This window comes from Lathyrus oleraceus, chromosome 2 (genome assembly GCF_024323335.1).
Source record: "Lathyrus oleraceus cultivar Zhongwan6 chromosome 2, CAAS_Psat_ZW6_1.0, whole genome shotgun sequence".
In the NCBI taxonomy this organism is placed as follows: domain Eukaryota; kingdom Viridiplantae; phylum Streptophyta; class Magnoliopsida; order Fabales; family Fabaceae; genus Lathyrus; species Lathyrus oleraceus.
In genome coordinates, this window is record NC_066580.1 from 58,639,746 (window position 1) to 58,711,834 (window position 72,089).

The following is a 72,089-nucleotide window of genomic DNA, read 5'->3' on the forward strand; positions in this document are numbered from 1 at the left end:
AAACCATGATTAAATCCACAGTTGACCAAGTTTGACTTTTCTAGGGTTTTGGACTAACTGTGCACTTCTGATGAATTCCAAACCCTAATTCCTTGAGAACTTGACTTCAAATGATGTCCCAAGTTGTATGGACTCTTGATTATTGACCATGGTGCCCAAATTCCACAAGAATGGCCACCATTCACTGCTTTGACTGATTGTTGACTTTCTAGGGTTTTTTCCTGGCTATGCATTGGCTGATGACCTCTGAACATCCAACCCTTGGCTTGAACACTTCAAATAGTCCCCCAAGTCATGTGAACTTGTTGGACAAACTCTAGGGCCTTTGCTCCTTGAGAAACACCCTTGCTTGCTTGGTTGACTGATCTCCTGATCAGTTTGACCTAATTCTTGCTTGCTTGCTCTTGAGGCAACTGGGGACAATGCCATGCTATGCAATGTATCATGATATGCTATGACCTAATATGAGATGGTATGTACAATGATGGGTGCAAATTTGAGGTGCTACAATGTGCAATCTTGAACTCGCTACACAACTCTTTCATCATCTTATTGTTCAAGTTAGATCCATTATCAGTAATAATCTTGTCTGGCACACCATATCGACATATGAGTTGGTTCTTGATAAACCTCACAACCACCTGCCTGGTCACATTTGCATACGATGCCGCTTCAACCCACTTAGTGAAGTAATCAATGGCTACAAGAATAAAACGGCGACCGTTTGACGCCTTAGGCTCAACCATGCTATAGCGGTATATTCGTCACTTTATGATTTATTGGTTAAATCAAAACCAAAGCATACAAAGAATCGAGTCGCCACCGCACTTTTATTTATCCAAAGGATTGGCTAAAAAACGAATAAAAGCCTAAGAAGTTTTACACATAGAAAACTAATGAAAAGTTCAGAGAGTCTGGGTAAGGGGGAAATTACGCAATGGGAAGGTGTTAGGCACCCAAAACGTCCTAGGTACTCCTAGGGAGCCCTTTTCACACTTGTTGTATAAAAAAGTTTATTTGTTTATGACATATTGTGCAAACATGATTGGGAAGATGATAAAAGAATAGACAATTTTTATTGTTTTTGTGTTTGGACGGATGAACCCGTTGCCTACGTACCTTTCCATGGAAGGTAAGGATCAAAACGCCGTAGTTCGACTAAAAGATTTCCAAAATATGAGTGGGTTCATTTTAAAACAAAAGCTCTAAGGTCTTTCGTTATCCACGGGAGAAAACTCAACCTTATACAAACAACAAGTCCACCATGTGAGAATAGCTTCGACGTACTAGAGGGGTTAACCCTGTTTTCAGTACGGAAGTCTTACAGTTCGATCACTAAGGACAAAAGGTGAGATTAACATCAACCAACTAGGATAAATCAAACCTATGGCTAATGTATGAAAACTTGTCAAGAATGGACAAAGCCACAAAACAATTGAATGGGTGAAATTAACCAATTAGGATTTATTCATAAAAGATGGTCAAAGTATGATTAGAATTCAATTCAAAGAAGTATTATGAAATGGAGTTTGAAAAATCAAAGGCCTAAGGCCTAGGTTTCTAATTTGAAAAGAGATGAGAATGTTTGCACAATATTTGTCAAAGTTTTTGAATTAACATGTGAAAAGGGAGTTTTGAAAACACACACAAAAATGGAAGGGTGAGGAAGTAAAACTTCTTAGATGTTCACCTCTTGAAATCATATGTAGATGATTCAAGTGTGTCCTTTGGGATAGGCAAAAAAGCAAGTAAGCAAATGAACAAAGCAAGGTGATACCGGATGCCAATCAATGGACTTATACCAATCTCACAAACAAACATGGATACCGGATACCAATCAATGGATTTACACCTATCTCCTAAAACAAAACAATGATACCGGATGCCAATCAATGGACTTATACCAATCTCACAAACAAACATGGATATCAGATGCCAATATATGGACTTACACTAATCTCCTAAAACAAAACAAATGATACCAGATGCCACTCAATGGACTTATACTAGTCTCACACCATATCATAGGAACAAACGCCAAGTAATGGACTTATGCTTGTCTCCTCCATGGACAAATGATGATGATAAATGCACAAAGGCACACTCAAGCAGATATGCACAGATGAATCAAGTAAGCAGACAATCAAGTCAGTTAGCACACACTATATAAAAGCAATTAGGCTCAAACAAGGTTAGACTTTAAAGTCAACTGGAATGGGGTAAGTGGTGCTCTTAACCTTAACATTGAGAGTTAAGGTGAAGCAGATGAAAAGGAAATGAGGGGTGTGCCTCATAGCTCTTATCCCTGGCCTGGGAGAATTTGAATATTAGAAGGTGTGGGAGTTCAGAAAGTTGGAACTCTCTCCACAAGTGAATGACTCTATAGATCCTGGGTTAAGATCCACAATGCATCAACATGTAATGTGAGCAAAGGGATGACACACTGAATAGTAGGAGATGGACTACACATCTCTTTTATCTATCAATTGCCTTATCAAAGGACTTTTCCTGCTTGGCACAAAGAGTAAACAATCACAGGCATTGCCTCTTAGGGAGGACTTCAGACAGGTGCCTGACCACATAACATGCCAGGTCTTCCAGACTACATGAAGAAGAGAAATTATACCTAAGTGGTTAAGCAACCAAGCAAAAGCAAGTTCAAAGTGAACTTAAGCAACTAATGTACCTATTGAAACATCAAACAAATCAGTTCAACTGTACAGACAAACAACCAACAGTTAATGCAACAGATAACCAATAAACACAAAGTGGAAACCAAAAGTCAAACTCAATTGAGTCAACATCAACCTACAAAACACACATTAGTAAGCAAAAGAAAATATCAAATGCCCTCAAGATGAGGCATCATCAATTGTGTAACTTGTATGTGTAACCTGAAACAAAACTTCAAACATGAGCAACCAACCACTAGGTCAAAGCCTAGGGTCAAAGATGGAGAAAAAATTCAAAACAGAAACTGAAAATTAACATGAATCAACTTCAAACAGTTATTGACACATAGCAAAAAGTCTCACATCAATATCATATACCAAATGCATTTGATGATCAATTGAAGGCAAGGTATGCAAGTTGAAACCACATTGTGACATCAGAATGAACAAATGCACATTAGTTCAAAAATGATTCAAATAATCTTGAGAAAAATCATGGCTAAACAGAACACACAACATGATCAACACACCAAAACTCAAGGCATTTGAGAAACATTAGGCATGGTAAAGAAATTGCATAAGGAAAGGTAAGCACAAACAAGCTCAAATAGGACAACAATTGCTACATCAATTTAGCACAAGCCTAAAACAGAATTGAAACATGATAAAGACTTCCAATCAATGCCACAACAAACTTCAACGAGTCTAGAATCAATGTACAAAATTTCGCATTCATAGGATAAACAACAAGCATTTCACAAATCATGGAAGTTCAAGACTATTCAAAAGCTCACAAATGGCAATCCAGAAAGACAAATCCCAAACAAATCATAAATGATACCAAAAATTCCAAGAAAAATCAGGAGCATTCACAGTATCCATGAGAAGCAACATACAAAAAATCACATCCTTTGGAATTTTTTTGGCATGGCAAAGAAATCAATCAAGTTGAGCAAGCAAAGGTGTGACACACATTGTCACACCTACATTCAAATGATCATATCTCAGCAACAAGAAATGATAAAAATGCAAACTCAACGCCAAAATTTCCAGCAATATGTCTAGTTTAAGCATACCAAATTTCAAAGGCATTGGATTAAAACTCATCATTTCACAACAAATATGGCAAGCAAGGTGTAGCACCTCAAATTTGCACCCATCATTGTACATACATTTTCATATTAGGTCATAGCATATCATGGTCCATTGCATAGCATTGCATTGCCTCTTTTGCCTCAAGTGCAAGCCAATCAAGGAATTGGGTCAAACTGATCAGGAGATCAGTCAGTCAAGCAAGCAAGCCCAATTCTCAAGGGAGCCAAGGCCTTGGGGTTTGTCCAACAAGTTCACATGGCTTGGAGGTCTATTTGAAGTATTTTGGTCAAGGGTTGAAGACTTGGAGATCATCAGTTCATACACAGACAGTCAAAAACCCTAAAAAAGTCAACTGTCAGTCAAGGCAGTGGATGGTGGCCATTCTTGTGGAATTTGGGCACCATGATCAATAATCAAGAGTTCATACAACTTGGGACATCATTTGAAGTCAAGTTCTCAAGGAATTAGGGTTTGGAAATCATCAGTCAATGCACAATCAGTCAGAAACCCTAAAAGTCAACTGTTGGTCAACTGCCTATTTAATCAGTGATTTGATGAAAGGAAATGGTTTGTGAGATCTTATTCATGTCCAAATAGTCATCATATATCATGCCAAACACCATCATGGAAGAATTTGAAGCCAGATCAGAAATTTCCCAAAACGGAAACTGGGCCTGTAACTGAAACTTACCAGAAATGGAAAGTTTTGATCCTCAAACTTACATCATGATACAAGCCTCAAATGAATTTTTGCCCAACATGAAAGTTGAAGATCTTGTTCTCCCATTTCCAAAAAGTCCTAGAACTCTTAATTCCCATGTGTGGTTGGCAAGTTATGATCGAATCGATTTCAGAAAATCTTGAACTTCAGAAGGCCATATCTCTCAAACCGTTTGGCCAATTTTGGTGGGGTTTTTTCCTACAAGTCACATTTGATCCCCTCTTTCCAAAAATATAAATTTCATGAGCCAAAACTTCACCAATCAAAATGGCATATTTTGACCTTTTTCATTTAAATGCAAGTTTGACCAAGAGTTGACTTTTTGATATAAACATTTTTTCAACATTTGGCCAATTGGAACAGCTCATAAATGTCATTTAGAATGTGTTTGCAAAGTCAAAATATGCAGTACATAAGGCCATTGCTTGGTTGCTTGAATTGTAAGAAAGGTACAATTTCACCATACTTGTCTATGCTTCCACCATGCCTTGCCTTGCACCTCAAAAGGACAGCAATTATGCAGCATTTCCTCTGTCAATTAAACACATTTTAGCAGCCCAAAACCTCAGAAAAGGAACCATGCTTGCTTACTTGAAATTAGGAGGAAAGTACATTGTTTCAAACCACCACATCCCACAACCTTGCCTTGTACTCAGAGACAGCAGATTTTTTCCATGATTTTCTGTCAAATGAGGACATAGCAGCAGCAACAACACATGACAGACCAACCAACTTTACTCATCCTAAAAGTCCACCTTGCTTTGGCATGTTTGGCAAAAAAAAAAAAGGCTGTAAAAGAGAACTCCATGTTTCCATGACCATGCTTGGCACTGCACATAGCAGTCTTGTCCATTTTTCTGTCATACCAAAAACCCTTGGCAGCACATGACCAACCAAGGATTCACTCATGCAAAAGGCCTCACCTTGACATTTTCTAAAAGACTACCTTACCAAACAGCACAAAAAGAGAACAGCCAACTTGACTTGTTTTTTTTCTGTCAACAAGAGCAGCAGCAGACCAAGGAGAAACCTCTCTCACTTGCATTTCCAACTCTCAGTCCAAAAGCAACCTAACCTGGCCTTGCTTGTGACAGGGATCAAGCCCCATTTTCTGTCAAAAACATAACAGCAAACCAAACTTCATTTCTTGATCACCAACAAATTCTGCAGCCAACTTAATCAACAAGCACAAACCAATTTCATCCTACTTGCATTTTCCAAAAACACACCATGAACAAAACCAAAAGCATCCATCCAACAGTAGAAGCATGTTTCCCTCATCCCAAAACATGACCTTGCTTGTTTTACATTTAGCATAATCAGTCAAACCTCCAAAAAGAACAAGACATTGCCTTGCCACCAAAAACAACAACCAACAGCAGGTTCTATGCTGCATTTTCTGTCATTTAAAAAACCGGTAGCAGTAGCAGCATCACAGGATTTTGGCCTTGGCATTTCTCAAACTGGCTGTCAAAAAACTTCCAACAAAATCTTGACTCTTGCTTAACATCAAACCTCCCCTCGTTTTCTGTCATGAGCCACCCTAACCAACAATTACACAACCACCTTACACTTGTTTTAACCACTTCACTTGGCCATTCCTCTAAAATCCGGTTACAACACTGCAGCAGCCTCTAATCACAAGGAAAATACACATCACTCAAGCTTCACATTTGAGGCATTGGCCAAAATCATTCCCAAACCTCCAATGAACAAAACCTAGCCTTGCCAATACATCCATCTGCATACAGCATGCTCAAGCCTCACCCTTGATTTTGCTTTGCATTTCAGAAAAAAAACTTGCCTTGCCTTGCACAATCTTCTCACCATTTTGAAACAGCAACCCTGCTATTTTGCATTTAATCTCCCCTGTCCAAACACAATGGCATAAAACAACATATAACAAACCTCATTCCACAAAGATCCCTATCATTTGCACTTTGCTCAAAACAGGTCCAAAACACACAAGAAACAACCAACTTCATTCATCTCCATTCTCAATCTTGGCATTTTGCAAATTTTGTCAAAAGAACATACAAGACCAAACTTTGACCTGCAGCAACAGCTTCTAACAGCAGAGGTTCATCATGACCAAACCCTCATAGCAAACCATTCATCTCTCATTCTAACTCCAACTCACCTTGCCTTGCATTTCCTAAAAAATCCTGTCAAAAACTCCACAGTTCCAAGACTGCATAGAACTCTCACTCCCAAAACCTCACCTTGACACTCTTACAAAATCAACAAACCTCCAAAAGACTCAAACCCTGCCCTGCTTTGATAGCAACATTTCCTCATTTTTGCTGTCAAACAAGTCTTGCAAGCAACCTTCCAACAGCAGGCTTTTCATGATGTTTTCCATCATTTGAAGCACAACCATCAAAGAGACATTGCAATACAGAATTTAACCATACAAATCCTCACTCTCCCACTTGGCATGTTGATCAAATCACAAAAATCTGTCCAAGAACTTAAGAGGAGTTTGGCCTGGCTTTGTTTAAGACTGCCTCTAAGCATCATGTTGAAATACCACAGACCAACATAACCAACTGAAAGATCATTGTTCATCCACATTCTAAAAAACACTTTTGGCCATTTCTCAAACAACAACCCAAAACTTCCAAAGGGGTTGAACCTTGCCTTGCCTAAACATCATCTAAACACTTTTCTAAGCTCATTGCAATCGCTTTTTCACAACTGGAAGCAACTTTTCTAAGTGCTGTTTTAAAGGGACACTCATCCATGACAGTCCAAGAGTGATGCCAAAACAAGCCAGCTCAAGCAAAACAACCTTCATCATTCATCATTGGGAAGGTTCTAAAGCATCAGTTTCAGGCTAAGAGGATCAAAACCACACTGTTCCTCTTTCTACTTCAAAGATAGGTGAGTTTTCGACCTCAACCTTTTCAAAAATTATGATGTATATCTCATAAGTCTTTTCACCCTGATCACACTGCACTTTGTGTTTTTAAAAATGGTTGAGTAACGGTCGAGTTGTGTTGAAATAAAAATGGATGATTCAAACTTGTTTTGCTTATTTCTTATTGCCTAGCTCGAATTAATGAAAACCCATGTTAGGATGTTGTTGTATGATGTTTGATGAACACAATGGTATAATCAATTTTGATTTCTGGGCAAAATTGAGAAACACGATTTGGAATGGTGATGAACAGTGAAACCCTAGCTTTGAATTTCCCAGATTTTCCCTCATTTTCGTGCTGCTTGGTTTAAATTCCCTCATCCAATCAAAACATTTCATTTCGTGCCCAAAACGACTGTGTTTGGTTAAGTGAATCATGATATTACAACTTTGCCATTCTTGCTCCATTTATTTCATTTTTATTTCACATTTTATAGCCAATCTTCCAAAAATCATAACTTGCTCATTTTTGATCCAAATTCAATGGGATTTTTTGTGTTGTGTTCATCATGGTCTCTACTTTTTTATCATTATTTTTCCAGAATTGTTTGATCAATGGATTTTAATTTGTATGAGGGTTTGTGACATGTGACCAATTTTTGTACACTTTGCCAAATCAATTGTGAAATGATGAGAATGTATCCAATGGCTCTCAAATTTTTTGTGCTTAAACTAGACACATTCATGGTGATTTTGGTGTAGAGTTTGTGAATTTATCATTTGTGGTTTGTGAGATATGATTTTTTGAATTAGGGTGTGACAATTTGTGTCACACCATTGATGTCCAACTTCATGATTTTCATAGCCATGCTTCTTGACCTCCAAATGGATTGAAATTTTGCATGAACCTACTCTTGTATGTCTAGTTTACATGTGAATTTTCTTGGAATTATTTGTGGCATTTCCTAATTGTTTGAGATTTTCTCCCCTGCCTAGTCAAATGTTGACTTTTTGTGACACATGTTCCCATTTCATTTGTGAAATTCTCATACTTTATTAGATGGACATGAAATTTTACATGAGATAACTAGACACCCTCATCTTTGCCATGGTTTTAGTCCCATTCATTTATCATACACCATCTCTGACTTATGATTTTTCTAAGTTGATGCATGTTTGGTTGACTTCATTGAGCATGTTCAAAATTGCTTTGACTTCTTGATTTTCATTGACTGCCTTCCACTTGTCCAAATGAGATGAAATTTGACATGCTTACCATGCTATGTGTTAGGATTGGTCATGATTTATTTGGTGATTTTTGGAAATGTTTGAGATTGGTTTTGATTCAAGTCTTTCTGTTGACTCCTATGAGCTTCTGCTTGCCATACTTTGACCTAAATGGTTCATGAAATGATGATAGTGATTGATATGAATGTGAACCCAATTGGTTTTGTTTCCTAATGGTTTGAACATGATTTTGGATACTTAACCCTTGCTGTTTTGACTTTCTCATTCATTTTGACCCTAGGCCTGTCCTAGAGATCCTGTTACTCACCTTTGAGTTTGTGATTTCAGGTTGACCATCAAATGACCAATAAGACCAATTCTTTTGATTGAGCTTACTCAAGTATCATTGTCTAACCTCTTTGTTTTGTAGGTGGCTTGGCTCATATGCCTTAAGCCTTGTGCTTTGCACATCCATGTGCCTCTAATTAACTGTTGGTGTCGGTTTCTGTTTGTTTTGTTTGAAGTTGTATACTAACATCTGCTTGACTGTTTCAGGTGCTTTAGTTGCTTTTAGTTCCTTGTGAACTTTTGCTTTGCTTTGCTTGTATAAGCAATTTGCATTGAGGTATGTCTCTTTGTCTTCATGTAGTCTGGAAGACCTGGCCTGTTACTTGGTCAGGCAACTGTCTGAAGTCCTCCTTAAGAGGCAATGTTTGTGATTGTTTAATTTTGTCCTTGCATAGAGTCAAAGTCCTCCTAAGTGAAGAGGCAATTGGTGGAAGGTAGGGATATGCAATCTATTCCCCACTATTCAGTGTGTCATCCGCTTTGCTCACACCACTGTGTTGATGCATTGCAGATACAAACCCAAGATCTTGTACAATTGTACAGTTGAGTCAGTTTTAATGTGTAGAAGGGTTCCCACTTTCTGAACCCACACATTCTTGTTTTGAGCTCTCCCAGGCCAGGGATAAGAGTTGTGAGGTCTCATCCTCACTTCATCCTTTCATCTGCTTCACCTTAGCCCCTCAATGGCAAGGTTAAGAGCAACATCCACCCAGTTCCAGAGGTTTGTTTGTTGAGGTTGATATGACCCCTTGACTAAAACCTAACCCTTGTTTGAGCCACTTGTTTGTGTATAGCGTGTGCTATCTGTGCTTGTAGGATTGTTTGACTTGCTTCCTGTGCAAGTTAGGATAGTTTGACTTGCTTCCTGTGCAAGTTAGGATAGTTTGACTTGCTTCCTGTGCAAGTTAGGATAGTTTGACTTGCTTCCTGTGCAAGTTAGGATAGTTTGACTTGCTTCCTGTGCAAGTTAGGATTAGTTTAGACTTGCTTCCTGTGCAAGTTAGGTTTTGCTTGGCTTGCTTCCTGTGCAAGTTAAGTGTGTGTGGCTTGCTTCCTGTGTGAGCCATACTTAGGATAGGTTGGCCCTTGTGCCATTTAGCTAGAAACCATAACTTAGGGTTGGTTTTGCATGACAACATCTAGGCTCGAGTCGTAGTCTCCCTAGAATTGTGTCTCCCTCTGTTATCTGGTTAGGCTAGTCCTTTATCCCTGCGTAGGGGAACTACATCGCCCTGATCTTCATACCAGATGAAGTATGTAGGCAGGAGATTGAGCTGATCTCTCCGGGTGCCTTTTCTTTCTTTTGTGTGTGTTGTCTGACCTTTGCTAGGCTCGAGTCTGTGACTCCTTAGCATTTGTTGTCTGTCTGTTTGTGTGTGCTTGACAGTTATAGGCTCGAGTCCCCGACTCCATACTAACTTGTTTTGTTGTTGTGTGCTTGGAAGCTGATGTAAGTCCATCGAGTGGCATTTGGGTTCCAGTGTGCGTGCGTTTTGGTCCGGATGCTGATGTAAGTCCCGCAATTGGCATTCAGGCTCCATGTTTGCCTTCTTGTGTGTGTTTTGGTTCGGATGCTGATGTAAGTCCAGTGATTGGCATTCGGACTCCACGTTTGCCTTTGTCTGTTTGTTTGTGCGCGTGTCAGCCGAGCTACGAATGCTCTGATTCTTCTCTCGTCCGAGAAGATACGTATGCATAGGATGCGACATCCTAGCGAGCATGTGTCGTTTCCCCAGTCCGAACTACTTCGACTCTGATGTCTATGCCTGATAGACTAAGTAGGCCCAGGATACGACGTCCTGCCGAGTTCAGTTTCAGTCAGTCTCTTTCGTTTCTTTCAGCCAGTGTGTGTGAATATCTGAGCAGTGTTTTAGCAACCAATTTTCCTTCCTTTTGTGCGTGGATCCCGTAGAGTACTACGGATGCGTAGGGGTGCTAATACCTTCCCTTCGCATAACCGACTCCCGAACCCATTCTCTTTGGTCGCGAGACCATGTTCTTTCCCAGGTTTACTCTGAGCGTTTCCTTTCCCTCTTTTGGGATAAATAACGCACGGTGGCGGCTCTGTTGTTCTTCTTTTCCCGCCGGTTTTTCGCGCGATGCGACACAAGGTACAAAATATGATACATGTTAACATTCTCTAGCACCAATTAAAAACTAGCCAAGCACAATTTGTGTAAAAATAAACAAAAAAAACTAGACATAAAATGGGACCTAACACAAAAATCCGCATATTTTTTGGAGCTATTTTCAATTTGTTGTGATTTTTAGAAGTTAAAGAAAAATTAAAAAAAATGAAGGAAGCAAAGCATATGAATGAATGGAAGGAACTTGGAAAATCATGAAGCATATTGAATAATGCACACACGGGGAATCGAACCATTGCACAATTCAAAAATTGGCGCGCCAGGAATGAAACACGGTCGTTTCATTTATTGACCTGGCCGGTCAAAGGTGATGTGGCCAGGTCAAGCGCTTCAGAGCCAACCAAAATGCCAATCGAATGCAAACGTGGACCAATAGCGTACGAACCCTAAGCCATGCATGCAAACGCTGGGAAATCCGCAGGAAACATGAAGGCCGCATGAAAAAACGCAGGTAACTATGAAGGTGGTAGGAAAATTCGCAGGAAAAGTGCAGCAACTATGAACACGATGAAGATCTTCAAGATCTTCATCCTCAATTTCCAGAAAATTTCAAATGTGCACAGAAACACAAATCAAGCATAGAATTGCAAAGATTTATCATCAGGCAACAAGAATCAACAACAATTTCATCCAAAACACATCATATATGCACGGATCGAATGAAACAATAATCATCAACCAAACTTTGAACAACTATATCTCACTCAATTTGGCACGGATTCACACGATTTAAAGCTCAATCTACTCAGCATTCAAAGATCTATCATATCATGTCCATTAAAAGCAAAATTATGAGAATGAGTTTGTAACCTCTTGTAGAAGCAGAACTGAATTCAGCTGGATTTGAGGCCTGGTGATGCTTGAAAACTCTCCTACAATGCTTGTGAAGATGAATGGAAGGAGAATTGTAGCTCAGTTATGCACGATTCCACAGAATTGTTGATTTGCCATTGTTGCATCCATGCTTCAAATGCTCCAATACTGCACGATTTTGCTATGATTCTATGTATAATCCTGCTTAAGAACAACTTAACAACAAGAATTAAGCACGAAATTGGATTGGAAATGAAGAAAATGGAAGAAAATTTTGAGAGAGAAATTTGATATTCTAGATCTAGATCTGAAAATAATGAATGTTGTTAGCTGAAATCTGTTAGGGTTAGCTATATATACTTCCTCTTAATCACTTCCCTAATCATGCTTAAGCAAATGCAATTGGAATTAGCTAAAATGAAGTGCAGATGCAAAATGGCCATTTTACCCTATGCATGGTGTGCATGATGAACAGTGCACGTGTTTGTGATCCAATTCCACTTAAATCATCATTTTGGAGCTATTGGCAATGGTAGAAAGTTCCAACAATTAGCCAATTTTAAACTTTGAAAATTCCCTCCAAAAATCAAGTGAAAAATCAAATAATTGTGTGATGAGAATTCATGAGATGCAATGCATGATTTGGATAGTAGAAGTCAAGAGAAGAATGTACAAAAAAGAACCACTTCATTTGGCCATTTGGTTGAGAAGTTATGCACATTTGAATCTCCATGTACACCTTGTTATGTTTTGATCATATCTCCTTAACCAAACATGAGAAATGGATGATCTTGGACTTTTTGGAAATGTGAGAGAAAGATATACAACTTTCATGTTCAGCAAAATTTTATTTGAAGCATTTTTGATGATGTAATCTTGAGGAGAAAACCTTTCCATTTTTGGCAAATTCAAATTATAGGTCACTTTCTATTTTTGGAAAGTTTTCATCTGACTTTATTTTCTTCAATGTTGATGTTTGAAATGTCAAATGAGACTTGTTTGAGCATGAATGAAGTATTTCCCATCACTTCCCACCTCCAAATCCAACAGTTGACTGAGCAGTTGACTGGTTAGGGTTTCAGTTGACTGAAGAATGCCTTGATGAGATTTAAGCCTCTACCACTTGGGGTTTTGATTCAAAATGATGTCATAGCTCATAGAAGCTCTTGATAATGATTATGGTGCCCAAATTCTCAAGAATGGCCACCATCTATTGCTCAATGAATGCATTGACTGCCTTGACCTGTGGTTGCTTTATCTGCAAGTAACAAGGTTAGATGACATATTTTTGTACTTTTGGTTAGTGATAAAAGAAATGCAATGATATACAAATGCAAAACATGCTTGGTGATCAAGAACCACTCTCAAAAGAGATAACCCACCCCTAGGGAAGGAAGCAAGGTGCACAATGATCCTTGAGGCAATGAATGATGGTATGATATGATGCCATGAGGAATCTTAGGGACAAAATTGGGGTCTTACACATGCCAATCATGTCAATTACCCACATGGAGAAAGGCCATGGTGAGGAAATAACATTTAGAAGTGTCGGGGGAACATGAATCTTGTCTGCATAAATCTGACACTTGTGGCATTTCTTTACGTATTTGCAGTAGTGAGACTACATTGTCAGCCAATAGTAGCCTGCTCTCAACATCTTTCTTGCCATGGCATGTCCATTGGAATGAGTACCAAATGAACCCTCATGGACTTCAGTCATCAACAAGTCTACTTCGTGTCTATCCACACATCTGAGCAGAACCATGTCAATATTTCTCTTGTAAAGCACATCACCATTAAGGTAGAAACTGCCGGATAATCTCCTTAAAGTCTTCTTATCTTTAATAGATGCCTCAGGCGGGTAAGTCTGACTTTGGAGAAAGCACTTGATATCATAATACCATGGCTTATCATCTTTCACCTCCTCAACTGCAAACACGTGAGTTGGTATATCCAAGCGCATCATGGTAATCTTTGGGACTTCACTCCAATAATTGATAGCAATCATTGAAGCAAGCGTAGAGAGAGCATCCGCCATCCGATTCTCATCTCGAGGAATATGATGGAAGTCAACTTTAGTAAAGAAAGTTGAAATCCTCCTCGCATAATCTCTATATGGGATGAGGCCAGGCTGCTTCGTCTCCCATTCACCCTTAATCTGATTAACAACAAGGGCCGAATCGCCATAAACATCAAGATATTTGATCCTAAGATCAACACACTCTTCCAAACCCATAATACAGGCCTCATACTCCACTATATTATTCGTGCATTTGGAAGTTAGCCTTGTTGTAGAAGGAAAATGTGTGCCTTGAGGAGTAATAATCACTGCCCCAATGCCATTTCCATACTGATTGACAGCGCCATCGAACACCATACCCCATCGGGAACCAGGCTCTGGCCCTTCATCGAGCGTAGGCTCATCATGATCTTTCATTTTCAAATACAGAATCTCCTCATCATGGAAGTCGTATTGCACAGACTGATAATCTTCAATTGGTTGATGCGCCAAATGGTCAGCCAAGATACTACCTTTAATAGCTTTTTGAGCTCGATACTTAATATCATACTCAAATAACAACATCTGCTAACGGGCAATTCTTCCAGTTAAAGCAGGCTTCTCAAAGATATACTTGATCGGATCCATTTTGAATATCAATCAAGTTGTATGGTTTAACATATACTGGTGTAAGACCCCAATTTTGTCCCTAAGATCCCTCATGGCATCATAAGCATTGCATTGCATAGCCTCAAGGATCATTGAGCATCTTGGCTTCCTTTCCCTTTGGGTGGGACCACCTTGTGAGTGGTTTGAGATCACCAGGCATGCTTGCATTGTATATCATTGCTTTTCTTATTTTATACACTAACCAAAAGCACAAAAATATGTCATTAACATTTTTGTTTGCAGATGAAGCAATCACAGGTCATGCACTTCAAGAGCATCCTTTGTGCAAGAGCTGAGATATTTTTTCTTGGTATAAGGACCACATGATCATTCCAAATAGCTTACATGAGCTAGGGTTTCATTTTGAAGTAATTTCCCCAAGTGGTAAAGGCCTAAGTTCATCAAGGCATTTCCAGGTCATTTGAGGACTGAATAGTCAACTGTGCAGTCAACTTGGGACTTTGAGGTGGGGAGATGAATTTAGATACCTCAATCATGTTTAAACAAAGTTCATTTGTCATTCTAAACATCTATCTTGAAGATTTTGAAGTCATGGCAAAAGTTTCCAAAAAATGGAAAGTGACCTGTAATTTCAAGTTTCCAAAAATGGCAAGTTTCTGGTCCACATTCAACTTGACTTATCAACATCAAAGAAGCTTCAAATGGATTTTTGGTGTACATGAATATTGTATATCTTTGTCTCCCCTTTCCAAAAAGTCCTATTTCATGTTCATATGATGATTGGTTGGAAAGTTATGGCCAAATGATCACAAGGTGTGCATGGAAGTTCAAAGTGGCATAACTTTTGGTACAAAGCTCCAATTTGGTCCATTCTTTTTGCAAAATACTCCTCATGACCAATACTTCTCAAAACAAGCCTTGCCATGCATGAGAGAAGTGTGTATGATCATCATTCCTCAAGTGTTCATTTTGGAGGGAAATTCCATAATTCAAAATTGGCTTATGCTACAAGCAAAATACCATTCAAATCTTGATTATTGGTTGATTTTAAGTGAATTCCAAGCTTGCATGGGCACTGTTCACGTGTAGCATGGCCACATAAGCTCACATTTGCATTTTTTGCATATTGCCTTATTTTCCCCTAATCATGTTTAGCCATTGCCTAATTGGATTAGCAGCACCATTAACATGCCATATAAAATCCAAACCCTAATCACAATTGACGAGGATAATAGAATTTCAGATCAAAATTTCCAAATTCCCTCCATTTTTCTCTCTATTCGATTCTAGCATTTCTTCACACAAACACCAAATTTCTTTGCATATTCTTGATTAGGATGCATCATTGAGTAAGAATCAACCATTGGTTTGGACAATTGAGCTAGGTTTCGAGCAGATCGAGTGGATGAACATGGAAATGGATTTATGAAATTAAGCTAGATCCAGTTGGTTTCAAGTGATTCTTTGTGCATAAAGCTTCAAGGCAAGGTTAAAGAAGAAGATCTGGAGAGTTTGAGAGCTTGAGAGCACGATTTCAGAGAACTGCAATTCCGAGTAGGTTGAAATCGATCATCTCCTTTTGCTATTTTCTTGTTATAATTGTATAGATCTTGCTTAGCTGAGCATGCTGATATGTTTAGATCTTGATTTGGCTTAGAATGGAGGTTGTATGGTTGAATGTAAGTTTTGTTCATGATAATTTTTTTTGCTCGATCCAGAAATTATATGATGATTTAGGATAAATGAGTATGATATTTGAGATCCTTGCTGAATGCTGGTTCGAATGGTGTATGATACATGCATTTCTGGAAATTTTTGTTGGAGCTCCGCCGTGGAATTGGTCGGAGAAGACGATCGGAGAATAGTTCCGCCGTCTGGTTCATATGCTAGGGTTTTGCTGAGGTGTTATTCACGTATGTGCCTGCTTGTACAATCCATTGGCTATGCTTCCTTTGACTTGCCTTGCGTGTTGTTTGACTCGCTGATGTGGTATGCCATGTAATAAATGAAACGCGTCGTTTCATTTAAGTGATGTGGATGCTGATGTGTGCGCCTCTGTGTATGTTTCATTGGTTGCCATGCTTTTGACCATGCTTGCGTGTGGATTGACTGCTGATTGTGCCGCTGATGTGTATTAATGAAACTATATGTTTTTCCTTTTTAAATCTGGACCGTGGATTGTGGATTTCGCGCTTAATCTGATGGCTCTGATTAATTCTGAATTGATTTGAATATTTGTTTTCCCACCATTTTCCTTTTGGCCATTCAATTATTTTGTTCATCTTCTAAAATTAATTAAAAATTGAAAAATGCTCCAAATTGACTCCAATTTTTTTCATAGTCTTGTTTTAATGTCTAGTTTTTTTTATATTAATTTCATGAATTGTGGTTTGCTGGATTTTTATTTGTGATTTTTTGATTGAACCTTATGTTAATTTGATCATGTGCATTCAATGCTTTGTGAAATACTATGTGTTGATCCATTTGATCTGAATTTTTGCATGCTTGATCTTCACATGTGACATGAATTTTTGAGCACTGGTTTGAATTTTTTTCTCATTTGTATTCATTGCTTTTGACACATGAAGATGCATGTGACAATTTGTGTCATATTTTTGGCATTGCATTTGTGCATTTTTGTTCACCTATCATTTGAGCTCTTCTGGATTTGATTTTTTGCACATTGCTTATTCATAACATTAGAAACTTGCATAAGAAATTTCATAGCCATTGCTTGCTTTTCTGTTTTGATTTGGATTTTCTAATTTGGATGTCCATTTTGTGCACCTTTGCTTGCCTTTGCTTTACATTGATCATTTGAGCTATTTGTCTTGTGAATTGATGTTGGTCCTTTTGAGGACATTTTATTGAATGTTTGAATGTGCAATATGTGAAAGATTGACTTCTGTTTTGATCATTTGGTTTGGTTTTGGACCTAGTCTTTGTGCTAGTATTTTGTACATGAACTAACCTTGACTTGTGTTTCAGGTTTGGACACTTAGCATTAATGGTTGAGTTGCTCACCTTTTGAGATGCAAATTGGATTGTGTTCTGACTTCTTTGTGTTTTGTAGGATCTTAAGTGATGTGTTGAGCTCATTGCTTCATTTGATTGCTTGACCATTGTACATTGAATTGTGTAACAGTTGAATGATTTCACTGTTTGTTTTTCTGATTGATTGTCTGAAATACTAACTGGTTAGCTTTTGTACAGGTACATTAGTTGCTTGCTTTTAGCTCTTGCTTGAGCTTTGAATTATGGTTGATACACCACTTAGGTAGTTACCTTCTTACTCCATGTAGTCAGGAAGTCCTGTCACCTTTTTGGCAGGCATTTTGCTGGCAAGTCCTCCTTAAGAGGCCCTGTTTGTGTTTGTTTACAGATTGTGCCAAAGACCTCCAAGTGAGGCATGTTACTTAATAAGTCCTCCTAAGTGAAGAGGCAATTGACAGATAGAAGGGAGTAGTAGCCAATCCCCTGTTATTCAGTGAGTCGTTCTTTATGCTCGCACTACGTGCTGATGCTTTCGAACAAATACCCAAGATCTTTGTCCAGTGTCTGTCAAGTGGAATAGGAGCCCACTTTCTGGATCCCCACGCTTTCTTTATCATTGAGCTCACCCAGGCCAGGGTTAAGAGCATGAGGTCTCATCCTCATTTCCATCTTTGATCAGCTTCACCCTAACTCTCAATGTTAGTGGTTAAGAGCTACAAATTACCCTTGTACAATTTTGGCTTGTTTGTCGAGGTTGATATGACCCCTCTTGACTAAAGCCTACCCTTTTGTTTGAGCCTCTTGTATGTATATAGTGTGTGATGATTGTTTGCATTGTTTTATTTTGCATGTTTGCTTTTGATACTTGTTTGTTTTGGAGTCGAATATAAGTCCATATATTGACATTCTGTTTCCGCTTTGTTGTTTGGAGTCAGATCTAAGTCCATATATTGGCATTCTATTTCCGTTTTGTTGTTAGGAGTCGGATCTAAGTCCATACATTGGCATTCTGTTTTCGTTTTGTTGTCAGGAGTTGGGTGGAAGTCCATATATTGGCATCTTGTTTCCTTTTATTGTGGTTCTCTTATGAGACTTGGTTGATTTGCTTATGCTTTGTGCTTGTTCATTCCAAAGGAATCTACTTGGATCATCTACATATGATCTCAAGAGAGGAACTCCTAGTGTGGTTTTATCCCTTACCTCTCACCTTTTTGTTCTCTTTAGAACTTAACCCTTTTTTCTCCATCCTAACCCAAACCAAAACATTTTTTGTGCAAACATTTGACTTGTTTTCAACATTAGAAACCTAAGCCTTAGGCTTTTGATTTTCAAACTTTATTTTCATAACACTCATTGTGAATTGAATCTTTAAGTCAATTTTGACCATTTTTGTACATACTCCTAATTGGTAAATGTAACCCATTCAAATGTGCCTTTTTGTGGTTTCAATGATCACTTCTTAATCAAATTTTTCATAACCTTTTGCTATTAGGTTTGAGTTATCTTTGTGGTAGATGTAATACTCACCTTTGTCCTTAGTGATTGGATTGTAAGCCTTCCATGCTTATTATAGGGTTAACCCCTCACTAGCATGTTGAAGCTATCCTCACATGGTGGACTTGTGGTTTTTCAGGTCGAGTTTTCTCCCTTTGATAACAAAAGACCTTAAGGCTTTTGGACCAATCAATCCACTCATTTTTTTTGAAATTTTTTACCCGAACTACGAGGTTTTGATCCTAATCTTTTCATAAGAGGGTACGTAGGCAATGGGTTTATCCATCCAAACACAAAATGTAAATAAACTTGTATATTCTTTTCTCATCTCTTCAATCATGATTGCACAAATAATTTTCATAAACAATAATCTTTGCAACAAGCGTGAAAAGTGCTCCCTAGGAGTACCTAGGATGCATTGGGTGCCTAACACCTTCCCATTGCATAACCAACCCCCTTACCCAGGTCTCTGTTTCTTTTACTAGTTTTGTTTATAAAACTTTTTAGGTTTTTGTTCGCTTTCTAACCATTCTTTTGGATAAATAGAAGTGCGGTGGCGACTCGACTTTGTATGATTTATCTTGGATTTAGTCAATATCTTCAATGGTAACGAATACACCGCTACAGAAAAGTGGAGACTCTGCTGGGGAGGAACTCTCCCTGGTGGGTTTTGCCAACTTTTCACACTTGTTGTATTATATTGTTTATGACATATTTTTGTGCAATTTGGGATTACTGTATTGATTGTAATGATTGAATTGCTTGATATATTAATTGCTTGTGTGCTTGGTGATCTTTGTGAGATGAGTTTTATACCCGAACTCGAGTGCACTTAGGATAGGAGAATGGCGTAGTCTCGTCGACTTGTGTGGAGTTATTCCTTAGCAAGTTGACTTGCGAGTCCATTCACTTGGTGGAGGTCATGTTGGGATCAATAATGTCATACAAGTAAGTTGTGGTTCGACATTACTCTTTCCAATATAGACCTTAGAAGCCAAGGACCTTAGTTTACCAAACCCATCTTGACCTATTTTTAGAACGTAGTGCGGAAGTCGTTCAAATGTAAGATTTGATACGATTGTTACGCGATACTACACTCATAAGAGTCTCTCTTGAGAATATTTTTGGAATACGAGTATTCGTTTCTCCGATAATATTCGAAAGATGGGATGATGACTATGGGAACCTCTTGTAGAACATGTTTGGCTGGTTTAAACCCTAGTACACTCCCTTTGGGTGGTCGTTAACCGAGACTCCATGCTCGTGACTCCCAACAAACCCTTAATTCATGGTTGATTCGTTCATATGGCCTTAATATCAATGGAACTTGGGTGTTGATAAGGTGTGAACCATAATCCACCAAAATGGATGATTGATATTAAGGATAATATGAGCCATCCCATGACCTTTGTTTGGTGTGCTTTGCTTGATCCTTGAGTGTGATTGTTGCCTTCATGCATTCATGCATTCATCTGCATCCATATCGTCAGACAAAAAGAAAATTTTCAAGGAACTTAAGGGGTTTATTTGCAAAATTTTCAGACATGGAAAGACAAAGAAGGCATACAAAGATGTACAACTTCAGACAGCCCGACTTGAAAGAGTTAAGGAATCTGACATCCTATGTATTAGATCCCTTAGGTTTCAAGGCTCGTTTTGGGAAGCTTCTTCCTCTTCTGACTACTCAGGTGGATGAAGGGTTGATGAGCGTATTGGTGCAGTTTTATGATCCTCTGTACCATTGCTTCACTTTTCCAAACTTCCAGCTTTTGCCTACACTTGAGGAGTATGCTTATCTAGTGGGTATACCTATTCTAGATCAGTTGTCGTTCAGTGGCTTGGAGAGTATTCCTACTTCTCGAGAGATAGCTGACATGTTACACATAGATGAATCCCTGATTGGTGCTCATATGACTACCAAAGGCGGAATTCAAGGTCTCCCTTCTGAGTTCGTCATTGCTCAAGCTACTGTTTATGGGAAGGCCATGAGTGAGGATGCCTTTGAGGCCATATTTGTACTTCTCATCTATGGGTTGGTATTGTTCCCCAACATCGAAAAGTTTGTGGATGTGAACGCTATTAGGATCTTTTCTGCTCTTAATCCCGTTCCGACTCTGTTGGGTGATACCTATTTCTCTTTGCATATGAGGAATGCAAAGGGTGATGGTGTTATTGTGTGCTGTTTGCCTCTGTTGTATAAGTGGTTTATTTCTCACTTACCTCAGACGGTCGCCTTCAAGGAGAATAAGGGATGTCTACGGTGGTCTACGAGACTTATGTCTCTCACTAATGATGATATCTCTTGGTATAACCGTGTATATGATGGTGTGCAGATTATCGATTCTTGTGGTGAATTCTCCAATTTGCCTCTTCTTGGTACATGTGGTGGGATTAACTACAACCCTGTTTTAGCACGTCGTCAGCTTGGGTTCCCCCTAAAGGATAAACCTAATAACATTCTGTTAGAGGGTGTATTCTTTCAGGAGGGTAAAGATCCCCAAGGCTTGAAAGCCAGAATGGTTTGCGCTTGGCGCAAGGTTCATAAGAAAGGAAGGAAGGAGTTGGGTCCTAAGAATTGCATTGCTTTGGAGCCATACACTGCTTGGGTAAGGAAGAGAGCATCTGAGTATCTCATGCCTTACGATTATCCGAGACCTACACCTTTGGTTGTGGCTGGGCCTTCAACCCTCCCTAACCAAGGAGTAGAGGAGTTGAGAGATGAAGACCTATCACGTGCCCGGATCCGTGAAAGGGAATAGTTGCTTCAGCAGATTAAGGAGAAGGATGCTCTGATTGAGTTCCTCGAGCATCAGGTTATTGATGATCCTGATGATGCATGGACCTCTCTACTTCCTCAGTCTTCCAAGTTTTGGAAAAGGAGGTATGACCGGCTCGCCAAGGAAAAGGCAGATATGGAAGCAGGTTGTTCCAAAATTTGCAAATAAAACCCTCGAGTTCCATTGAAATAAAAACAAATCATATGCACAAACATTGCATGCCTCATATGCATAAGCAGGTTGTTCTCATCTTCTGGTCTTGTGGTCTAACTCTGTGCTCTTCATTTATTTTGAAGACAATCTGACTCACCGGTACTACACCAGAGCCAACTCTTCCAGATTGGTGGATCATCTTAAGCAAGAGAACCGTGAACTCAAGGAGGAAGTCGTCAGACTGAGTGCTTTGATGGAATCGTTCCTGGCTGCCCAGAGCCAGTCTTCTCCAACACCTTCAACTCCTCCCCAGAGGACAGTCATTTTGAGATTGTTTCCTCAACTGTGCCTGCAGCCAGTGCGCATTTTGTTCCGACAGCTATGCCAGCCAGGTTTCCGTGGGGGATGCCTCCCAATTTTATGCCTGAGGGCCCTGCTCCAACTTTTGCGTCCATGCCGACATCTAGCCCGGTCCTTGCTGTTCCTCCTCCTGTCGTGCATACCGTGCCTAGGGTAGACGACACCATCTATCATTCTGAGCCATCTGAGGGCCCAGATGTTCATGAGAAGATGGATGCTATGAATGACCAATTTCTTGAGCTGCGCAAGGAATTGAAGACTCTTAGAGGAAAGGATTTGTTTGGCAAGTCTGCTGCCGAGTTATGCTTGGTTCCCAATGTGAAGATTCCGGTGAAATTCAAGGTCCCTGACTTTGAGAAATATAAAGGGAATACTTGTCCTCTCAGCCACCTGGTCATGTATGCCAGGAATATGTCATCTTAGACAGATAATGACCAGTTGCTCATCCATTACTTTCAGGACAGTCTGTCTGGTGCAGCTCTGCGTCGGTATATGGGGCTGGACAGTGCGAACATCCGTTCAGAATAGGAATGTTGCATCGTTTGTTGTGTGATTACAGTCACTATTCGACAGTCTCTGGTTGAGTTGCATCGTTTGTTGTGTGATTACAGTCACTATGAACACGATCATGACAGATGTCGAATTTGCTCTGTTAACAGATTGGGTTGTCGCCAGGTGCGCAAAGATCTTCAAGAAATGCTGGACGAAGGAGTCATTGAGATCCTTCAGAATAGGAATGTTGACGAAGATGAGCCTGAGGTCAACGTGATTTCCCCAGTGTTTCGGATACCTGAACCTGTTATTATCAAGTACGATGGTAGCAAGCAGAAGGTTTCCCGTGCCATGATTATCAAGCCTGCCGGTCCTGTGCCTTACTCTTCTGAAAAGGCAATTCCCTTCCGATACAATGCTGTTGCTTTAGAAGATGGGAAAGAGGTGACTTTTCCATCCTCCTCTATGGTGAGTATTGCTGATGTAAGTGGTTTGACCCGTAGTGGTCGTATGTTTTCTGCACCTCCGAAGCCTCTGGCTAGAGCTGACTTTGTTGAACGTCCGGTTGGGAATGCGGTGAATTCTCCGAATCTGGCACCTGTTGTTAAACCCTCCTCTGTAGAAAAGACTCTTACTTCTGTTGGCCCGATGGCAATGTGAATGAAGACTGTGATGAGATGCTGAAGCTCATCAAGAAGAGTGAGTACAATGTTGTAGATCAGCTTCTACAAATGCCATCCAAGATATCCGTGTTATCATTACTTCTGAATTCAGAACCACATAGGGAGGCTCTATAGAAAGTTTTGGATGTGGTATATGTTGATCACGACGTCACTATAGAACAGTTTGATAGCATTGTTGCAAACATTACTACTTGTAACAATTTGAGTTTCTGTGACTCTGATCTCCCTGAGGAAGGAAGAGACCACAACTTGGCTTTACACATATCCATGAATTGCAAAGACGACGCCATGTCCAATGTGCTAGTGGACACTGGGTCATCCCTGAATGTATTGCCAAAATCCACTCTTTCCAGGCTGACTTGTCAAGGGCCTCTCATGAGGCAGAGTGGAGTTGTTGTGAAAGCTTTTGATGGGTCGCGTAAGACTGTGATTGGGGAAGTTGATCTCCCAATCAAGATTGGACCAAGTGATTTCCAGATTACCTTCCAGGTTATGGATATTCACCCATCATATAGCTGTCTCTTAGGCAGACCATGGATTCACGAGGCTGGCGCCGTGACATCCACCCTACACCAGAAGCTGAAATTTATGAAGAACAAGAAACTGGTAGTGGTAGGGGGAGAAAAGGCTCTGCTGGTTAGCCACTTGTGTTTGTTCTCATACATAGATGCTGAGGATGAAGTTGGAACTCCTTTATAAGCTTTATCTTTAGTTGTGCCTGTTGAGAAGAGAACTCCTTCATTTGCTTCCTATAGAGATGCGAAATTGGCCATTGAGTGTGGTGCAATTGCTGGTTTAGGAAAAATGATTGAGCTGGAAGATAACAAGTCTCGGGCTGGCATAGGCTTTTCTTCTGGGGTCTTCAATGAGAAAGGACTGTTCAAGAGTGGAGGTTTCATCCACACCCGTCAGGAGGAAGAAGCTGCTGCTGTCTTGGAAGAGGATGTAGAGGATTCTGACAATTTTTCATCCCTGGAGGGATCTGCAACAATTGGGTCGCTGTGGATGTCCCTACAGTCGTCCACAAGTCAACGTAATGTTCATTTTGTTCAAAAAGCCCTTCTCCCATGCCAAAAGGAGAAGTGATGACATTGTTGGCAACATAAATACAATGATATTTTCATTCAATAAATTCATGTTAAATGTTTGTTTTTCCAATTATTTTCCCTTTTTGCTTTTTGCATGAAATTGGTGATCACAAAAAACCCTAAACAAGAATAAAATAAATCTTTTCATCTGCATAATGATTGCCTTGTTTGATTTCTAAAAAAGCTTTTTATATCCAAAATCATTATGCAGGTTGATTTCTAAACCCATTGAACATAATGATCCAACGTCATCTCCCAATTTTGAGTTCCCTGTATTTGAAGCAGAGGAAGATGATGTTGAAAAGATTCCTGACGAGATTACCCGTCTACTTGAGCATGAAAAGAAGATCATTCAGGCGCATCTTGAGAACCTGGAAACAGTCAACTTGGGGTCTGAGGATTGTGTTCGAGAAGTGAAGATTGGGGCACTCCTGGAAGAATCTGTTAAGAAGGGGTTGATTCAATTGCTACGAGAATATGTTGATATCTTTGCTTGGTCATATGAAGACATGTCGGGTCTAGATACAGATATTGTGCAACATTTCCTGCCTTTGAAGCCTGAGTGCGTGCCTGTGAAGCAGAAGCTCAGAAGAACTCATCCTGATATGGCAGTGAAGATCAAAGAGGAAGTTCAGAAGCAAATTGATGCGGGGTTTCTGGTGACTTCTACATATCCTCAATGCATGGCCAATATTGTGCCTGTGCCCAAGAAAGACGGAAAAGTCCGAATGTGTGTGGATTATAGAGATTCGAATAAAGCTAGTCCGAAAGATGATTTCCCTCTACCACATATTGATATGTTGGTAGACAATACAGCTAAATTCAATATCTTCTCGTTTATGGACAGATTTTCCGGATATAATCAGATCAAGATGGCACCCGAGGATATGGAGAAGACAACATTCATCACACCTTGGGGAACATTCTGTTATCGAGTGATGCCCTTCGGTTTGAAGAACTCCGGAGCCACGTATCAACGAGCTATGACTACCTTGTTTCATGATATGATGCACAAGGAGATCGAGGTCTATGTTGATGATATGATTGCTAAGTCAAGAACGAAAGGTGAACATGTAGAGCACTTGGTGAAGCTTTTTCAGCGTTTGAGGAAGTTCAAGCTTCGTCTGAATCCCAACAAGTGTACATTTGGAGTCCGTTCTGGCAAGTTATTGGGCTTTATTGTCAGCGAAAGAGGTATTGAGGTTGATCCTGCAAAGGTCAAAGCAATACAAGAGATGCCTACGCCCAAAACTGAGAAGCAAGTCCGAGGTTTTCTTGGCCGCTTGAATTATATTTCCAAATTTATATCCCACATTTATGCCACATGTGCGCCGATATTCAAGCTCCTCCAGAAAGATCAGTCTCATGATTGGACCGAGGATTGCCAGAAAGCTTTCGATAGTATCAAAGAATATCTGTCTGAACCTCCAATCCTGTCTCCGCCTGTAGAAGGAAGACCTTTGATCATGTATCTGACGGTTCTTGAAGCTCGATGGGTTGTGTACTCGGTCAGCAAGATGAATCAGGGAAGAAAGAGTATGCTATCTACTACCTGAGTAAGAAGTTCACTGATTGTGAGTCTCGATACTCAATGATTGAGAAGACATGCTGTGCTTTGGCTTGGGCCGCTAAGCGTTTACGCCAGTATATGATAAATCATACAACTTGGTTGATATCCAGAATGGATCCAATCAAGTATATATTTGAGAAGCCTGCTTTAACCGGGAGGATTGCCCAGTGGCAGATGTTGTTATCTGAGTATGATATTGAGTATCGAGCTCAGAAGGCTATCAAAGGTAGTATCTTGGCTGACCACTTGGCACACCAGCCGATTGAAGATCATCAGTCAGTTCAGTATGACTTCCCAGATGAGGAGATTCTGTATTTGAAGATGAAAGACTGTGATGAGCCTACACTCGATGAAGGGCCAGAGCCTAGTTCCAGATGGAGTATGGTATTTGATGGCGCTGTAAATCAGTACGGAAATGGTATTGGGGCAGTAATCATTACTCCTTAGGGAACACATATTCCTTTTACAGCAAGGCTAACTTTCAAATGCACGAATAATATGGCTGAGTATGAGGCCTGCATTATGGGATTGGAAGAATGCATTGATCTTAGGATCAAGCATCTTGATGTTTATGGTGATTCGGCCCTCGTTGTCAATCAGATCAAGGGTGAATGGGAAATGAAGTAGCCCGGTCTTATCCCATATAGAGATTATGCGAGGAGGATTTTAACGTTCTTTACTGAGGTTGACTTCCATCATATTCCTCGAGATGAGAATCGGATGGCGGATGCTCTTGCTACGCTCGCTTTGATGATTGTGGTCAAGTATTGGAATGAAGTTCCCAATATCACTGTGATGCGTGGATAGACACGAAGCAGACCTGTTGATGACTGGGGTCCATGAGGGTTCATTTGGTACTCATTCCAATGGACATGCTATGGCTAGAAAGATGTTGAGAGCAAGCTACTATTGGCTGACAATGGAGTCTGACTGCTGCAAATATGTGAAGAAATGCCATTAGTGTCAGATTTATGCGGATAAGATTCGTATTCCTCCGACACTTCTGAATGTGGTTTCATCACCCATGGCCTTTCTCTATGTGGGGAATCGACATGATTGGGATGATAGAGCCGAAAGCGTCCAATGGACACAGATTCATTCTCGTAGAAATTGATTACTTCACTAAGTGGGTTGAAGCGGCACCGTACGCAAATGTGACCAGGCAGGTGGTCGTGAAGTTTATCAAGAATCAACTCATATGCCATTATGGTGTGCCAGATAAGATCATTACTGATAATGGATCTAATCTGAATAACAAGATGATGAAAGACTTGTGCAGTGAGTTCAAGATTGCACACCATAATTCTTCTCCTTACAGACCCAAGATGAATGGGGCTGTTGAAGCTGCTAATAAGAATATCAAGAAGATTATCCAGAAGATGGTTGTTACGTACAAAGATTGGCATGAGATGCTGCCATTCGCTTTGCATGGATATCGTACATATGTCCGTACTGCAACAGGGGCAACCCCTTTCTCTCTTGTTTATGGCATGGAGGCCGTAATCCTAGTAGAGGTGGAGATCCCATCAATGCGAGTCTTGATGGAGGCCAAGTTGACTGATGCTGAATGGATTCAGAGTCGTTATGACCAGCTGAACTTAATTGAAGAGAAGAGATTAACTGCCATGTGTCATGGTCAGTTATATCAGCAGAGAATGAAGAAAGCTTTTGATAAGAAGGTAAAGCCTCGTGTGTTCCGAGAAGGTGACCTTGTGCTCAAGAAAGTGTTGTCTTTCGCTCCCGATTCCAGGGGCAAGTGGACTCCAAACTATGAAGGTCCATATGTTGTTAAGAGAGTCTTTTCATGCGGTGCTTTGATACTTACAACTATGGATGGGGAGGATTTCACTCGTCCTGTGAATTCAGATGCAGTCAAGAAATACTTCGCCTAAAAATAAAAACAGAATAGCTCGCTAAGTTGAAAACCCGAAAGGGCAGCTTAGGCAAAAAAGAGCATCTCGGTGGATTGAAAACCCGAAAGGGCGATCCAGGCAAAAGTTAGAGACATGAAAAAATGAATATTTGCATCCCGCTAGATTGAGTACCTCATCCTGGGGCAATCTAGGCAAAAATTAGGGATTTGGCAAGTAACTGCATCCTGACAAGACTATGTACTACATCTGTCATCCGTCAGAGATTCTTGTTCATTCGTTGTCAACTAAAGCTTCAAATACATCGAACTCGGAATTGGTGGAGAAATGGTCATTATGTTCAATGTAGCCCTTTTCCAATATATATCACCAATTTCAAACTTGTAAAGATCTATGGAGTCTTGCCGTTTGCAGGCTACCATTCCATCAAATAAATTAGAGCTTTTATCCAATTATTTGCACTCTTATTTGTTTCTATTCAACAAATGTTTTGCATGTTTTAAATGAAAGAATATCATTGTTTTAAATAAACAAATTTTTCACAAATTGTTTTTTAACAAAGTGAACATTCACAATGATGAAAGGATACTTGAGGAATTCTTAGTGCTCTCCCAAGGGTGGCATGATTTCCAACAGGGTAAGACATTTTGTTCATACCTGGCATGACTGTATCCTCTTTTTTCCAGAATTTTATTGTGGGTTATCTCTCCAACAGAGTGTTTGTTGAGGTTGTTCACCTCCCTTTTCTTCAGCAGAGCAGTGGTTTTCCCTCCTTAGCAGAAGTGTTTTCTTTGGAAGGTTCAGTATTTGGTGGTTGATCCCCAGTATTCCTTCACTTCCTCGGATAGTTCATCCCCAGTAGAGTTGTTGGTGTGATGGACGTTATTTGTGATGGATCCCCAACGGAGTTATTGGTGTGTTGGATCCTATCCTTGATGATGTTATCTTCCTCAGATAGATCCCCAGCGGAGTTGTTGGTGTATTGGATCTTATCTATGATGATGCCATCCTTTAGCAGAGATATTGCTGTTTCCTCAGATAGATCCCCAACGGAGTTGTTGGTGTGATGGATCTTATCTGTGTTAATGTTATCCCCTGCAGAGATATGTTGGTTTCCTGGTATCTTTAATCCCCAGTAGAGTTGCTAGTGTGGCATATTCTACTTGTGCGATTCTTTTCCCCTCAGCAGGTGTGATTTTATTGGTGAGTTTGGTACTTGGTGTTGGATCACCAGATTCCTCTTATATCCCTCAGATGGATTCACCAGTGGAGTTGCTTTGTGGCAGTTTCTGCCTGCACAATGAACTCTTTTCTCCGGCTGTGACATTTGCTTCCTCCGGAGCCGTTTGTGTTTTTCCTACCGAGCTGAGTGTAAGGTAAAGGTATTTTTAGCCTCCTCCCTCCTCAGCAAGTGAGAGCTCTTGGTTCGTTTGACCTTTGAGAGCTTCTGGTTTGTGGTTGTATCTCCACAAAGATCCATCACCTCTCTTTTTGATAATTTCCCTGGCGGAGTGGTTTCCTCAGCAGAACTTACCCGTAATCCGGTTTCCAGTTGAGGTGGTTGTTGTTCATTCCCCCGTAGAGATTTGGTGTTTCCTGATATCTCTGATTCCCCTTTAAAGTTGCTTTTGTGGCAGATGCCCGTGCAATGAGCTTTTTCCCAGCTGAGACCGACGATTCATCCCTGCAGTGATGTTATTGACTCTGATCCCGGCAGATTGTATATTCTCCGGTGATCCTGGCTTTCTCTTTTGAGATGTAGTACCGGGTGGTTGATTCCTGGACCTGTTTGTGTTAGATATGTCTGTTTGTCAGCATTCATCAAACATAAATCACGCATATACATGCATAATCATAACATTCAGATATTCATGTTGCATTCTTTGCCATATATCGTTGTTTGTTGTCTCCTGCTATTTGGTGGTATATTTCCCCAAAGCAGATGTCGGTGTCTGATATCTCAATATAGAGTCAGCCCCTTAAGCAGAAAGTGTTTATCTTTCCCGCCTTTCCCAACTGAGTTATATCCTCGTGGACGACAGTTGTTTCCGTTTCCTCCCAACACATATATTGGGATGGGTTCCCCTATTGAGTTATATCCTCATTAGGATGAGTCTTGATTCAGTTTGCTTTTTTGGTTTGATCCTAAATTGGCCTCTTGAGACTGTCTCAGTTGTTTCCCTGTGGTAAATGAATAATTGTTCAGTAACCAATGATTATTCATCTTATCCTCAGTGGAGTTTGTGGTTTGCTACCCAGTACCGGTAGTTGTAAATCCCATTTTTCCTCCCCAACGGAGTTTGTGGTTTTCTACCCAGTATCCGGTAGTTGTAAATCCTACTCTCTTCCCTTAGTGAAGTTTGTGGTTTTCTACCCTTATGCCGGTAGTGGTAAACCCTTTGTTTCTCCCCTCGCAGAGTTAACCCTTGTTTTTCATCCTAGTTGATGACGGTTACTCTTCTGTGGTTTTCTACCCAGTATCCAGTAGATGTAATCCCCTCTTTGATGGTTATCATTATCCAGTTTTCGGTCTTGATTTTCCTTCCCCCTTTTTGGATAATTGCTTTGATTAAGCAATTTTATCCCCAGCGGGTCTCCCTCCTTCTTGTGGATAATTGCTCTGTTTAAGCAATTTTATCCTCAGCGGGTCCTCTTTCATTTACTGTTTGCCGGTAATGTCTGTTGTTCCCCTTGATTGGTCATCATTATATACCTAGTTTTGGTATCCCGGTGCCTTTCTTTTCGGTTGATTTATCCTTTATTAACCCAGTAACCGGTTGTGGATAATCTTCCATGCGAGTATATTATCTACATTCTGACGGCAATAGATAATATATCTCATGCACTCTTTGGTCGAAGCCTTGTGGTCTTTCCCCAATAGAGTAAGATTTGTATTCCTATTTCGGAATCGAATGTCCGCTTCCGTGGTTTTCTACCCAGTATCCGGTAGATATAATCCCCTCCTTGACAGTTATCTTCATTCAATATTCGGTGTTAATATTCCCCCCATTTTGCTTGGATAATTGCTTTGTTTACGCAATTTATCCCCAGTGAGTCATCTCTCGTTTACCCTGTTGTTGTTGGTAACGATTGTTTGTTGCTCCCTTTGAATTGGTCATCATTATATACCTAGTTTTGGTATCCCGATGCCTTTTCTTTTCGGTCGATTTATCCTTTATTAACCCAGTAACCGGTTGTGGATAATCTTCCATGCGAGTATATTATCTACGTTCTGACGGTAATAGATAATACATCTCATGCACTCCTTTGGTCGAAGTCTTTTGTTCTTCCCCATTCGAGTAAGATTCGTCTTTCCCTTTGCGGAGTCGAATGTCCATCCTATAAACAAGTTTGCATTTCTGCTCTCTTCTGGATGATGAGTGTTTTGGGATTTTTCCCCAATTCACGCTTTGGTCGGTCACCTATTATATGCCCAGTAACCAATATCCCTGGTTTTCCTTCCTTTCGAGTATGTTATCTACGTTCTGACGGTAATAGATAATATATCTCATGCACTCTTTGGTTGAAGCCTTCTGTCCTTCCTCAGTCGAGTAAGATTCGTATTCCCTTTGCGGAATCGAATGTCCATCCTATAAACAAGTTTGCATTTCTGCTCTCTTCAGGATGATGAGTGTTTTGGGAATATTCCCCAATTCACGCTTTGGTTGGTCACCTATTATATACCCAGTAACCGGTATCCCTAGTGTTCCTTCCTTCTGCTCCCTATTATGACCTTGGTCCCCTGTGGAGTCAGATTTTCCTGAGTTGAAATATACCTTTTTTAGGTCTTCCTCAGATGTTTTGGTTGATTGATATCTCTCACCCTTATACCGGTCTTAGATATTCATTCTTCCCGAGTTTGTTACCCAGTAACCGGTAACACCTCATCCTTTTACTTCCCCTGGAGAGGCTTTTTGGATTTCCCCAGCGGAGTTTCTGTTGTGATTTTCAACTTTTGTTGTGTTGGCGTTTTCCCCAATACATGCATTTTCCCTGGCAGGGAGGTTTTATTCATATCTTTCCCCAGCCTGAGTCCGGATTTTTATCCAAAGTATCCATTGCGGATAGTTTTGTTGTGTTGGCGTTTTCCCCAACACACGCATCTTTGAGTCAGTTCGAGTCATTCCAATGGGTTTATTCCCTTTGGAAACTCTTTATTCCCCAGTTTTGAGTCGTGACCTGCTCACGCATTTCTTTTCTATCCCCATGAGAGTCCCGTTAGAGTCTCTGTTTCCTAGTGAGTGTATTACTTCTATGAATTGTCTTTTCCCCCGATGTCTTTTCTTCTTTGTGGACACATATCCCCACAAGAATTTGTTTGTTTTGCATACATACATTTGCATCATGAGGTCTCTTAGGGACCAAAATTTGTCTCTTTGTTATTATTTAAGCCCATTCTATCTCGTCGAGACGAAGATTTTAACCTTCACTTCTCCGGCTAGAATGATCTTAAATAGGGGCATCTGTAAGACCCCAATTTTGTCCCTAAGATCCCTCATGGCATCATAAGCATCGCATTGCATAGCCTCAAGGATCATTGAGCATCTTGGCTTTCTTTCCCTTTGGGTGGGACCTCCTTGTGAGTGGTTTGAGATCACCAGGCATGCTTGCATTGTATATCATTGCTTTTCTTATTTTATACACTAACCAAAAGCACAAAAATATGTCATTAACATTTTTGTTTGCAGATGAATCAATCACAGGTCATGCACTTCAAGAGCATCCTTTGTGCAAGAGCTGAGATATTTTTTCTTTGTATAAGGACCACATGATCATTCCAAAGAGCTTACATGAGCTAGGGTTTCATTTTGAAGTAATTTCCCCAAGTGGTAAAGGCCCAAGTTCATCAAGGCATTTCCAGGTCATCTGAGGACTGAATAGTCAACTGTGCAGTCAACTTTGGACTTTGAGGTGGGGAGATGAATTTAGATACCTCAATCATGTTCAAACAAAGTTCATTTGTCATTCTAAACATCTATCTTGAAGATTTTGAAGTCATGGCAAAAGTTTCCAAAAATGGAAAGTGACCTGTAATTTCAAGTTTCCAAAAATGGCAAGTTTCTGGTCCACATTCAACTTGACTTATCAACATTAAAGAAGCTTCAAATGGATTTTTGGTGAACGTGAAAGTTGTAGATCTTTGTCTACCCTTTCCAAAAAGTCCTATTTCATGTTCATATGATGATTGGTTGGGAAGTTATGGCCAAATGATCACAAGGTGTGCATGGAAGTTCAAAGTGGCATAACTTTTGGTACAAAGCTCCAATTTGGTCCATTCTTTTTGCAAAATACTCCTCATGACCAATACTTCTCAAAATAAGCCTTGCCATGCATGAGAGAAGTGTGTATGATCATCATTCCTCAAGTGTTCATTTTGGAGGGAAATTCCATAATTCAAAATTGGCTTATGCTACAAGCAAAATACCATTCAAATCTTGATTATTGGTTGATTTTAAGTGAATTCCAAGCTTGCATGGGCACTGTTCACGTGTAGCATGGCCACATAAGCTCACATTTGCATTTTTTGCATATTGCCTTATTTTTCCCTAATCATGTTTAGCCATTGCCTAATTGGATTAGCAACATCATTAACATGCCATATAAAAGCCAAACCCTAATCACAATTGAGGAGGATAACAGAATTTCAGAACAAAATTTCCAAATTCCCTCCATTTTTCTCTCTCTTTGATTCTAGCATTTCTTCACACAAACACCAAATTTCTTTGCATATTCTTGATTAGCATGCATCATTGAGTAAGAATCAACCATTGGTTTGGACAATTGAGCTAGGTTTCGAGCAGATCGAGTGCATGAACATGGAAATGGATTTCTGAAATTAAGCTAGATCCAGTTGGTTTCAAGTGATTCTTTGTGCATAAAGCTTCAAGGCAAGGTTAAAGAAGAAGACCTGGAGAGTTTGAGAGCTTGAGAGCACGATTTCAGAGAACTGCAATTCCAAGTAGGTTGAAATCAATCATCTCCTTTTGCTATTTTCTTGTTATAATTGTATAGATCTTGCTTAGCTGAGCATGCTGATATGTTTAGATCTTGATTTGGCTTAGAATGGAGGTTGTACGGTTGAATGTAAGTTTTGTTCATGATAATGTTTTTGCTCGATCCAGAAATTATATGATGATTTAGGATAAATTAGTATGATATTTGAGATCCTTGTTGAATGCTGGTTCGAATGGTGTATGATACATGCATTTTTGGAAATATTTATTAGAGCTCCGCCGTGGAATTGGTCGGAGAAGACGATCGGAGAATAGCTCCGCCGTCTAGTTCATATGTTAGGGTTTTGCTGAGGTGTTATCCACGTACGTGCCTGCTTGTACAATCCATTGGCTATGCTTCCTTTGACGTGCCTTGCGTGTTGTTTGACTCGCTGATGTGGTATGCCATGTAATAAATGAAACACGTCGTTTCATTTAAGTGATGTGGATGCTGATGTGTGCGCCTCCGTGTGTGTTTCGCTGGTTGCCATGCTTTTGACCATGCTTGTGTGTGCATTGACTGCTGATTGTGTCGCTGATGTGCATTAATGAAACTATGTGTTTTGCCTTTTTAAATCTGGACCGTGGATTGTGGATTTCGCGCTTGATCTGATGGCTCTGATTAATTCTGAATTGATTTGAATATTTGTTTTCCCACCATTTTCCTTTTGGTCATTCAATTATTTTGTTCATCTTCTAAAATTCATTAAAAATTGAAAAATGCTCCAAATTGACTCCAATTTTTTCTCATAGTCTTGTTTTAATGTCTAGTCTTTTTTTAGATTAATTTCATGAATTGTGGTCTGATGGATTTTTATTGTGAGTTTTTGATTGAACCTTATGTTAATTTGATCATGTGCATTCAATGCTTTGTGAAATACTATGTGTTGATCCATTTGATCTGAATTTTTGCATGCTTGATCTTCACATGTGATATGAATTTTTGAGCACTGGTTTGAATTTTTTCTAATTTGTATTCATTGCTTTTGACACATGAAGATGCATGTGACAATTTGTGTCACATTTTTGGCATTGCATTTGTGCATTTTTGTTCACCTATCATTTGAGCTCTTCTGGATTTGATTTTTTGCACATTGCTTATTCATAACATTAGAAACTTGCATAAGAAATTTCATAGCCATTGCTTGCTTTTCTGTTTTGATTTGGATTTTCTAATTTGGATGTCCATTTTGTGCACCTTTGCTTGCCTTTGCTTTACATTGATCATTTGAGCTATTTGTTTTGTGAATTGATGTTGGTCTTTTTGAGGACATTTTATTGAATGTTTGAATGTGCAATATGTGAAAGATTGACTTCTGTTTTAATCATTTGGTTTGGTTTTGGACCTAGTCTTTGTGCTAGTATTTTGTACATGAACTAACCTTGACTTGTGTTTCAGGTTTGGACACTTAGCATTAATGGTTGAGTTGCTCACCTTTTGAGATGCAAATTGGATTGTGTTCTGACTTCTTTGTGTTTTGTAGGATCTTAAGTGATGTGTTGAGCTTATTGCTTCATTTGATTGCTTGACCATTGTACATTGAATTGTGTAACAGTTGAATGATTTCACTGTTTGTTTTTCTGATTGGTTGTCTGAAATACTAACTGGTTAGCTTTTGTATAGGTACATTAGTTGCTTGCATTTAGCTCTTGCTTGAGCTTTGGATTATGGTTGATACACCACTTAGATAGTTACCTTCTTACTCCATGTAGTCTGGAAGTCCTGTCACCTTTTTGGCAGGCATTTTGCTGGCAAGTCCTCCTTAAGAGGCTCTGTTTGTGTTTGTTTACAGATTATGCCAAAGACCTCCAAGTGAGGCATGTTACTTGATAAGTCCTCCTAAGTGAAGAGGCAATTGATAGATAGAAGGGATTAGTAGCCAATCCCCTGTTATTCAGTGAGTCGTTCTCTATGGTCGCACTACGTGCTGATGCTTTCGAACAAATACCCAAGATCTTTGTCCAGTGTCTGTCAAGTGGAATAGGATCTCACTTTCTGGATCCCCACGCTTTCTTTATCATTGAGCTCACCCAGGCCAGGGCTAAGAGCATGAGGTCTTATCCTCATTTCCATCTTTGATCAGCTTCACCCTAACTCTCAATGTTAGTGGTTAAGAGCTATAGATTACCCTTGTACAGTTTTGGCTTGTTTGTCGAGGTTGATATGACCCCTCTTGACTAAAGCCTACCCTTTTGTCTGAGCCTCTTGTATGTATATAGTGTGTGATGATTATTTGCATTGTTTGCTTTTGCATGTTTGCTTTTGATACTTGTTTGTTTTGGAATCGGATATAAGTCCATATATTGGCATTCTGTTTCCGCTTTGTTGTTTGGAGTCGGATCTAAGTCCATATATTGGCATTCTGTTTCCGTTTTGTTGTTAGGAGTCGGATCTAAGTTCTTACATTGGCATTCTGTTTCCGTTTTGTTGTCAGGAGTTGGGTGTAAGTCCATATATTGGCATCTTGTTTCCTTTTATTGTGGTTCTCTTATGAGACTTGGTTGATTTGCTTATGCTTTGTGCTTGTTCATTCCAAAGGAATCTACTTGGATCATCTACATATGATCTCAAGAGAGGAACTCCTAGTGTGGTTTTATCCCTTACCTCTCACCTTTTTGTTCTCTTTAGAACTTAACCCTTTTTTCTCCATCCTAACCCAAACCAAAACATTTTTTGTGCAAACATTTGACTTGTTTTCAACATTAGAAAGCTAAGCCTCAGGCTTTTGATTTTCAAACTTTTATTTTCATAACACTCATTGTGAATTGAATCTTTAAGTCAATTTTGACCATTTTTGTACATACTCCTAATTGGTAAATGTAACCCATTCAAATGTGCCTTTTTGTGGTTTCCATGATCACTTCTTAATCAAATTTTTCATAACCTTTTGCTATTAGGTTTGAGTTATCTTTGTGGTAGATGTAATACTCACCTTTGTCCTTAGTGATTGGATTGTAAGCCTTCCATGCTTATTATAGGGTTAACCCCTCACTAGCATGTTGAAGTTATCCTCACATGGTGGACTTGTGGTTTTTCAGGTCGAGTTTTCTCCCTTTGATAACAAAAGACCTTAAGGCTTTTGGACCAATCAATCCACTCATTTGTTTTGAAATTTTTTACCCGAACTACGAGGTTTTGATCCTAATCTTTTCATAAGAGGGTACGTAGGCAATGGGTTTATCCATCCAAACACAAAATGTAAATAAACTTGTATATTCCTTTCTCATCTCTTCAATCATGTTTCCACAAATAATTTTCATAAACAATAATCTTTGTAACAAGCGTGAAAAGGGCTCCCTAGGAGTACCTAGGATGCATTGGGTGCCTAACACCTTCCCATTACATAACCAACCCCCTTACCCAGGTCTCTGTTTCTATTACTAGTTTTGTTTGTAAAACTTTTTAGGTTTTTGTTCGCTTTCTAACCATTCCTTTGGATAAATAGAAGTGCGGTGGCGACTCGACTTTGTATGATTTATCTTGGATTTAGTCAATATCTCCAATGGTAACGAATACACCACTACAACTGGCGTAAACGCTTAGAAGCCCAAGCCAAAGCACAACATGTATTCTCAAGCATTGAGTACCGAGACTCACAGTCGGTGAACTTCTTACTCAAGTAGTATATTGCACATTCTTTCTTTCCTGATTCATCTTGCTGACCAAGGACACAACCCATGGAATCATCAAGCACAGTCAAGTACATAATCAAAGGTCTCCCTTCCACAGGCGGAGACAGAATCAGAGGCTCGGACAGATACTCTTTGATACTGTCAAAGGCCTTTTGGCAATCCTCGGTCCAATCATGACGCTGATCTTTCTGGAGGAGCTTGAATATAGGCGCACATGTGGCAATCATGTGGGATATAAATCTTGAAATGTAATTCAAGCGGCCAAGAAAACCTCAGACTTGCTTCTCAATTTTGGGCGCATGCATCTCTTGTATTACTTTGACCTTGGCAGGATCAACTTCAATACCTCTCTCGTTGACAATAAATCCCAATAACTTGTCGGAACGGACTCCAAATGTACACTTGTCCGGATTCAAGCGGAGTTTGTCCTTCCTCAAACGCTGGAAAAGCTTCAACAAGTGTTTTACATGTTCAACTTCCGTTTTCGAATTTGCAATCATGTCGTCGACATACACCTTGATCTCCTTGTGCATGTCATGAAACAAGGTAGTCATAGCAAGTTGATACGTGGCTCCGGCGTTCTTGAAACCGAAGGGCATCACTCGATAACAGAATGTTCCCCAAGGTGTGATGAATGTTGTCTTCTCCATATCCTCGGGTGCCATTTTAATCTGATTATAACCGGAAACTCCGTCCATAAATGAAAAGACATTGAATTTAGTCGTATTGTCTACCAACATATCAATGTGTGGTAGAGGAAAATCATCTTTTGGGCTAGCTTTATTCAAGTCACGGTAATCCATGCACATTCGGGCTTTTCCGTCTTATTTAGGTACAAGCACAATATTGGCCACCCATTGAGGATAAGTAGAAGTCACCAGAAACCCCGTATCAATTTGCTTATGAACTTCTTCTTTAATCTTCACTGCCATATCAGGATGAGTTCTTCTGAGCTTTTGCTTCACAGACACACACCCAGGCTTCAACGGCAAGAAATGTTGCACGATATTAGTATCTAGACCAGGCATGTCTTCATATGAACAGGCAAAGACGTCGACATATTCTCGTAGCAACTCGATCAACCCGTTCTTAACAAACTCTTCAAGGAGTGCCCCAATCTTCATTTCACGAATGCAGTCCTCAGACCCCAAATTGTTTGTTTCCAGATTCTCATGATGTGGTTGAATGATCTTCTCCTCGTACTCAAGCAGACGGGTAATCTCATCATAAATCTCTTCAACATCATTTTCTTCTGCCTCAAATATAAGGAACTCAAAGTTGGGAGATGGTGTTGGATCATTATGTTCAATGGGTTTGATCAACTTGCATAAAAATTTTGGGTATAAAAGAGATTTTAGAATTCAAACAAGGAAAATCATTATGCAGATGAAAAAATTGATTTTATTCTCTTTTTTAGGGTTTTATGGTGATCACCAATTTCATGCGAAAAGCAAAAATGAGAAATAATTTGGAAAACAAACATTTAACATGCGATTATTGAATGAATATCATTGTATTAACAAATTATGCCAACAATGTCTTCACTTCTCCCTTTGGCATTGGAGAAGGGTTTTTAAACAGGAATGAACATATTACGTTGACTTATGGATAAGTGTTGGAACATCAACAACGACCTAATTATTGCAGATCCCGCCAGGTATGACAAAGTTACCGAGGTTTTCCTCTTCATCTTCTTCCATGATGGCAGCAGCTTCGTAATCTCCATCGGTGTGGATGAAACCTCCACTCTGAAACAACCCAAGATCATTAGATGCACCGGAAGAATACCATATACCAGCCCAGGATTTATTATCTTCCATCTTTAACATTTTCCCCAAACCATCAGTTGCGTCATGCTCGATGGCCAACTTCGCATCATTGTAGGAGACAAATGAAGAAAGTCCTTTCCTAGAAGGCTCAGCAATAGATAAGGCTTGGAATGGAGTTCCAACCTCATCCTCAGCATCAATGTAGGTAAAGGAAGATAAATGGCTGACCAAGAGAGCCTTCTCTCCCCCTATCACCACCAACTTCTTGTTCTTGACGAACTTCAACTTTTGGTGTATGGTGGATGTCACGGCGCCTGCCTCGTGAATCCATGGTCTACCAAGTAAACAGCTGTACGACAGATGTATGTCTATAACTTGGAAAGTGATATGGAAATCATTGGGTCCAATTTTGATCGGGAGGTCTAATTCACCAATCACAGTCTTGCGCGATCCATCAAAAGCTTTTACTACCACTCCACTCTGCCTCATGGGAGGCCCCTGATATGAATGTTTGGCGAGAGTGGACTTTGGCAATACCTTAAGTGATGACCCTGTGTCCACCAACACATTGGACAGGGCATCGTCTTTGCAGTTCATAAAGATATGTAAAGCCAAATTGTGGTTTTTTCCCTCCTCGGGAAGATCATTATCGCAGAAGCTCAAATTGTTGCAGGCAGTTATATTTGCAACAATGCTATCAAACTGTTCAATTGTGACATCGTGATCCACATAGGCCACGTCCAATACTCTTTGTAATGCTTCGAGGTGTGGCTCTGAATTCATCAACAAAGATAGTGTTGCACCCCAAAATTTGCCCTCTATTTTTAACTCTAACCAATTTTTTGTTTCACATTCATTTGCATCATCTTCATAGCATAACATTTTTTTCTGTCTTAATATTAGCCGGAATAATTTCTCGGAATTTACAAACAGACTGGTCAAATTAACTTTTTAACTGTGCCTAAAATTAGTCAACGAAAAAATGTCAAGTTTAAGTTTGCAAATGTCGGTAACATTAATCTGCGGTTCACGTGGTTTAATTTGACATGCTAAAAATATTTTTACGACTATTTTTGGTCATACGTTGATCAGTCTGAGCAGTTTAAACGGTCATAATTTTTATTTTAAAATCCGACCAAACGCTGTATTTTTCCGAGTCATTTATTTCGCGCTGATTATTTTGACGTGTTCATTTTATTTTTTCGAGCATTTTGGTGCCCGACTTTTTTTTTTTTAGTCTATTTATTTTTATATTGGGTCTAGAATAAATAAATAGGTTAATTAGTTTTTATTTTAATTTTAACTATTTTAATTATTTAACTTTATTCAGTTTTTAATTTAATATTGGGTTTCAAAATAAACTTAGGCCCATTATCATTAACCTAATTTGTTCATATATATATTTACTAGCATGACTGATAGAGGGAGGCCGAAAGACAGAACAAAAAAGAGAAACTGAGAGTGGCTGATCTATACTATCGTACACACAGTTTGGTAATATTTTATATATTTTATCTATTTTGTTGATGTATTTGATTATGTTTTCGGATCGGATCGTGTCAATACGCCGTTTTCACATATACGTGTATGAGGCGTGACATTTGTGTTATCCGATCCAGTTGCGATGATCGCAATTTTGTGCTAGCAACGCGGTTGTTTTTTTTAATTCATTTTTTTTATATATATACATATATTTAGATCTGCACATTTTTTTTCATAACTAACTACCCTGATTTTTCCTAAACCCTGACAATTTCGCCACAAACTCTAAATTTCAAACCTAAAACTTTAACCGTGTTGTTTCCTCTAAACCATAAACCTTTTCTTAAACCTTAACAAACCTTATTATTATTTCCTATTTTCGCTCATATTCATGTTATTCATACACTGTAACTGCTTCGCCCTTGTAATATTTTAAGTTTTAACTTGTAATATTTTCAGTTTTACTTTTCGCCATCTTTATTATGTAACTGCACCAAAGCGTTGTAATAATTAGGGTTTTATTTTCTGCCATTGATTTTCTGCCATTTTATTTTTCTGCCATTTAAATTCTTGTCATTGATCCTATATTAACTGCGTGGTTTAGTAATGTAGGGCGTGAAAACCTACTAAATTAATTATTTAATATTTTTCTATAACCTTTATTTTTTTTTGTAAATAAATAATAAATACTAACTATTTTAATAATTTTTTTTTTACTTACTTATAATAATAAATCCTTATATATTTTGTAAATAAAATCTAATTGACCATTTTTCTAATTGAATAATAATAATAAACCTATTAATCTAATAATTTGATATTTTCTATAACCTTTATTTATTTTGTAAATAACAAACTTAATATTTTTCATATAACTCTTTTATTTTATAATTTGTACATTAATATATTTTAAATTCTTTTATTATTACTAATTTATTTTAAACTCATATTTTTCTAATAACTTCTAAAAAAATCTAACTTGTCTAACCTAAACTAATTTCTTTTAAAATTCTAACCTTTTTATTATCACTTTATTATTATTGTTATTTTATTATTGCTTTATTACCATTGTTTATTTATTATTTTATTATTATTTGCTTTTATCTATTCTATTTTTGCTTCATTATTTTCCTTATTTTAATTTTGTTTTATTTATAATATTAGGAACAAATGTATAGGTTGTAAATTTATTCTTTCTCGCCTGATTATTATGTATCTGTCCCATAGCCATGTAATAGTTTAGGAATTTATTTTTCTTGCTTTTATTTTTGTAAATATTTATTGCGTGGTTAGTAATTTAGGGAGTGCAAAAAACTAACTGTAAATAATTGAACTTAGAAAATTAAATTCAAGACAAACATCTGAAAAATAACACTCACACACGTAAGTCGATCTTTGATCGCCATCTGTACTTCCTAGGGTATTCCTCTTGGTTGCCTTCTTTAAATGGTCAAGTCCCTCAAAAATAGGGGTGTCTTAAGCAAAGTCCCTTCAAACAGAAAAATCATCAAGTCCCTATAAACTTAAAAGATCAAGTCCCTACGAGGTTGCCTACGATATAATGATCTTGTCCCTTCGGTAAATATGATGATAGTCCTTACGAGTTGCTAAAGACACCCCTTATGTTGCCTTCATTGACCATACGATGACCCTACGCCCGTCCCTTAAACACATCCAAGGTAATGACTACCTATTCCTTAATAATAGGGACAGTCTTACCATTGAAAGAATATACGAGAACACGAAAGACTTAATCTAGGGTAGGTATCTCATAGTTACTTACTCACACTTTTCAAAATTACTTTTACACCTCACAATTTCTAAACTAGGCTTTGTATACACCCATACGAGGTTCATTACAAAGTACTTAAAGAAATTTTTCTAATCACACACTACACTCTTACAAACAAACAAAGTGAGCTAAGTAACTAAGAGCCCATGGATAACCATGGATATAAAGGGTGCTAATACCTTCCCTTTGTATAACCTACCCCCCGAACTCAAAATCTTTTTAAGGTCTTTCCTGTTCTTTTATGTCCTTTCCTTTTGGATAAAATAAAAGTCGGTGGCGACTCTTGCTATCCGCAACATTTAACTAAAGTCAGTTCTCCCACCGTGTTACAGAACTGGCGACTCTGCTGGGGATTTAATAAAAGAGGGGTACCCTTAGGAATTAGATCACTTTAAAATTGTTTGCTTTATACTTATCTGTTGGGTGCTCTTATGTGTGAAAGACCCTAACCCGGATCTAGTGTACCTTAGGTAAATGGCAATAGACCAAGGAAACTGTACGGCGTATATCGATATGGTTGATCTGGTGGCCATAGTTAGTGTGACTTCTTGGTTGGTGCTTATGTTCCTTAAGCAAGTTGAGGATAATATGAGGCTGCCATATGTTGTCAATACACTAACTGACTTTTAGAACCCTAGTCATCCCATCTTGGCCTTTAGAAAGTAGTGAGATAACCGGCTTTGGTGAAGACTGAAGTTGGTTGATACTCGATACTACACTCATTGAGATCCTAAACTTGGAGCGTTTTGGTTGGCAAGTAAGTTGCCTACTGAACAACCACCCTTGTGAAGGATCAATGATTTTGAGATCCCTTAGAACCTGGTTACTTTTGTAGGACAGGATGAATCAACTAAACTTCAGGGGAGGGTACTTACCTTTAAACCTCATGCAAGCCTTCAAACCTAGGGCTATTGTGTGACTTGTTTGTGTGTGCCACATGTCTGTGATTGAGCATAACATCATAGCATCATCATGCATCATAAGCATAGCATTTTCACTAACCATTTCAAGGACCAAAGGATTTATCTTTGTTCTTTGTTGCAGGTCATGGCTTCTGCTCGTAGGAATACTATCCGGATCAACTTTGTAGGAATACCTCCTAAGCTTAAGGAATTGGTCTCTCAAGTTTCTGAAAACTCCCAGTTCATCAAGAGGCATGGTCACCTACTGGATCTAGTCACTTCAAGGTTCAATGAAGACATGATGAGTGTCCTGTTTCAGTTCTTTGACCCTAAACATCATTGCTTCACATTTCCTGACTATCAGCTGGTTCCTACAATGGAAGAGTTCTCCAAGCTTCTGGGTATACCTATTCTTGATCAGAAACCCTTCACAGGCTTGGAAAAAGAGCCTAAACCTGAAGTCATTGCTGCAGCCTTACATTTAAAGAAATCAGACATTGTCCTAGAAACAAGGAGTGGAGTTAAGGGTATTCTTGCTAAGGTATTGATGGAGAAAGCTCAAGTATTCCTGAAGGCTATGAGTTATGATGCTTTTGAGGAGATCTTAGCCCTATTGATTTATGGCTTAGTACTGTTCCCCAATCCAGACCAGTTCATAGACGTGCACGCTATCAACATATTTCTGACTCGCAATCCAGTGCCTACATTACTTGGAGACATCTTACACTCTCTTCATACCCGTACTACGAAGGCACGAGGAACTCTGATGTGTTGCATACCTCTATTATCTAGGTGGTTTATTTCTCACCTTCCTCGATCAGTGATGAAGAATGAACAAGGGTTCAGGTGGTCCAAGAGGATTATGTCACTTTCTCATTCAGATATTCATTGGTGCTCTAGATTTATGGAGAATGTTACCATCATTGACCGTTGTGGGGAGTTCCCTAATGTGCCACTCCTTGGCATAAGAGGGGGCATTACCTACAACCCTTCTTTAGCTCTACGTCAGTTTGGTTACGCTCGGACTGATGGTCCTCATGACATGCTTATTCAGGGTATTGTGTTCGACTACGATAACGATCTTCAAGGTTACCGTCAAAGGTTCATACGAGCATGGGGTAAAGTGAACAAGGTTAACAGCAAGACTCTGGAACCCAAGTACACTATTCCTATGGAACCATATCTCAGATGGGTACGATCTCGTGCTCAGACTCTTATGATGCCATATCCTGCTATCCTGCCAGTTACCATGGAGCCTGTTGCTGAAGGAGATACTTCTTACATCATTCTTCATCCAGACATGCCCACTGACATGGAAGAGTTACAGAGGTCCTGGATCCAGTTGAAGGAGCAAAGAGATACTTTTGAGACTCATTACAAGGCAAGTCAGGAAAGAATCCTGGAGCTAACAAAACAACTTCACGAGGATCGGAATCTCAACTCATACCTCAACACAAAGAGGAAACGTCCATGGGAGACTTAAAACCCCATTTTTTGTATTCATTTCATTTTTTGTAAGCCCAAGGGGCAAACAAGTTTATTACTAATAAAAGTTTACTTTTTGGTCGTTTAAACAAATTTAAATCCTACGGTCCTTGAAAACATTGCATAAGCATCTACATACCATATTATTGCGTCACAGGTTTCTTATGAACATGTATCTTATCTTCTCGCTGTTTACCTCAGCAGAAATGGCTCTTGAACAGACTGTCAAGATCACTTCCAAGGGTCCTATCAAAATTACTGTTGAAGGCCTGGTGAAGACTGTTGCTGAAGTTAGAGTGCCTCCCATGATTATTACCACTCCTGGCCCTATTCCTTATACTTCTGATAAAGCTATACCCTGGAATTACGGTTCTGATGTTTATATCCATGGTGTTAAGCAGGAACCTTTGACTGATACACCTGTTACTGATGATAACCTTGATGTTGATAATATTGTTGGATCTAGTAAGATCACCAGAAGTGGAAGAATTTTCTCTCCTCCAGCAACCTCAAAAAATACAGTTCTTCCAACTACTACCTCCACTTCTGAGCCAAGTACCGATGCTCGAGGCAAAGGTCATGTGGTTGAACCTGTGCAAGCTGGAGCACCGACTGCTGAAAATCTCTCTAAACAGATGGAAGAAGTGCTGAAGATCATTCGTAAGAGTGATTATGATATTGTTGACCAGTTGGGGCATACTCCCTCCAAAATTTCCATGTTGTCTTTGTTGCTGTGTTCTGAGGCTCATGCTAAAGCCTTGATCAAATTCTTAAGGACTGCTCATGTACCAAATGAAATTTCTGTGGATCAATTTGAAAATTATGTTGCACATCTGACTTATGATAATGGGTTAGGTTTTTCTGATGCTGACTTGACTCCTGCCAAAAGAAACCATAACAGAGCTTTACATATCTCCATTGAATGTAGGGGCACTACCTTGTCTCATGTGTTGATAGACAATGGCTCTTCATTGAATGTACTTCCCAAAGAGGTTCTGAACAAGCTCAGTCCTGAAGATGCTGTGTTAAGATCAAGTAATATAGTGGTGAGAGCCTTTGATGGTTCAAGAAGAGTGGTGCAAGGAGAAATAGATCTCCCGATCAAAGTAGGCTCTCAAGTCTTCGATTCTACCTTCTATGTAATGAATATTCGTCCTACGTACTCTTGTTTGCTTGGGCGCCCCTGGATCCACGGGGCAGGTGCTGTGACCTCCACTCTACATCAGAAGTTGAGATATCCAGTGAAGGGAAAGATCGTAACTGTTTATGGAGAGGAAGAATATATGGTCAGTCATGTGAATACATTTAAGTATGTTGAAGTGGAAGGTGAATATGTTGAGACTCCTTGCCAGACATTTGAAGTACTTCCTTGGGTCGCTCCCGCTACTGAAGCTCCTCCTGTGGTTAAAAGAGTTCCTGTGGTTACCAGAGTACCTCCTACAATGGCTTCCCTCAAAGATGCTAGAGCTGTGGTTGAAGAAGGTGGTTGCACTATTTGGGGTCAGCTTCCCGACATTCCTTACAAGTCTGACAAGTTTGGTTTGGGTTTCACTGCAGAGTCCCAGAAGGCTGTTCGTCGTGCTCGTGCTGTTCGTATCACCAATCCAGGGAACATGAAAGATCAAATCAATGTTGTGGGTGACTATAATGAAGACTACAATCTGGATAACTGGATTTTTCCTACTGTGGGTGATGGGCTCAACAATTGGAAGACTGAAGACGTTATTCCTATCTCCTTTAGTCAGGAGTAAATACTATTACTGTGTTGTTATTTTTAAGTTTGAACAATTAAACTTTTAAGCCTTGTGCCTTACCCGGGGCACAATGGTATGCTTGTTTCAGGATGTCATTTCATTTGCATACTTCATTCAATAAAAATCAATGGACGTTTCGTTTTCGTAAATATTGGGCTCTTTGTTTTTCTTTTATTTTATTTTCATCAGCTATGTGTTCTTACACACACCCACATCACTAAAATGCAGATCCTCATCCACTCTGGATCCTGTTGATAACAGTTCTACTATTGCCAATTATAATTTCGAGAATCCGATCTATCAAGCTGAAGATGGAAAGGATGAAGATTGTGAAGTACCTGTAGAGCTGGCTAGGTAATTACAACAAGAAGAGAAAGTTACACAGCCGCATGAGGAATCAATTGAGGTTGTAAATCTGGGTACTGAAGTAGACAAGAAAGAAGTCAAAATAGGAGCAGGCTTGGAAAACAGTGTCAAAGAAAGATTGAGTCGGATGTTACGTGACTATGTAGAGGTTTTCGCTGGAAAAATCAAGAGATGATATGGAATGATGAATGTCAAGAAGCTTTTGACAATATCAAGAAGTATCTCCAAGAACCTACAAATCTGATGCCACCAGTTGAAGGAAGACCTCTAATCATGTATTTGACCGTGTTAGAAAATTCAATAGGGTGTGTGTTGGGGCAACATGACGAGTCTGGTCGAAAAGAGCATGCAATATACTACCTTAGCAAAAGGTACCGACTGTGAAACAAGATACTCCCAGCTCGAGAAAGCTTGCTATGCTTTGGCTTAAGCTGCTCGCCGACTAAGACAGTATATGTTGAATCATACCACTTTATTGATTTCTAAGATGGATCTTATCAAATATACATCTGAGAAACCTGCTCTCTCCGGAAGAACAACAAGATGATTGCTGAACTCTGCACGCAGTTCAAAATAAAACACCATAACTCTTCTCCGTACCGGCCAAAGATGAATGGCGCCGTGGTGGCTGCTAATAAGAATATTAAGAAGATCATACAAAAGATGACAGTAACATACAAAGACTGGCATGAGATGTTACCCTTTGCTCTGCATGGTTATCGCACTTCAGTGCGCACTTTGACAGGGGCAACTCCTTTCTCTTTGGTCTACGGAATGGAAGCCGTGTTACCAGTGGAAGTTCAGATCCATTCCTTAAGAATCATGAAGGATGCAGGCTTGGATGAAGATGAGTGGATTCAGACTCGACTCGACCAGATAAATTTGATTGATGAGAAGAGGTTGGCAGCTGTTTGTCATGGTCAGATGTACCAGAAACGGATGATCAAAGCTTTCAATAAGAAGGTTAAGCCAAAGGTATATCAGGCTGGTGACTTGGTAATTAAGCGTATCATACTACCACAGGGTGATCCTAGGGGCAAGTGGACTCCTACATATGAAGGACCATTTGTGGTCAAAAGAGTATTCTCAGGAGGTGCCATGATGCTTACTACTATGGATGGTGAAGACTTTCCACAGCCTGTAAACGCAGACATAGTTAAAAAATACTACGCATAAAAAGAGACCCGCTAGGTTGACTGGCCTAGGCAAAAATAAGGGCATCCTGGCAAACCAAAAGGGTTCGGGCAAAAATTAGGGATATATATAAAAAAAATGTACACCCGGCAAGTCGAAAACCTGAAAAGGCGGCTTGGGCAAAAAAGGGTATCCCGGTGGATTGAAAACCTGAAAGGGCAATCCAGGCAAAAGTTAGGGATTAAAGCGTATGACTATGTCTTGTTTGGATCACTCATGTAACTTCAACTGATGGTGCTACCTAAATCAAGTTCAAAACAGATAAAGATCAATCCAATCGTTTCTGTCTCAACAGCAGAAGATGAGATATTTGAAGATAATGGCAATAGTAGAATTGAAACTCAATAGGATCATTTTTCACATAGCTGTTTTCTTTGTTTTATAAAAAATTTACGACGAATTCCTCTTACTAGGATTTCTGTCTCCTTGTACAAACTTGCCTATGTATAGGTCACTTTGTGATATAAATAAAATTTCATCTTTGAATCCAGATTTACTTTTACTCTATTTACATAAGCGAAAACGTCCATTGGTTGTGTTTGAATGTATGTATGCTTTTGAATACGATTGATGTTTACCAGAAATGCATAAAATGCAGTAATAGTATTTACTAAGGACGAACGAGGGTAGTAGTTCAACGAAGCTTCGCCGGTTCATCCCCACTACAAATCCCCAGTAAAGCAAATCTATCTTTATAGATGCTTCGAATTACGTCTCCCCTTGAATTTATGTCCATCTCTTTTATCCTCAGTCGGGATACTCAGGAACTTATTCCTTCAATAGAAGTACGACGAACGAATACGGGAAATGACAAATACTATACTATCAAACAAGACGGGAACGAGTTCCTCATATTCTTCAGCAACGAATCGGGATTTATTTTCCCTAGCCAGCAGTTGTTATACAAAGATATCCAGACGCTTCAGGCCGCATGATTCATACATACATCATTTACATCATACCATGGCATATCCATAAGTGCATAATACATTTACTTAGATGCACCATGCCATGCATGCATACATATTGCATAAACTAACCTTTTCCTTGCAGGATGGTTATATACAGATAAAATACTATCAACAATTCACAACAGGTCAGTAACGATCTATACGAAGATCTAGTGCTGATACTTAATCATTACTAAAGGTGTCCTTGGATAGTAGGCAAACGGTCTATACGAAGATCTATTCCCTAGTCTAGGATGTTTTCAGGAGAGTTAATCCTGATACTCTTTTGTCCTCGGATAGTAGGCAAACGGTCTATACGAAGATCTATTCCCTAATCCAGGATATTTCCAGAAGAGATAATCATCACGAAGATTTATTTCTACTGGTTTATTCAACAATTCAAAACAGTTCAGAGACGATCTATACGAAGCTCTAGTGCTGATACTTAACTCAAAAAGAAATCGCCACGAAGATTTGGTTCTGACACTTAAATTAAAAGTATGTTCTTAGATACGATTCAGAGACGGCCTATACGAAGACCTAGTACTGATATCTAGTATCAACATCAAGATGTTATCACCTCCTGATATTATGGATGGCATCTATAAGCCCATCTCCAGTTCTTCCAAGTGGCATCTTCAAGCCCACTTAAGCATATACAACCAGTCATCAGTGTTACTTTACGCACCGGCGAGTGCAAATTTTTGGGCTTTTGTGTTCAATCCCCTTCAACCTTCCAAGTCACGAATGGCACACAGGCCAATCTAACTCCTCAGGTTTCAGAAAATTGAACAGGGGCAGCTGTTGCACCCCAAAATTTGCCCTCTATTTTTAACTCTAACCAATTTTTTGTTTCACATTCATTTGAATCATCTTCATAGCATAACATTTTTTTCTGTCTTAATATTAGCCGGAATAATTTCTCGGAATTTACAAACAGACTGGTCAAATTAACTTTTTAACTGTGCCTAAAATTAGTTAACGAAAAAATGTCAAGTTTAAGTTTGCAAATGTCGGTAACATTAATCTGCGGTTCACGTGGTTTAATTTGACATGCTAAAAATATTTTTACGACTATTTTTGGTCATATGTTGATCAGTCTGAGCAGTTTAAACGGTCATAATTTTTATTTCAAAATCCGACCAAACGCTGTATTTTTCCGAGTCATTTATTTCGCGCTGATTATTTTGACGTGTTCATTTTATTTTTTCGAGCATTTTGGTGCCCGACTTTTATTTTTTTTTGAGTCTATTTATTTTTATATTGGGTCTAGAATAAATAAATAGGTTAATTAGTTTTTATTTTAATTTTAACTATTTTAATTATTTAACTTTATTCAGTTTTTAATTTAATATTGGGTTTCAAAATAAACTTAGGCCCATTATCATTAACCTAATTTGTTCCTATATATATTTACTAGCATGACTGAAAGAGGGAGGCCGAAAGACAGAACAAAAAAGAGAAACTGAGAGTGGCTGATCTATACTATCGTACACACAGTTTGGTAATAGTTTATATACTTTATCTATTTTGTTGATGTATTTAATTATGTTTTCGGATCGGATCGTGTCAATACGCCGTTTTCACATATACGCGTATGAGGCGTGACATTTGTGTTATCCGATCCAGTTGCGATGATCGCAATTTTGCGCTAGCAACGCCGTTGTTTTTTTTAATTCATTTTTTTTTATATATATATACATATATTTAGATCTGCACATTTTTTTTCATAACTAACTACCCTGATTTTTCCTAAACCCTGACAATTTCGCCACAAACTCTAAATTTCAAACCTAAAACTTTAACCGTGTTGTTTCCTCTAAACCATAAACCTTTTCTTAAACCTTAACAAACCTTATTATTATTTCCTATTTTCGCTCATATTCATGTTATTCATACACTGTAACTGCTTCGCCCTTGTAATATTTTAAGTTTTAACTTGTAATATTTTCAGTTTTACTTTTGGCCATCTTTATTATGTAACTGCACCAAAGCGTTGTAATAATTAGGGTTTTATTTTCTGCCATTGATTTTCTGCCATTTTATTTTTCTGCCATTTATTTTTCTGCCATTTAAATTCCTGCCATTGATCCTATATTAACTGCGTGGTTTAGTAATGTAGGGCGTGAAAACCTACTAAATTAATTATTTAATATTTTTCTATAACCTTTATTTTTTTTTTGTAAATAAATAATAAATACTAACTATTTTAATAATTTTTTTTTACTTACTTATAATAATAAATCCTTATATATTTTGTAAATAAAATCTAATTGACCATTTTTCTAATTGAATAATAATAATAAACCTATTAATCTAATAATTTGATATTTTCTATAACCTTTATTTATTTTGTAAATAACAAACTTAATATTTTTCATATAACTCTTTTATTTTATAATTTGTACATTAATATATTTTAAATTCTTTTATTATTACTAATTTTTTTTAAACTCATATTTTTCTAATAACTTCTAAAAAAATCTAACTTGTGTAACCTAAAATAATTTCTTTTAAAATTCTAACCTTTTTATTATCACTTTATTATTATTGTTATTTTATTATTGCTTTATTACCATTGTTTATTTATTATTTTATTATTATTTGCTTTTATCTATTCTATTTTTGCTTCATTATTTTCCTTATTTTAATTTTGTTTTATTTATAATATTAGGAACAAATGTATAGGTTGTAAATTTATTCTTTCTCGCCTGATTATTATGTATCTGTCCCATAGCCATGTAATAGTTTAGGAATTAATTTTTCTTGCTTTTATTTTTGTAAATATTTATTGCGTGGTTAGTAATTTAGGGAGTGCAAAAAACTAACTCTAAATAATTGAACTTAGAAAATTAAATTCAAGACAAATATCTGAAAAATAACACTCACACACGTAAGTCGATCTTTGATCACCATCTGTACTTCCTAGGGTATTCCTCTTGGTTGCCTTCTTTAAATGGTCAAGTCCCTCGAAAATAGGGGTGTCTTAAGCAAAGTCCCTTCAAACAGAAAAATCATCAAGTCCCTATAAAGTTAAAAGATCAAGTCCCTACGAGGTTGCCTACGATATAATGATCTTGTCCCTTCGGTAAATATGATGATAGTCCCTACGAGTTGCTAAAGACACCCCTTATGTTGCCTTCATTGACCATACGATTACCCTACGCCCGTCCCTTAAACACATCCAAGGTAATGACTACCTATTCCTTAATAATAGGGACAGTCTTACCATTGAAAGAATATACGAGAACACGAAAGACTTAATCTAGGGTAGGTATCTCATAGTTACTTGCTCACATTTTTAAAAATTACTTTTACACCTCACAATTTCTAAACTAGGCTTTGTATACACCCATACGAGGGTCATTACAAAGTACTTAAAGAAATTTTTCTAATCACACACTACACTCTTGCAAACAAACAAAGTGAGCTAAGTAACTAAGAGCCCATGGATAACCATGGATATAAAGGGTGCTAATACCTTCCCTTTGTATAACCTACCCCCCGAACTCAAAATCTTTTTAAGGTCTTTCCTGTTCTTTTATGTCCTTTCCTTTTGGATAAAATAAAAGTCGGTGGCGACTCTTGCTATCCGCAACATTTAACTAAAGTCAGTTCTCCCACCGTGTTATAGATAGGACAAATATCTTTGATGGAGTTTGAAGCAACTGCTCCACAACATTGTACTCGCTCCTCTTGATGAGCCTCAACATCTCATCACCATCCTCTCTCAATATGCCAGACTGGCCAACTAGGATAGGAGCTTTATCAGCTTTGACAACAATAGGGTCAACACCCTTCACAGCAGGAATGGAATGATTTGAAGAAGAAGTCCCCACCGGACCGGCAGAACTAACAACATCCCTCTTCACGATGTTTTCCTGGGATTTCGGCTAAGCCGAGAAAACACGACCACTACGGGTCACTCCACTAACATTGGATATGCTTACAACAGAGATTGAGGGCAACGACACCTCCTTCCTATCTTCAAGCATAACAACATTGTAACGGTACGGGACCGCCTTATCTGACACGTACGGGACAGGGCCCACTGATTTTATCACAAGGGTTGACACCAACTTCCTTTTGCTTCCATCATACTTGATGACAACATGATCAGGAATGTTGAACACAGGGGTAATAACATCAACTTCATCCTCATTACGATTTTGAAGTATCTCGATCGTCCCTTGGTCTAACATCTCTTGGATATCCCTTCTTATCTTGCGGCATCCTCTTTCATTGACAGTGCACACATGGAACCTATCGTGATCGTGCTCATAATGACTGTACTCACATAACAACCTATGCATTTACACCAAGGACTGTCTTATATCATTCACATAAAGGACCTTATACTTGCCAGGGCAACCTTGGACCATGTTGACAGCTGCCTTCCCATGCTCAGGCAACGGGTTCTTCTTAACATTAGGGCATGTATCCTCAAAGTATAGTATCCCACTCCTCACAAGGTCTTTCACCTTCATCTTTAATGGAAAACAGTTCTCCACATCATATCCGGGAGCACCGGAATGATACACACAATAAAGTTCAGGCTTGTACCACCATTGAGGATTGGCTGGCACAATAGGAGGATCACGTGGAGTTACCAACTTCCTATCAATCAAGGAAGGATACAGTTCAGCGTAGGTCATAGGAATCGGGTCAAAAGTTACCCTCTTCCTCTTATAATTGTTGGTGCTGTTATTGCGAGGCTGGTAAGCCTATTGTTGTTGACGAGATTATTGTTGTGGTTGTTGAGCTTCTCTGAAAACAGGTGCTATCTAAGCCACCTGGTGTTGGTTGACGACTGGTCGAACTTCCTTCCTCCTCATAGAGGGCCTTCTCTTACTATGGGAAGAAACAACATGAATCTCCTCTTCCTTCTTTCTGGAAAATCCTTCATATTTCTTTGCCGGAGAATTATCATCACGGGACAGACGTCCTTCACGGACTCCCTCTTCTTGTTTCATCCCCATATTTACCATTTCGGTAAAGTCTGAAGGAGCACTAGCAATCATACACTCATAATAGAAAGAGCTCAAAGGCTTCAAAAAGATCTTTGTCATCTCCTTCTCCTCCAATGGTGGCACTATCTGAGCTGCCAATTCCCTCAATCTTTGGGCATACTCCTTGAAGGTTTCCTTATCTTATTGGAACATCGCCCTCACTTGATCTTTGTCCGAAGTCATATCCACGTTGTACTTATACTGCCTTACGAAAGCCTCACCGAGGTCATTGGAAGTGCACATAGAGCCACAGTCAAGACCCATATACCATTTCAAGGCAGCGCCAAGTAGGTTGTCTTGAAAATAATGAATGAGCAGTTGGTCATTGTCGGTATGCGTAGACATTTTTCTAGCATACATGACCAAATGGTTGAGCGGGCATCTATTCCCCTTGTATTTTTCAAAGTCTGGGACCTTGAATTTCATCGGAATCTTTACATTCGGGACCAAGCAGAGCTCAGAGGAACTCTTCCCAAACAAGTCCTTCCCTCTAAGGGCCTTCATTTCCTTCCTCAAGTCAGAGAATTGGTCTCTCATCTCGTCTAATTTGTCATACACATCCAGGTTCTCAAAGGCCTCGGAATGGTAGATAGTCTCGTCAACACGGACTTGAGGAATGGGAGCTGGAGTAGGGACATAATTAACCACAGGGACCAGGCTAGATGCCAGCTCAGCTTGCACTTGCGGATGATGTCCTTCGGGCTTGAAATTATGGAGCATTCCCCAAGGGTAATCGGAAGGCATAACATTGAGTGATCCCATAGCAGGGGCTGGTATAAAGGTAGGAGCTACTTCAGGTACTGGATTGGACGCAGACGCTTGCACATTTACAACTTGCTTTTGAGCTTGGATCAGGGACTCCACTAGAGTAGATAATCGGCTGATTTCTTCTTTGAGTTCTCTGTTCTCGTTCTCTTGTTGTTCGGCCATTGACTTGACGTTTGCGCGAGTGCGGTATGGATGCGCCAGCTTGTCTTCAAAATAAATGAAGAGCAAAGAGTTAGACCACTGTACCAATAGCTCCGAACCAAAACCTGCTTATGCATATGATGCATGCAATGCTCGTGCATATGCTTTTGTTTTTTTTATCGGAGGAACTTTATAAGGATCTATTTGCAAATATTTTGAAAATATTGAACTTTTTGAGACATATGTGGAATACTCATAGCAATATAATATTTGGAAATTTTTTACACCAAAGAAGTAGTACAGTCTCGGTAACCAAATACAATACAAAAGAAAAGGAGAATAAACATCATATGGATCCCTAGAAGTAGTCGTCCAAAGCCTTCGAGATCGGAAGATAATTCGCACGAAATTTCCTCACCTCTCTCTCATAAGCTACTTCCATGTCGGCCTTCTCCTTGGCGAGATGATGATATCTTTTCTTCCAAAACCTAGACGAGTGAGGCAGAAGAGAAGTAACCACATCATCGGGCTCATCAACAACCTGATGCTCTAGAAACTCGATCAATGCATCCTTATCCTTGAGTTGCTGAAGAAGCTCCTCACACTCACGAACCCAAGCACGCGAATGGTGTCCGTCTCTCAACTCCTCTACTCCTTGATTTGGGAGGGTTGAAGGCCCATCCATAACCATAGGGGTAGGTCTCGGATAATCATACAACATGCGGTACTCGAGGGCTCTCTTCCTTACCCAAGAGGTGTAAGGCTCCAAAGCAACACAGTTCCTCGGACCAAGCTCATTCCTCCCTTTCCTATGAACCTTGCGCCAGGCGTGGAACATCCTATCCTTCAGGTTTTGGGGAGCTTTACCCTCTTGAAAGAATAAGCCTTCCAACGAAATGTTTTTAGGTTTATCCTTTAAGGGGAACCCAAGCTGACGGCGAGCCAAAGCAGGGTTGTAGTTAATTCCACCACATGTACCAAGAAGAGGTACATTGGAGAACTCACCACAAGAATCGATAATCTGAATTCCATCATAAACATGATTATACCAAGAGATATGATCAGTGCATTTTGGATGCACTTTCTTCCATGTTTGTACTTAAGCATTTCTTCGGTTTGCTTTGATTATTTTTATGTTTTAATGTGTTTTCATAATTTATGTTATTTTTGCACTTATTTAATTTTCGTATTTAATTTTCAGCATTAGCAGCTTTCGTAAGAAAAATCATATTTTGAGCTAGGAGTATCGGATTGAGGCGTGCTACTAGTTGATGGAAAGCTAAAAAAAAGATCTACAACTTTTATTCAGAAGTCGAGAGCTGAATCAGACTATAGCAGGGCCATAAATTTCGTTGAAGCTGCTGCATTATTTTTATATTTTGTTTGGGTTAGTTGTATTGGGCCCGGATCGTACATTTGACCCGGTTGAGTTGTGAAACGGGTTTGGGTGTTTTTAACTAGGTTAGCAGCCAAAAACAGGGTTACGTTTTTCTGTTGATGTACGATTTTTTGAGAGCTAGCAAGATGACTATGGAGAACTAATCTCTTTTGAATCAACCTGTTGTAATTCAGAATCCGCTTTGAGGTTTTTACTAATTCCAATTTGTTTCCTTTGAATTCTTCTTATAATTCCAATTATTTTCTTAATCTAATTGTTGCTATAGGATAGAATCCTTAAATTCGATTGATGAATGATGATCCCGAATCAATTTCGTGTTAACATAACTTTTATTTTATAACGAACGATCAAGTTGCGTCTGCTTAATTCGCAATAGTTTTTAATCCGTTTGCTTAATTCGGAATTTGGGAATATTATTCGCATAATTTCCTTTACGCTCGTTAATGGTAATTGTAACCGAATAGGAGCAGACCCATTAGGGATTTGTAATTTTCTAAGAATCAATGATAAGTCGGAAGATGATGCAGTAGGTTAGTTCGTGTCAGCTTATTTTATAATCACTTTTAAAAATCACTTTTTTGAATCTAAACCAACCAAACCCCCCCTTTTTGTTCTATCGGTAGATTAATTAAACAAGAATCCTTGAGAACGATATTTGAGTCAATTTGTCGTTAAACTACATTTTTGAAAAACTACTCGTTTTGATCCGCGTGCGGCAGCGGATCAAATTGGCGCCGTTGTCGGGGATTCTTGTTTCTTTTAATTGTTTTTAGAGTCATAGGTTTAGTGTCTAAGCGTATAGGTCATAGTTTCCTCGCAGTTTCGTCCAACTCGCGTTTTATAGTCCAAATCGTAAAAAAGTCGGTTTTTGAGAAATTGTGTCTGTTTCGAAATCTGCTCCGGGTATCTGAAGGGAAATAATTCTCTGGTCATTTGTCCCATACTACAAAGTGTCTTGGGAGAAATATTTAAAAATCCCAAATTCGTCATTTTTCTATTTTTAAGCAATTATTTACTGTTTTCACCGTCTCGAAAAAAATCGAAAAAAATCGAAAAAAATCTCAAAATTATATTTCTAAGTCATTAGATTAATTTCGGTGTCAGTTTATTTTTTTGAATTATTTTTTATCGATTTCTTTCTTTGTGTTTGTTTTTTGACTTTTAGGACATTGTTGGAATTTTTACTATTGTTGGTGTTGCTGCATTACTGTTCCGTTAGTCCTGGCTACTAGGTCTCGCTGTTCTGAAATTGTTGCTTTTGATCCTGAAATAGAGAGAACTTTGCACACACAACGTAGAACAGTCCAGGCTACCAATAGTTCACCACCCACAATTGAGTCTGATTCTGAGTCTGACTATTTGCATAACTTGTTTGCTTCGGATTCTGAACTTGATTTTGCAATGGCTGATAATAGAACCTTAAGGCAGTTAGCTGCTCCTGATGTGAATTACAATGGTTTGTGTATTGATTATGATGTTGCTGCTGTTCCTTTTGAATTAAAATCGGGTTTAATACACTTGTTGCCAAAGTTTAGTGGTCTTGCAGGTGAAGATCCACACAAGCATTTGAAAGAGTTCCAGGTGGTGTATTCTACACCATTGAAGCCTGAAGAAACCACCGAAGATCACATCAAACTTCGAGCTTTTCCCTTTTCATTGCAGTGTGCAGCAAAGGATTGGATTTATTATCTCGAGCCAAACTCAATTGCAAGATGGACAACCCTGAAAAAAGGGTTCTTGGAAAGATACTTTCCTGCCTCCATAGCTGCCTCAATAAGAAAGGAGATTTGTGGTATTAGACAAGGAAATGAGTCATTGACCGAGTATTGGGGGAGATTCAAGCACTTGGTATCTAGCTGCCCTCAACACCAGATCACTGAGCAACTCCTCATCCAATACATTTATGAGGGGTTGTTACCGATGGACATGAACATTCTTGATGCTGCTAGTGGTGGAGCATTAGTCGATAAAACTTTAGCTGCTGCCAAAGCCCTTATTGAAAATATGTCTCTTAATTCTCAACAGTTCACCACTAGAGACAATTTTGTGCAAAGCAAAGGCGTGAGTCAAATTCAAGTTTCATCCAACAAAGCTTTAGAGACCAGAATTGACGAACTCACTGCCTTAGTCAAACAGCTGGCAGTAGCAAAACCTCAAATAGCAACTTTGTGTGGCATTTGTACTTCTCCTGAGCACCCGACCGATACTTGTCCTATTCTGAGAGACGAGTCCATTACTGAGCTGCCACAAGCTTATGCAGCCAACGTTTATAGTCAAAACAGGTACAACAACACTCCTAACCTGTCCACCAACAAATACCATCCCAATTGGAGGAACCATCCCAACCTTCGATATGGAAACCCGCAAACCAACCAACAACAGAACTCACCTCAAGTGGCTGCCCCTGCACCTTCCGGACCATCCTTGGAGGATCTTGTTAAGCAAATGGCCGTGAACAACCTCCAGTTCCAACAAAGGACCGATGCTAGCATTCAGACCTTGAACACACAGATGGGACAGCTTGCTACTCAAATAAATAAATGCAAGCTCAAGGTTCGAACCAACTTCCAGCCCACACAGTTGTCAATCCGAATGGTCCTAATGCTAATGTGAGCCCAATTTCTTTGAGATCCAGAAAAGTTACAGAACCAGCCCCTGAAAAAAACAAAAAAAACATTGAGGTAACTTCTGAACTTTCTCCTTCTGAGCCTCACCCAGCCCCCTTCCCACATAGAGTTCTGAAAAATAAAAGAATTGAGGAGGGACACAAATAAAGAGAGATACTGGATGTTTTCCGAAAGGTTGCGGTAAACATTCCGCTACTTGATGTTATTAAGCAGGTTCCAAAGTATGCAAAATTTCTAAAAGACTTGTGCACCAGTAAGAAAAGGTTGAAGGGCAATGAGAGAGTAAATTTGGGACGAAAAATTTCAGCCCTTATCCAGCCTAAACATTCACCTGAAAAAGCTACTGTTTCATCCCTCAATCAGGCCATACCCCAAAAGTGCAAGGATCCAGGAACTTTTTATATTCCATGTGCCATTGGAGATAGTAAATTCGACAATTGCATGCTTGATTTGGGAGCAAGCATTAATGTTATGCCTACTTCTGTTTATAATAACCTTGATCTTGGTCCTTTACAGCATACAGGTTTAATCATTCAACTAGTGAACAGAAGTAATGCTCGCCCTATTGAAGTAGTGGAAGATGTGATTGTTCAAGTTAATGACTTGATTTTTCCTGCAGATTTCTACATTCTGGACATGAATGGAGAAACAAATTCAAGCAGATCGCCCATCATTTTAGGCAGACCGTTCATGAAAATGGAGAAAACAAAAATTGATGTCGACGATGGAACCATGTCCATGGAATTTGGTGACATTGTCGCAAAATTTAACATTTTCGATGCCATGAAACATCCCTTGGAGTAGAATTCTATTTTTCATATTGAATTGATCTCTGAGTTGGTTGATGACACCTTTTCTGAATTAATTTCACTTGATTTTTCATCTCTATCTGATTTTGATGATGTTTATTCATGTGATGATTGTACTAACACTAACCTTTGTGTTGTTTGTGCTGAGATTGATGCTGCCTTGCAGGATGATAGTATAAACAAAGTTGTTTATTTGGATGAAGCTCTTGACATTCCGGCTGCCCCAAACATACCATGCATTGAACAACCACATTCTTTAGAGCCTAAACCACTTCTCGAGGATTCATATTATTCATCAAAGCTTCAACTTAATCAGAAATATAAGAAGGGAATTGGATGGACCTTGGCTGGCACTCGTGATATTAACTCATCCATATGTATGCATAGGATCTCACTTAAAGATGAAACAAAAGTAGTGAGGCAGCCCTATAATCCTTTAATTCTTGATGTTGTAAAAAAGGAGATCACTTTCACGTGTCCATTCAACACTTTTACTTATTGATCGGTCACCATTTCCATTGAATTCCCACCATTAATCCGACGTATTTTCATCACTTTGGTAACATTTGTGTTTGTTTATAGTTGTTTCAGAGTCATTTATCATGTTTTGTTAGTTTGGTATCCCATTTCATTTTATTACATGTTTATGTCAAAAAGGTCTCTTTTACGCTTCGTTTTGGTAGTGTTATTGTTACAGGGCGTTGCACAGGTTTAAAAGCACTAATAGTGGAGTTGGGGATACTCAAAAAGGCAAAATTATAAAAATACAGCAGTTCAACACGGGCACCCGTGTGCCACAACACTGCCCGTGTTGTTGGTCAGGCAAAGCAAGCTTGGAGAGGAAAAAACAGAGAGTAACACGGGCACCCGTGTGGTGACACACGGCCGTGTTATTTAAAACAGTGCATTAACACGGGCACCCGTGTGTAGGAACACGGCCCGTGTTTTTACCTTTGTAGCTTGCCTTAAAAATCACAACTTTTGAAGAGCAACACGGGCACCCGTGTGTGTACACACTGCCAGTGTTGATGAGCGCGACTGAGAAATTTCACTTTTTGTTGTGTGGATCTGCCTGGTTCATTAGGGGTAGTTTGGACTTTTTGCTGGGAAAAATCCATTGGAAGCTATTAAAAGGCTTGGAAGGGAAAGGAGAAAACACTTTTTGACGTACGAAAGAAAACACGGCATTGAGAAGATAACTACTACGGAGGATTCGAAGACGGCGAGATTCAAGGGTTCCGGCCATTGAAGATCCAAATCTCCTAGTTCTTTGTAATGTCTAATTTTCATACTATGATTTAGTTTACTACTATGAGAGGCTAAACCCCCTATGTTAGGGGGGTGGTCCTGATTTGATCGTACGTTATGAAGTTGAACAAATGATTTCCTTATTACTATGTTACTTATTTCAATTCAATTGTGTGATGTTATTATGCTTTTGTATCGGACAAATACAAATTGATCTATGACTATCAATAACAGGATTGTGATTGTTAGGGTTTTCACAGAAATAGGTTTATGATTGCATCATCTAGGACTAGTTACTTTTGTAAACCACCGAAAACCTTGATATTGTTTATGATTAAAACCAATGATTAATTGAATGGACATTTGAGTAAGAATTGGTAGTTTAATGGTTTCTTCCTTAAGGACTTAAGGAAGAACATTCTGAGATTATGTGATTGAATGTTTCATATGTATTAAGGAAATCTTGACTGAATTCATAACTGGTTAGATCAACCACTTCCCCTATCATATTTTATATTAATCAGTTATATTTTACTGTCTGTTGTGTTTATTGTTAGAATTCCAAAACAACCAAACCATTATCTTTTTGTTCTGATAGAATCAAAGTAAAATAAGTATTTCCTACGCAATCCTTGAGATCGATACTTGGAGATAAAACTCCTTATTACTACATCGGTAAAAATAGTACACTTGCAATTTTTTCGATCAAGTTTTTAGCGCCGTTGTCGGGGATTGCCAAAATACCTATTTTAATTTTTATTCTATTGAAATTTTGTTGCTCGTCAACAAAAAATTTACCTGTGATAATCTTGTTATTCAAGTCTAATATTTGTCTAACTAGTGTATGCGAGGTAAGGCCTCAGCGGATTTTTCTTTTGACGCAGATCCAGAAAGAACTCTTCGCGCTAGACTGAGACAAGCTAAGCGAGAAAAACTGGAATTAGCAGACAAAGCAGAGGAGGAAGTTGTTTCAGTGCACTCAGAGAATTCAGATTCAGACGCGGAAACAGTTCCTGAAGTCATGGCTGCAAACCCACCACCACCACCACCACCCGAGAGACTTCTCGGTGACTATGGTGGAACTAACACTCCGGGTGGTTGTATGACAATTGTAAACCAACCGGTAAATGTAGACCAATTTCAGCTGCATCCCAACATAATTAATCAACTCGAAAGGCGGTCATTTTCTGGAAGAGTGAATGAAATGCCAACAAGCATCTCCAAAGGTTTTTAACTATGAGCATAATTCTTAAAATGCCTGGACATAACGAAGAAGCAATAAGGCTTCGCATGTTCCCATTCACTTTAGCAGATGAAGCCAAAGAGTGGTTCTACTCCTTACCTGCGGGCAGTATCACTACATGGGAGGAGATGGAAGTAGCATTCTTGCACGAATATTTTCCTGCATCAGTGTCACTGAGAAAAAGATACGAGATCCTAAATTTCAAGCAGAAGGAGGGTGAGTCACTAGGAGATGCCTATAAAAGATTCAAGAGAATTCTAGTGGCTTGTCCTACTCACAACATGGATGAAACTGAGCAGATGCAAATGTTTGTTAATGGTCTTCGAATTCAAACGAGACAAATCCTTGATTCAACAGCTGGTGGCTCAGCTAACTTTGCAACAACCACCGGTACGAAGAAGATAATTGAAGCAATTGCCTCGAATGAACATTTGGAGTTATATGATAGGGTGACAAGCAAATCTGCAGTTATCGACTTGAAGCTTGAAACAAACAAACAGGTGAAAATTGAAGAAGCAGTTTCTACGGAGGTAGAGAAAAGGTTGAAAGCACTAAACATAGGTACTCAGAAAGTGGCTCAAGTACAACAAGCACCAAACGATGTGTGTGGCATTTGTAATGGACCACACGATACTGTTCATTGCTTTACAACACCACAGCAGATAGAAGATATCAAGTTTTTAAAGTAAAACAATCCTTACTCCAACACATACAATCCGGGGTGGAAGAATCATCCCAACTTTGCGTGGAAAGATCAGAAGGGGAATGTGCAACAGCAAGTACAAGGCCAATATCAAACCAATATTAGCAGCAACAACAACAAGTCCCAAGGAAGGCAGATTGGGAGATTGCAATTGAAAAGATGGCAGCTCAAAATATGCAATTTGAAGAAGAGACTAGAAACAATCAGAAAAACACCACCGCCTCCCTAAAGAATCTCGAAGTTCAGCTGGGGCAGATAGCACAACACTTGGCAAGTTCTCGAACACCAGGTTCCCTACCAAGTGAAACAGTTCAAAATCCGAGAGGTCAGGAGAATGTTAATACTGTCACGACGACAGAGAAAAAGGTTGCTAAAAAGAAAAAAAATTATATCACCGAGCGAGCCGACTAAAGAAGAAACTACAAAAGGAACTAAACCGGTGATTAAGTTGCCCTATCCTCAGAGAATGACAAAGAAGGAACCTAGTGAGTCAGACTTGGAGAAATTCATGACAATGTTTAAAAGGATTGAGGGTCATATGGCCTTGTTTGAAGCACTTGAAAGGATGCCCATGTACAAGAAATTCGTGGAAGAGGTAATGGCTGAAAAGAAACCAACTATTGAAGAACGAGTATCCGGTAAGGAACAATATAATGCAAACTCCCTAGAGCAGAACATTCCTAACAAACAAAAGGATCCAGGAACCGTCACAGTACCATGCACAATCAAAGAAAGAACCTTCAAAAAGGTACTAATAGACTCTGGAGCTAGTGTGAATCTGATGCCATTATCGATCTATCACAGGCTGGATATTAAAAATATCAATGATATAAAGACCAATCTGAAGTTTGCGGATCACTCAAGAAAAGATGCTTATGGTATGGCTGAAGATGTGTTGGTAACGATAGCAGACTTGACTTTCCCAGTCGATTTTGTAATCCTAGACATACCTGAAGACAATGAGGCACCCATCATTCTGGGTCGACCTTTCATGAAGACGAGACGATGCAAGCTCGACATGGATGAGTGCACGTTAACCTTGAAAGTTCACAACAAGGAAATAACATTGAATTCTATTGAAGACCAGGAAATGGAGGAAGATACAGAATCTCAGTATCAAGTAGGCTTAATCAGGACATTGAATACTATCAAAGTCTCACCACTGCCAGTAGCCACCCGAAACGGAAAGATTCCTAACACCGAAAGGAAGGTTAAAAAGGAATCGTGGCACAAAGGAGTCCACACTGATAAAAGAGACAACGTCCGAGTTGTAGACAAGAGGTGCAACAAGGTTTTGAACCTGAAATACCCCCCATGATAAGGGAAATGAATCGTCGAGCCATGCGACATTAAACGAAGCGCTTCGTGGGAGGCAACCCACGCGTTTGATTTCTAATTTATTTCGTTTTTATTTTTCTTTGTGTGTGCTAAAATTTTGTTGTAGGGGAGGAGGAGAACTAGAAGGGCAAAGTCACAAACACCTTAAAATGGAAGGAAACCACACAAGTGCAGTAAAACAACAGTAGTCGCTGTGAGTCCCCTTTGTATCTGGATTTAAACATTGAGGTCAATGTTTAGTTTAGGTGTGGGGGGGGGGGGGGTTTCTTTCATGTTTTATTTTGTTTTCATTTTGTTCATGTTTTCCTTCATCGTTTTTTGCTTTCATTTTTTTTGTGGTTTACTTGTGTGTACAGAGTGATGAGAAATGGTTGGACGAATCCGAGATCAATGGTAGTGGATGAAAGACACCCCTCATACTTATTCTGATAAGGCACCCCGGAAGTTGATGCAACCATGAGAAAGTAAAGTCGGACACAATTTGGTGACACTGGACCAAGAGAGCGGTATGGTAGAACCGAATCAGAAAAGAAACCACATGACACAAGGAGGCTTCAGAGCTTGCAAAGCTAACCAACATGGTGAGATCACAAAAAGCCAAACACTGAATATCAGCATGAGAGTTCAGCCAGGTATGACTCTATCACTCTGATTTTGCGTATGTCCTTTTGACACGTCACAACATGACAACACACACTGAGGAAAGTTGTTTGTTTAGCCAGGGCCTTTCTAGCCATCCCTATCTGTATGTTTCCCTTCGTGAACCCCGTTGAGCCATAGCCTTTTGTTCATCATAAACCCATGTTAACCACTAATAATTCATTCCTTCCATCACTCGGCATGATTGTTGTGAGTTGCAAGATGTGCATAAAGCTAAGTTTGGGGTAGTAATCTAGAAAGATAGGGCAAGTGCATAATAAGAGATCATACAAAAAGAAAAGAATTGTGTATGTCCAAAAAGAAAAAAAAAAGAAAAAAAAGAAAAACAAAAGAAAAAAAAATGCACTTGCCGAGACTTAAGACTCTAACACCTATAAAATGCTCGAAAAATTTGAGTAGAAAAAGAGTCAAAAGAGTGAAATTAACCCCCAGAGTATACGTGATGCACGAGAAAAAGAGAAAGAAAAATCACACAACATGACTGCTGAATCAAGGATTTGTCTCATTTGAATTCGAAGACCATTAACAAACATTTGCATCTGCTCAGTTTCATCCATGTTGTGAGTAGGACAAGCCACTAGAATTATCTTGAATCTTTTATAGGCATCTCCTAGTGACTCACCCTCCTTCTGCTTGAAATTTAGGATCTCGTATCTTTTTCTCAGTGACACTGATGCAGGAAAATATTCGTGCAAGAATGCTGCTTCCATCTCCTCCCATGTAGTGATACTGCCCGCAGGTAAGGAGTAGAGCCACTCTTCGGCTTCATCTGCTAAAGTGAATGGGAACATGCGAAGCCTTATTGCTTCTTCGTTATGTCCAAGCATTTTAAGCATTGTGCTCATAGTTAAAAACCTTTGGAGATGCTTATTGGCATCTTCATTCACTCTTCCAGAAAATGACCGTCTTTCGAGTTGATTAATTGTGCTGGGATGCAGCTGAAATTGGTCTACATTTACCGGTTGGTTTAGAATTGTCATACGACCACCCGCAGTGTTGTTTCCACCATAGTCACCGAGAAGTCTCTCTGGTGGTGGTGGTGGTGGTGGGTTTGCAGCCATGATTTCAGGAACTGTTTCTCCGTCTGAATTTGAATTCTCTGAGTGCACTGAAACAATTTCCTCCTCTGCTTTCTCTGCTAATTCCAGTTTTTCTCGTTTAGCTTGTCTCAGTCTAGCGCGAAGAGTTCTTTCTGGATTTGCGTCAAAAGAAAAATCCGCTGAGGCCTTAGCTCGCATACACTAGTTAGACAAATATTAGACTCGAATAATAAGATTGTCACAGGTAAAATTTTGGTTGACGAGCAACAAAATTTCAATAGAATAAAAATTAAAATAGGTATTTTGGAAATCCCCAGCAACGGCGCCAAAAACTTGATCGGAAAAATAGCAAGTGTGCTATTTTTACCGATGTAGTAATAAGGAGTTTTATCTCCAAGTATCGATCTCAAGGATTGCGTAGGAAATACTTATTTTACTTTGATTCTATCAGAAGAAAAAGATAATGGTTTGGTTGTTTTGGAATTCTAACAATAAACACAACAGACAGTAAAATATAACTGATTAATATAAAATATGCTAGGGGAAGTTGTTGATCTAACCAGTTATGAATTCAGTCAAGATTTCCTTAATACATATGAAACATTCAATCACCTAACCTCAGAATGTTCTTCCTTAAGTCCTTAAGGGAGAAACTATTAAACTACCAATTCTTACTCAAATGTCCATTCAATTAATCATTGGTTTTAATCATAAACAATATCAAGGTTTTCTGTGGTTTACAAAAGTTACTAGTCCTAGATGATGCAATCATAAACCTAATTGTGTGAAAACCCTAACAATCACAATCCTGTTATTGATAGTCATAGATCAATTTGTATTTGTCCGATATAAAAGCACTAATAGTGGAGTTGGGGATACTCAGAAAGGCAAAATTATGAAAATACAGCAGTTCAACACGGGCACCCGTGTGCCACAACACTGCCCGTGTTGTTGGTCAGGCAAAGCAAGCTTGGAGAGGAAAAAACAGAGAGTAACACGGGCACCCGTGTGGTGACACACGGCCGTGTTATTTAAAACAGTGCATTAACACGGGCACCCGTGTGTAGGAACACGGCCCGTGTTGTTACCTCTGTAGCTTGCCTTAAAAATCACAACTTTTGGAGAGCAACATGAGCACCCGTGTGTATACACATTGCCCGTGTGAATCAACACGGGCACCCGTGATTGTACACATTGCCCGTGTTGATGAGCGCGGCTGAGAAATTTCACTTTTTGTTGTGTGGATCTGCCTGGTTCATTAGGGGTAGTTTGGACTTTTTGCTGGGAAAAATCCATTGGAAGCTATTAAAAGGCTTGGAAGGGAAAGGAGAAAACACTTTTTGACGTACGAAAGAAAACACGGCATTGAGAAGATAACTACTATGGAGGATTCGAAGACGGCGAGATTCAAGGGTTCCGACCATTGAAGATCCAAATCTCCTAGTTCTTTGTAATGCCTAATTTTCATACTATGATTTTGTTTACTACTATGAGAGGCTAAACCCCCTATGTTAGGGGGGTGGTCCTGATTTGATCGTATGTTATGAATTTGAACAAATGATTTCCTTATTACTATGTTACTTATTTCAATTCAATTGTGTGATGTTATTATGCCTTTGTATCGGACAAATACAAATTGATCTATGACTATCAATAACAGGATTGTGATTGTTAGGGTTTTCACACAATTAGGTTTATGATTGCATCATCTAGGACTAGTAACTTTTGTAAACCACTGAAAACCTTGATATTGTTTATGATTAAAACCAATGATTAATTGAATGGATATTTGAGTAAGAATTGGTAGTTTAATAGTTTCTTCCTTAAGGACTTAAGGAAGAACATTCTGAGGTTAGGTGATTGAATGTTTCATATGTATTAAGGAAATCTTGACTGAATTCATAACTGATTAGATCAACCATCTCCCCTAGCATATTTTATATTAATCAGTTATATTTTACTGTCTGTTGTGTTTATTGTTAGAACCACATTCTTTAGAGCCTAAACCACTTCTCGAGGATTCATATTATTCATCAAAGCTTCAACTTAATCAGAAATATAAGAAGGGAATTGGTTGGACCTTGGCTGACACTCGTGATATTAACTCATCCATATGTATGCATATGATCTCACTTAAAGATGAAACAAAAGTAGTGAGGCAGCCCTATAATCCTTTAATTCTTGATGTTGTAAAAAAGGAGATCACTTTCACGTGTCCATTAAACACTTTTACTTATCAAAGATACTTCTTTGATCCTGGAATACAAGACAAATGCATTAATCAAATTTTCAAGGTCAATGGACACTCCCCAAAGCTACTCCATGAGAACCCGACTTTGGAAGAAGAGATCTCTTTGGGAAAGGCTACTTATGCAATCACTTATCCGCCTTGACTCCTCGGGTGTGTTCTTTCCTTTCTCTCACTCTTATTTTATATTTATGCTCTTTCATTGAGGACAATGTATGTTTTAAGTGTGGGGGAGGGAACCATTTATTTGTTTGTTTTCTTTGTTTTATTTTTCTTTATTTTTAGTCATTAGAAAAAATGCATCTTCTTGAAAGTTTTAGGCTATAGGTTACTTTGAGTCGAGTTTGCGGAGACTTGGGAAAAATTCACAAGATCGGTATTGTTTTAACACCGTAAGTCTCCTGCATATGAAAATTGAGTTGAATTTTTATTATGTTTTAGCCTTACATTCTCATCCTCTGACAACTCTTGAGTAGTTTATTTCAGCAGTCAACACCATCTCACACACACTCTGCGCATGGAAGCCGATGAATATAACTGAGTGTTCCGAAAAAAAAAGAGAAAAAAATAAAGGAATGCACCTTCTAAGTTTGGTGACCCTCACCCGGTCACTTAACCCAACGGTTGTGGAACCTTCAAAAAAAAGTTGGAAATAAGACTCGTTTGTAGTTGGTTCAGCGGTTTCTGGTGCTGAACTTGGTAGGGCGGATTATGGTCCGATCCCCCGCAACTACAATTGAGTAAGCAAAGGGTTATGCCACTTAAGTACCAGAACCCCGTGCAGAAAAGGATCAGAGTCACTAACCGGTCGCCTCGCTATGAGTGTGATAACGGACTTAATGTGATTGCGCCTGAATGAAAAAGAGCCAAAGAAGGATGAGTAAGTTAGGCTTTAATATAATAACATGTTTCGAGTTGATTTGTGTATTCAGGAGGTTTATGTCCGCATAACTGTGGATTAGTGTTCTTACAATGTCCTTAGTGTGCAAGACTAGTACCTATCGAAGCAGACTTAACCGAAGATGACTTGTAGCCTAGAATGAGTAACCGTTGATGTGTCTGTGTTTTGTTTTGTTTTTTATTTTGCTCGGAGTGCAAAAGTTCAAGTGTGGGGGAATTGGATCAGTGCATTTTGGATGCACGTTCTTCCATGTTTTTACTTAAGCATTTCTTCGGTTTGCTTTGATTATCTTTATGTTTTAATGTGTTTTCATAATTTATGTTATTTTTGCACTTATTTAATTTTCGTATTTAATTTTCAGCATTAGTAGCTTTCGCTAGAAAAATCATATCTTGAGTTAGGAGTATCGAATTGAGACGTGCTACCAACCGATGGAAAGCTAAGAAAAAGATCTACAACTTTTGTTAATAAGTCGAGAGCTGAATCAGAATGTAGCAGGGCCATAAATTTCATTGAAGCTGCTACATTATTTTTATATTTTGTTTGGGTTAGTTGTATTGGGCCCGGATCGTACATTTGACCAGGTTGAGTTGTGAAACGGGTTTGGGTGTTTTTACCTAGGTTAGACAGCCAAAAACAGGGTTACGTTTTTCGGTTGATGTACGATTTTTTGAGAGCTAGCAAGATGACTATGGAGAACTAATCCCTTTTGAATCAACCTGCTGTAATTCATAATCCGCTTTGAGGTTTTTACTAATTCCAATTTGTTTCCTTTGAATTCTTCTTATAATTCCAATTATTTTCTTAATCTAATTGTTTCTATAGGATAGAATCCTTAAATTCGATTGATGAATGATGATCCCGAATCAATTTCGTGTTAACATAGCTTTTATTTTATCACGAACGATCAAGTTGTGTCTGCTTAATTCGCAATAGTTTTTAATACGTTTGTTTAATTCCGAATTTGGGAATATTACTCGCATAATTTCCTTTACGCTTGTTAATGGTAATTGTAACCGAATAGGAGCAGACCCGTTAGGGATTTGGATTTTTATAAGAATCAATGATAAGTCGGAAGATGATGCAGTAGGTTGGTTCGTGTCAGCTTCTTTTATAATCACTTTTAAAAATCACTTTTTCGAATCTAAACCAACCACCCCCCCCCCCCCCCCCCCCCCCCCGCTTTTTGTTCTATCGGTAGATTAATTAAACAAGAATCATTGAGAACGATATTTGAGTCAATTTATCGTTAAACTACTCGTTTTGATCCACGTGCGACAGCGGATCAAGATATCATCATTAGTGAGAGACATAAGTGTCGTGGACCACCATAGACATCACTTGTTCTCCTTGAATGCAAGCGTCCGAGGCAAGTGCGAAATAAACCACTTGTACAACAGAGGCAGACAACATACAATGGAACCACCACCCTTTGCATTCCTCATATGCAAAGAGAAATAAGTGTCACCCAATAGAATCAGAACGGGATTAAGAGAAGAGAAAATCTTAATAGCATTCACATCCACGAAGTTGTCGATGTTGGGAAATAACACTAGCCCATATATGAGGAGTAAAAATATGGCTCCAAAAGCTTCCTTTCTCATGGCCTTCCCAAACAAGGTAGCTTTGACAATCAGAAAATCAGACGGGAGACCTTGAATTCCACCCTTGGTAGTCATATTGGCAGCAATGTCGGGTACCTCCACGTGAAGCATGTCAGCAATCTCTTGAGAAGATGGAATCTTCTCCAAACCACTGAACGACAATCAGTCAAGAATAGGTATACCCATATGATAAGCATACTCCTCCAATGTAGGCAAAAGTTGGAAATCCGAAAAAGTGAAGCACCGATACAGAGGATCATAGAACTACACCAACACACTCATCATACCCTCATCCAAGGGCTCTAATGCATAAGATGTCAGACGCCTTAACTCTCTCAAGTCGGGTTGTCTGAAATTGTACTTCTTCGTATTCCTTCTTTGCTTATCCATGTCTGAAAATTTGCAAATATACCTTTTAAGTTCCTTACAAAAATCTTATTGTCGATGACATGAATGCGGATGAACGCATGGATGCAACAAACACACTCAAGGATCAAGCAAGTCACACCATACAAAGGTCACGGGATCGCTCAAGTCATCGTCAATATCAATCATCTATCTTGGTGGATTGTGGTTTACACCTTATCAACACCCAAGTTCCATTGATTTTGAGGATATACGAGAACGGATCGACCGTGAATCACGAGTTTGTTGTGAGTCACGAGCATGGAGTCTCGGTTAAGAACCACCCAACGGGAGTGTACTATGGTTAAACCTGACAGTCGTGTTCTAAAAGGTTCCCATAGTCATCATCCCATCTTTCGAATATTATCGGATAAAAAGACTACTCGTCCTCCAAAAATATTCTCAAGAGGGACTCTTATGAGTGTAGTATCGCATAATAATCGCATCAAGTCTTACACTTGAACGACCTTCGCACTACATCCTAAAATAGTCCAAGATGGGCTAGGTATCTAAGGTCCTTGGTTTCTAGGGTTCATATTGGAAAGAGTAATGCCTAACCACGACTACTCGTGTGACATTAGTGATCCCAATAAGACCTCCACCAAGTGAATCGACTTGTAAGTTAACTTGTT